The sequence below is a fragment of the Hyperolius riggenbachi genome, chromosome 9 (genome assembly GCF_040937935.1).
Source record: "Hyperolius riggenbachi isolate aHypRig1 chromosome 9, aHypRig1.pri, whole genome shotgun sequence".
In the NCBI taxonomy this organism is placed as follows: domain Eukaryota; kingdom Metazoa; phylum Chordata; class Amphibia; order Anura; family Hyperoliidae; genus Hyperolius; species Hyperolius riggenbachi.
Window position 1 is genome coordinate 92,110,716 of NC_090654.1, and position 72,089 is coordinate 92,182,804.

At 44.9% G+C, this 72,089-nt stretch overlaps 1 protein-coding gene across 1 annotated transcript; it reads right to left on the bottom strand.

Annotated features, from left to right (window-relative positions):
• Positions 1-16,749: 16,749 nt before the first annotated feature.
• LOC137531666 (uncharacterized) lies at positions 16,750-35,134 on the bottom strand. The gene is made up of 6 exons (XM_068251613.1): positions 35,056-35,134; positions 27,772-28,089; positions 23,711-24,013; positions 22,328-22,483; positions 19,923-19,957; positions 16,750-18,680 (listed from the first exon to the last, which is right to left on the bottom strand). Exons 1-6 carry the CDS (start codon positions 35,099-35,101, stop codon positions 18,654-18,656), a joined length of 885 nt encoding a protein of 294 aa, XP_068107714.1. The 5' UTR covers positions 35,102-35,134; the 3' UTR covers positions 16,750-18,653.
• Between the last annotated feature and the right edge of the window lie 36,955 nt (positions 35,135-72,089).

A 72,089-nucleotide genomic window follows, 5' to 3' on the forward strand; every position in this document is an offset into this window, starting at 1 on the left:
ATCCCGCCGCCGCTGCCATACTTTTATTCAATGGAGGGGGGAGCAAGGAAGGGGACCTGAGGAGAGAGAGGTAGGAGTCAGGCCCCTCCCCATTTAGGCACTGCTCTCCCCTCCTTCACTACATTCTTTTTAATGTTTTGTTTAAGATGTTAACACTAACTTTTTTTTTGGGGGGGGGGGAGAGAATTAAATTATCTATCTGTTTTTGGGGTTTGGGAGAAAAACTGGAGTGCCTGGAGGAAACCAATGAAAATTGCAGTTAGGTCCTTAAATATTTGGACAGAGACCTTTTTTTCTAGTTTTGGTTCCGTACGTCACCATAGTGAATTTTTAATAAAACAACTCAGTTGCATTTGAAGTGCAGACTTTTAGTTTTAATTTAGGGGAATGAACAAAACAATTACATAAACGTGTGAGGCGACGTCCCTTCATTTCAGGGACAGGAATCTATGTACTGATGATCATCACTTGTACATAATTTATTTTTGAAGTGCTTCAAGAAGAACCCCTGCAGAATGTACATTAAAAGTAATAATGAGTTTTGGTTTGCCATCTTGCTCAACCTACGCTACATGTCCAAGATGAAAAAACTCAACTCAGCAGAGGAGATGAAATTACACTTGTTGAGTTTTAGTGATGATCGTAATCAACAAATTATGATTTCACAAAATTTCGCGTAAATTTTCACAATTACGCTTATACGTAATTACTCAGTTGTACAGAAATGTTCCGCACAGGTATCAGGCTTAGTACCAAAGAGTGCAACTCACCAATGCAAGAAAAGGTAATTCCAGTAAATTGAAGAAGAAAAAAGCGGTGGTGCACATCTCAGTAAAACATCACTTTTATTCTAGTCCATTAAAAGGCAAAAACAATACCGTGTAGATACAGGATGGAGCAGTTAGGAGCAGGTCTACAGCCGTTTTGCACCATCAAGCATTGTGGCGCATCATTAGGACCATACGTAATTACGATTTGCAAATTCAATTGATTTCGTGTAGTCGTTCGTAATTTCGCATAACATTTCGTGACATTTTGCAAAAAGACCTTATAGCTTTTGAGAAAATCGAATTTAAACATGCAAGTAAAAAATGGTTTTTAAACTTAGAAAAATAACAGTTTAAAAAACATTTTTTTTTTTGCTTTTTAAAATCGAGTTTCTCAAAAACTACAATGCAAATTTGGACAGAGGCGCCAGGCAGGTTAACATGATCTAAAAACAACTAAAAAGAAGGAGTACAGGTGGACTTACCTCCTGAAATGATGGACAATCGAGATTGTTCAAATCGCAAATAACAATTTATTTTGGCACTCCGCAACGCGTTTCGCAGGTATAACCCGCTTCATCAGGCAAGGAGTGCAAGCTAAAGATCAAGCATACAAACCATAAACAATATACAATAAACAAAACACGACCCTAAGAGCTTGCCAAGTTGCCATCATAATACAAAAAGCAAAAATGACATATTATGTCTGTCACAGAAGGGGCGATCTGCTGTGACAGGAGACGTGTAAACACCAAGGGCCTGATTTACCAAAGGACGACATGCAAAGGGGCTTATCGTCCTTTGGTAAATCAGGCCCTTGGTGTTTACACGTCTCCTGTCACAGCAGATCGCCCCTTCTGTGACAGACATAATATGTCATTTTTGCTTTTTGTATTATGATGGCAAGCTCTTAGGGTCGTGTTTTGTTTATTGTATATTGTTTATGGTTTGTATGCTTGATCTTTAGCTTGCACTCCTTGCCTGATGAAGCGGGTTATACCTGCGAAACGCGTTGCGGAGTGCCAAAATAAATTGTTATTTGCGATTTGAACAATCTCGATTGTCCATCATTTCAGGAGGTAAGTCCACCTGTACTCCTCCTTTTTAGTTGTTTTTAGATCATTTTAACCTGCCTGGCGCCTTTGTCCAAATTTGCACAGTATATAGTCCACCTTGGGTGAAGGGGACTGTCCCCTTCTTTCTATCTACAGAGAGCGACTTCTTAAACCTGAGTGGGGTCAGGTTCTAATGCTCCCCACCTGCATTTCAAGTGGTTGCCTATGTGGTAACCCGTGTTTGTGAGTATATCCACATCTGTTAATTATTTCGCCAACAATTGTTAGACTTACTGCACCATATTGGGCTCTCGGTTTTTCTTTTTGTTTCAAGTGCCTCAAAAACTACAAGGTTTTTTTGAAGCAATTTTGTAGCAATTTTAATAGCAATAGCATGTATGGGGATGTATGGGGGCTTTGCTATTAACCACTAAAGTCGGCACAAAATTACATAAAATTTCATGAAAATTACGTGAAAAATTACGCAAACTTTGAAAATACTACATTTGCATACTAAGTTAATTACGATTTTCGCTGAGGTTTTGCATTATGATTGTGATGCGTAATTGCGAATATCAATGCTAAATTTCAGCCCACCACTGGAGTTCATCTAATTCATAGATGGGCATAATTTCCTTGTTTTTGAATGTGTTCTTTTGATCCTCTTTGATGCAATCATTTTTTAGACTGGTTTTGTTTATTTATGATGGCCCTCAACAATGTAATTTCAGATTGGAAGGATGATTTTGTATATGTGTTTTTGTTCTATTTATTCATTTAGGATTATCTACATGTTTAAAAGTTAAACATTTGAGGAAGCAGCAAAAGGGCCACAAAACATGCATCAGGAAGTTAAAAATTATGGACTTATAACTTATGGATGGAATCTATATATATAATAGAGTAAGTGCCTCAACCTTCAAACAAGAAGAAGAAGTAGCGCCCTGCCCCCAGGGCCAGTCCAAGCAAGAAGAAGGGGCTGGTCCAAGCAAGATGAAGAAGTAGTGTCATATCAAACCAAGGGCAAAGAGGGATAATATGCATATTCAGTAGCAGTGCATTGTGGGTAACCACAAATGTTCACTTATACCTGAATAATTGCAGATTTGCTTCTGTTTTAAGAAGGAAAATTACACCAAGCTTTGCTTTTTTTAGTAGGAGGGCTTTTTGGTCTCTTTTATCCTCCTATACACATTCCGAGTAGTTTGGGTCACCCTGAGCTGCTTGGTTACTCTGTTGTACTGGTCCAAGCCCAATCTCATACAGCCATATCAATCCCTGCTATGTACTGATGAGGACCAAAAGTCTGAACTAGGCTGTCACATGTGGGTTTGATATGACTATGTAAAATTTAAAGCTATAGGGCTTGATTCACAAAGCGGTGCAAACTGTTTAGCATGTGAAGTGCAGTTTGTGGACTTTTGTGCGCGCAAAGTGTTGTGATTCGCGCTATTGCGGTCTTTTGCGTGTGCGATTTGTGCGATCACTGACTTTTGCGTGGGCAGAAGACCGTGATCGTGCAAATGGCGGCACTTTGCGCGCACAAAAGTCTGCGAACGGCACTTCACGTGCTAACTGTTTAGCACACCCGTGCTTAACAGTTTGCACCGCTTTGTGAATCAGACCCATAGGCTTGCTTGACTTACCAAGGGTGAAAAGGAATAATTTGCATATTTAGTAGCGGTGCATTGTGGGTAACCACAAATGTTCACTTATAGCTGAATTATTGCAGATTTGCTTCTGTTTTAAGAAGGCAAATTACACCAAGCTTTGCTTTTTTTAGTAGGAGGGCTTTTTGGTCTCTTTTATCCTCTTATACATTCCGAGTGGTTTGGGTCACCCTGAGCTGCTTTGTTACTCTGTTGTACTGGTCCAAGCCCTATCTCATACAGCCATGTCAATCCCTGCTATGTACTGATGAGGGCGGAAAGTCTGAAATGGATTGTCACATGTGTGTTTGATATGATGGTGTAAAATGTGAAGCGATAGGGCCTGATTCACAAAGCAGTGCAAACTGTTTAGCATGGGTGTGCTAAACAGTTAGCACGTGAAGTGCCGCGATTCGCTTGATCGTGGTCTTTTGCCTGCACAATTTGCTGCGAGTTGCACAATTGCGGAGTTTTGCGCGCGCAAAAGGCCGCTATCGCGCAAATCGCGGCACTTTGCGCATGCAAAAGTCCGCGAACGGCACTTCACGTGCTAACTGTTTAGCACACCCATGCTTAACAGTTTGCACCGCGTTGTGAATCAGGCCCATAGGCTTGCTTGACTTACCAAGGGTGAAAAGGAATAATTTGCATATTTAGTAGCGGTGCATTGTGGGTAACCACAAATGTTCACTTATAGCTGAATTATTGCAGATTTGCTTCTGTTTTAAGAAGGCAAATTACACCAAGCTTTGCTTTTTTTAGTAGGAGGGCTTTTTGGTCTCTTTTATCCTCTTATACATTCCGAGTGGTTTGGGTCACCCTGAGCTGCTTTGTTACTCTGTTGTACTGGTCCAAGCCCTATCTCATACAGCCATGTCAATCCCTGCTATGTACTGATGAGGGCGGAAAGTCTGAAATGGATTGTCACATGTGTGTTTGATATGATGGTGTAAAATGTGAAGCGATAGGGCCTGATTCACAAAGCAGTGCAAACTGTTTAGCATGGGTGTGCTAAACAGTTAGCACGTGAAGTGCCGCGATTCGCTTGATCGTGGTCTTTTGCCTGCACAATTTGCTGCGAGTTGCACAATTGCGGAGTTTTGCGCGCGCAAAAGGCCGCTATCGCGCAAATCGCGGCACTTTGCGCATGCAAAAGTCCGCGAACGGCACTTCACGTGCTAACTGTTTAGCACACCCATGCTTAACAGTTTGCACCGCGTTGTGAATCAGGCCCATAGGCTTGCTTGACTTACCAAGGGTGAAAAGGAATAATTTGCATATTTAGTAGCGGTGCATTGTGGGTAATCACAAATGTTTACTTATAGCTGAATTATTGCAGATTTGCTTCTGTTTTAAGAAGCCAAATTACACCAAGCTTTGATTTTTTGAGTAGAAGGTCTTTTTGGTCCCTTTTATCCCCCTATACATTCCGAGTGGTTTGGGTCGCCCTGAGCTGCTTGGTTACTCTGTTGTACTGGTCCAAGCCCTATCTCATACAGCAATGTCAATCCTTGCCATGTACTGATGAGGACTAAAAGTCTGAAACAGGCTGTCTACATGTGGGTTTGATATGACTGTGTAAAACTTAAAGCTACAGGATTGTTATACAACAGTGGTTCTGGATGCTTGCTTGGGTTACTAAGGGTGAAAAAGAATAATTGGCATATTTAGTAGCAGTGCATTGTGGGTAACCACAAATGTTCACTTATAGCTGAATTATTGCAGATTTCCTTCTGTTTTAAAAAGGCAAATTACACCAATACAGTGGGTGGCATTGCAGGAAGTGACGACAGTGGAACGCACGATGGAACACGGAAGAGGTGAGGCATCCCCGCCCGCTGCCTTTTACTAATAGTGGCGGCTGCTACTGTGCTTAAGCAGGAGGGGGAGCGCACATGGGGGACCCAGGTGAGGGGGGGTTCCTGCTGAGCCTAAGCAGGAGGGGGAGCGCACATGGGGGACCCAGGTGAGGGGGGGAGTTCCTGCTGAGCTTAAGCTGGAGGTAGAGCACACATGGGGGACCCAGGTGAGGGTTCCTGCTGAGCTTAAGCTGGAGGGGGGAGCACACATGAGGGACCCAGTTGAGGGGGGGTCCGACCCCCCTTCCCGCCGCTGTGCCCAATACCCCCTTCCTGCCCTCTACCCCCTTATGCGGCGTATGCTACGCCGCGGGTCGGCTAGTAGTATTTATTTGACATAGGACAAATTAATGTTATATACAAATAAAAAACAAACAAAAAATAAAAATGTATTTATCATTTTATGGGATGTAATTTTGTAGATTTGTAATAAAAATTAAAATTGTTTTTACATCACCTGTTTAAATCCATATTTTTGGAGCATAGTAAATCCCTTTTCAAATTGGGATTAAGTGTGGGGTATGCACCAATGTAACAGTCTAAATCCAGATCCTTTTTTATGCAAAAGATACAAAATATATCACTCAAGTGCCCCTAGGTATTTTAATATCAGCAAGCAAAAAGCATAGAAAAAGAAAAAAGAATGTGCCACGACAGTGCCCTGTCTATTAAATATTTAAAGGAAACCTGAGACCTATAAAAATAAAAAAAAAATATACATACCTGGGGCTTCTTCTAGCCCCCTTCAGGCTAATCTGTCCCTCGCCATCCTCCTCCACCACCTTGATCCTCCTTTAGATGCGCTGTTAACACCGCAAATCAGGGTGTACTATGCATGCCCAGCCATGCGTGCCCTTTCACATTCCCATTACCAGAAGCGTTCTACTGCGCAGGTGCAGAGTGCTCCCATCCACAGGAGCGTGATGAAGGAGCGTGCATGGCTGGATTGTGCCTGCGCCGACTGGCCCCGATTGCAGGAATTACCAAGCTACCTAGCAGAGGATTCAAGCAGCCTTGACTGATTAGCCTGAAGGTAGCTGGAGAAAGCCATAGGCATGTATACTTTTTTTTATTTTTCTAGTTCCCAGGTACACTTTAACAAGTCTTTATGCTTCAATTTCATATACAAACAATTTAAAAGCATTTACAACAATCATATATCATACACTCCCTGCTGGTTATTAGTGTTGGGCGAACATCTAGATGTTCGGGTTCGGGCCGAACAGGCCGAACATGGCCGCGATGTTCGGGTGTTCGACCCGAACTCCGAACATAATGGAAGTCAATGGGGACCCGAACTTTTGTGCTTTGTAAAGCCTCCTTACATGCTACATACCCCAAATTTACAGGGTATGTGCACCTTGGGAGTGGGTACAAGAGGAAAAAAATTTAGCAAAAAGAGCTTATAGTTTTTGAGAAAATCGATTTTAAAGTTTCAAAGGGAAAACTGTCTTTTAAATGCGGGACATGTCTGTTTTCTTTGCACAGGTAACATGCTTTTTGTCGGCATGCAGTCATAAATGTAATACATATAAGAGGTTCCAGGAAAAGGGACCGGTAACGCTAACCCAGCAGCAGCACACGTGATGGAACAGGAGGAGGGTGGCGCAGGAGGAGAAGGCCACGCTTTGAGACACAACAACCCAGGCCTTGCATGAGGACAAGAAGCGTGCGGATAGCAATTTGCATTTTGTCGCCATGCAGTCATAAATGTAATACAGATGAGAGATTTAATAAACAGGGACCGGAAACGCTAACCCATCACAGATGTTCATTGTTCATGTTACTTGGTTGGGGTCCGGGAGTGTTGCGTAGTCGTTTCCAATCCAGGATTTATTCATTTTAATTTGAGTCAGACGGTCTGCATTTTCTGTGGAGAGGCGGATACGCCGCCGATCTGTGACGATGCCTCCGGCAGCACTGAAACAGCGTTCCGACATAACGCTGGCTGCCGGGCAAGCCAGCACCTCTATTGCGTACATTGCCAGTTTGTGCCAGGTGTCTAGCTTCGATACCCAATAGTTGAAGGGTGCAGATGGATTGTTCAACACAGCTACGCCATCTGACATGTAGTCCTTGACCATCTTCTCCAGGCGATCGGTGTTGGAGGTGGATCTGCACGCTTGCTGTTCTGTGTACTGCTGCATGGGTGTCAGAAAATTTTCCCACTCCAAGGACACTGCCAATACCATTCCCTTTTGGGCACTAGCTGCGGCTTGTGTTGTTTGCTGCCCTCCTGGTCGTCCTGGGTTTGCGGAAGTCAGTCTGTCGGCGTACAACTGGCTAGAGGAGGGGGAGGATGTCAATCTCCTCTCTAAAGTCTCCACAAGGGCCTGCTGGTATTCTTCCATTTTGACCTGTCTGGCTCTTTCTTCAAGCAGTTTTGGAACATTGTGTTTGTACCGTGGATCCAGAAGGGTATAAACCCAGTAATTGGTGTTGTCCAGAATGCGCACAATGCGTGGGTCGCGTTCAATGCAGTCCTAGGCCGAAGAGGTCATAGCCTAGGGTCACAAAACCTGTTTATTTGGGCAATTTCAATGGTGGCGAGTCTGACGTACATAAATCGCAGCAATGGCCGTTAGCAACGTCTGAATCTCACGAAATGTCTCATGCAGGTAGAAGACATATTGTTAGACTTGGGCTCCAAAGATGGGTTCCCTACATCTCTGCAAACCAGAGTTACAGGGCTCCAAATTTAGTAAAATCCCCCATAGGCTTTCATTGGGCCTCCTATTTACAGTTCCAAAATCTCACATCTTTTCAAAGGGCAATTACTCAGCAGTACCAAATTTTCTAGCATTGTAGGGACCCTTAGGGGGAACATGACTGGTGAGTTTCGGGCCCCTAGGCCGAAGAGGTCATAGCCTAGGGTCACAAAAACCTGTTTATTTGGGCTATTTCAATGGTAGTGATGGTGGCGTACATAAATCTCAGCAATGGCCGTTAGCAAAGTCTGAATCTCACGAAATGTCTCATGCAGGTAGAAGACATATTGTTAGACTTGGATTCCAAAGATGGGGTCCCTACATCTCTGCAAACCAGAGTTACAGGGGTCCAAAATTGGTAAAATCCCCCATAGGATTGCATTGCCTCCCTATTTCACTTTCCAAAATCTCACATCTTTTCAAAGGGCAATGGCTCAGCAGTACCAAATTTTCTAGCATTGTAGGGACCCTTAGGGGGAACATGACTGGTGAGTTTCGGGCCCCTAGGCTGAAGAGGTCATAGCCTAGGGTCACAAAAACCTGTTTATTTGGGCTATTTCAATGGTAGTGATGGTGGCGTACATAAATCTCAGCAATGGCCGTTAGCAAAGTTTGAATCTCACGAAATGTCTCATGCAGGTAGAAGACATATTGTTAGACTTGGATTCCAAAGATGGGGTCCCTACATCTCTGCAAACCAGAGTTACAGGGGTCCAAAATTGGTAAAATCCCCCATAGGATTTCATTGCCTCCCTATTTCACTTTCCAAAATCTCACATCTTTTCAAAGGGCAATGGCTCAGCAGTACCAAATTTTCTAGCATTGTAGGGACCCTTAGGGGGAACATGACTGGTGAGTTTCGGGCCCCTAGGCCGAAGAGGTCATAGCCTAGGGTCACAAAAACCTGTTTATTTGGGCTATTTCAATGGTAGTGATGGTGGCGTACATAAATCTCAGCAATGGCCGTTAGCAAAGTCTGAATCTCACGAAATGTCTCATGCAGGTAGAAGACATATTGTTAGACTTGGGCTCCAAAGATGGGTTCCCTACATCTCTGCAAACCAGAGTTACAGGGGTCCAAAATTGGTAAAATCCCCCATAGGATTTCATTGCCTCCCTATTTCACTTTCCAAAATCTCACATCTTTTCAAAGGGCAATGGCTCAGCAGTACCAAATTTTCTAGCATTGTAGGGACCCTTAGGGGGATCATGACTGGTGAGTTTTGCCACTGCTGACTGAGCCATTGCCCTTTGAAATGGTGTGAGATTTTGGAACGGTAAATAGGAGGCCCAATGAAATCCTATGGGGGATTTTACCAATTTTGGACCCCTGTAACTCTGGTTTGCAGAGATGTAGGGACCCCATCTTTGGAATCCAAGTCTAACAATATGTCTTCTACCTGCATGAGACATTTCGTGAGATTCAGACGTTGCTAACGGCCATGGCTGCGATTTATGTATGCCACCATCACTACCATTGAAATAGCCCAAATAAACAGGTTTTTGTGACCCTAGGCTATGACCTCTTCGGCCTAGGGGCCCGAAACTCACCAGTCATGTTCCCCCTAAGGGTCCCTACAATGCTAGAAAATTTGGTACTGCTGAGCCATTGCCCTTTGAAAAGATGTGAGATTTTGGAAAGTGAAATAGGGAGGCAATGCAATCCTATGGGGGATTTTACCAATTTTGGACCCCTGTAACTCTGGTTTGCAGAGATGTAGGGACCCCATCTTTGGAATCCAAGTCTAACAATATGTCTTCTACCTGCATGAGACGTTTCGTGAGATTCAGACTTTGCTAACGGCCATTGCTGCGATTTATGTACGTCACCATCACTACCATTGAAATAGCCCAAATAAACAGGTTTTTGTGACCCTAGGCTATGACCTCTTCGGCCTAGGGGCCCGAAACTCACCAGTCATGTTCCCCCTAAGGGTCCCTACAATGCTAGAAAATTTGGTACTGCTGAGCCATTGCCCTTTGAAAAGATGTGAGATTTTGGAAAGTGAAATAGGGAGGCAATGCAATCCTATGGGGGATTTTACCAATTTTGGACCCCTGTAACTCTGGTTTGCAGAGATGTAGGGACCCCATCTTTGGAATCCAAGTCTAACAATATGTCTTCTACCTGCATGAGACATTTCGTGAGATTCAGACTTTGCTAACGGCCATTGCTGCGATTTATGTACGCCACCATCACTACCATTGACATAGCCCAAATAAACAGGTTTTTGTGACCCTAGGCTATGACCTCTTCGGCCTAGGGGCCCGAAACTCACCAGTCATGTTCCCCCTAAGGGTCCCTACAATGCTAGAAAATTTGGTACTGCTGAGCCATTGCCCTTTAAAAAGATGTGAGATTTTGGAACTGTAAATAGGAGGCCCAATGAAAGCCTATGGGGGATTTTACCAAATTTGGAGCCCTGTAACTCTGGTTTGCAGAGATGTAGGGACCCCATCTTTGGAGCCCAAGTCTAACAATATGTCTTCTACCTGCATGAAACATTTCGTGAGATTCAGACGTTGCTAACGGCCATTGCTGCGATTTATGTACGTCAGACTCGCCACCATTGAAATTGCCCAAATAAACAGGTTTTGTGACCCTAGGCTATGACCTCTTCGGCCTAGGACTGCATTGAACGCGACCCACACATTGTGCGCATTCTGGACAACACCAATTACTGGGTTTATACCCTTCTGGATCCACGGTACAAACACAATGTTCCAAAACTGCTTGAAGAAAGAGCCAGACAGGTCAAAATGGAAGAATACCAGCAGGCCCTTGTGGAGACTTTAGAGAGGAGATTGACATCCTCCGCCTCCTCTAGCCAGTTGTACGCCGACAGACTGACTTCCGCAAACCCAGGACGACCAGGAGGGCAGCAAACAACACAAGCTGCAGCTAGTGCCCAAAAGGGAATGGTATCGGCAGTGTCCTTGGAGTGGGAAAATTTTCTGACACCCATGCAGCAGCACACAGAACAGCAAGCGTGCAGATCCACCTCCAACACCGATCGCCTGGAGAAGATGGTCAAGGACTACATGTCAGATGGCGTAGCTGTGTTGAACAATCCATCTGCACCCTTCAACTATTGGGTATCGAAGCTAGACACCTGGCACAAACTGGCAATGTACGCAATAGAGGTGCTGGCTTGCCCGGCAGCCAGCGTTATGTCGGAACGCTGTTTCAGTGCTGCCGGAGGCATCGTCACAGATCGGCGGCGTATCCGCCTCTCCACAGAAAATGCAGACCGTCTGACTCAAATTAAAATGAATCAATCCTGGATTGGAAACGACTACGCAACACTCCCGGACCCCAACCAAGTAACATGAACAATGAACATCTGTGATGGGTTAGCGTTTCTGGTCCCTGTTTATTGAACCTCTCATCTGTATTACATTTATGACTGCATGGCGACAAAATGCAAATTGCTATCCGCACGCTTCTTGTCCTTATGCAAGGCCTGGGTTGTTGTGTCTCAAAGCATGGCCTTCTTCTCCTGCGCCACCCTCCTCCTGTTCCATCACGTGTGCTGCTGCTGGGTTAGCGTTACCGGTCCCTTTTCCTGGAACCTCTTATATGTATTACATTTATGACTGCATGCCGACAAAAAGCATGTTACCTGTGCAAAGAAAACAGACATTTCCCGCATTTAAAAGACAGTTTTCCCTTTGAAACTTTAAAATCGATTTTCTCAAAAACTATAAGCTCTTTTTGCTAATTTTTTTTCCTCTTGTACCCACTCCCAAGGTGCACATACCCTGTAAATTTCTGGTATGTAGCATATAAGGAGGCTTTACAAAGCACGAAAGTTCGGGTCCCCATTGACTTCCATTATGTTCGGAGTTCAGCCATGTTCGGCCCGAACCCGAACATCTAGATGTTCGCCCAACACTACACGTGACCCGTTCGGCCAATCACAGCGCTAGCCGAACGTTCGGGTAACGTTCGGCCATGCGCTCTTAGTTCGGCCATATGGCCGAACAGTTTGGCCGAACACCGTCAGGTGTTCGGCCGAACCCGAACATCACCCGAACAGGGTGATGTTCTGCAGAACCCGAACAGTGGCGAACACTGTTCGCCCAACACTACTGGTTATCACATACATTCATAAACACAAAATGGTTGGAGAAGAACAATCTCTGTGTGAAATATATGGCTTTAATAATAGGTTCCAACAATAAAGTCTGACATAACAACGACACTGTGCTGTAGCAAAACTTTACAGGAGGCAGGTCTGAAGAAATAATAATGATGAAAACAGAGAAAAGAAAAATAATCTTTTATTTTTTACTTTTATTATACTATTTTATTGTGCATTTAATTTAATTACTTTACTTATATACCAATTTATTATAAATAGGTAAAGCTTAAAATTTGATGTCCTTTTACCAATTTATCTGGAAGGCAGTGAACATCTGGAGGTATCCTTATAGATCCTAGATTCCACCATTAGCCCCATAGTGCCTAACCACACATGTATGAGGTAGATACGCCTACCTTTCCTACCACGGGATGGAAAAGATTGCCTTTTTCCATGATATTAAACGGCGGATTCTGAACAGTGAAGGGGATCCAATCTTATGGTGTATGTGGCCTGGCACAGCACTGGGTTAGAGACCCAAATCAGTGTCCTCTGCATGAGTACACTGTGACTAGAAAATAAAGACGGGAAGGTGAGAGAAAATAATTTTTCTCAAGGGATGAGATGGCATAGCACTCTTACTAGTAAACACGGAGACACAAGGAGCCTAAATGGTTTAGTAAGCTTGAGTATCTTGACAAGTCAAGGAGAAGAGGGGTAATCACAAGATCAGGTTGCTAACATCAGCAACCAACCAAGTAGGCAAGTGGAGACTATGAGCCTAATATGACACTGATAGTAGTATAATAATTAATATTTTCATTGCCCTAATAAACATTTTTTCACACTAGTATTACTGCCATCATTCGAGGTAAGCAACTTCTCCTTTTTTTTTTCAATTTAATTGGTTTTAACGTAGATTTATACTCACCTGGAAGCCTCTTCCCCCCATTTTTAATGGGAAACATGCTAATTTGTGTGCTGTTTCCCTGTTAAGCTTAAGAGAAACTCTGACCAAGAATTGAACTTTATCCCAATCAGTAGCTGATACCCCTTTTACATAAGAAATCTATTCATTTTTACAAAAGGATCATCAGGGGGCTCTGTATGGCTGATATTGTGGTGAAACCCCTCCCACAAGAAACTCTTGAGTATGTACTCCTGGCAGTTTCGTGTCTGGGAACCTTGCTGCATTGTGGGAAATAGCTGTTTACAGCTGTTTCCAACTGCCAAAAAACCATGCAGCAGCTACATCACCTGCCAACAGTAACAATGTCACCATGTAATAAATGTCAGAATGTAAATCTGGGATTTAAAAGATTTTACAATGGGCAAACACTGACTAAATCATTTATACATACTTATTGTAAAACTGAAGCACTTTTTTTATTACATTATTTTCACTGGCGTTCCTCTTTAATAGAGCTGGGTTTGGCTTCAGTACTAGTAGCCAGCCACAATTTCAAACAAGTGGCGTTTGCACTTGTGACTGCATGCTGCCATTTTCCTAGTGCTTAGGTGATCAGGGCACCAATAATATGAGGAATTGTAAAGTGCAGGCCCTTGCCTGAATAAATCTTAGTCTAAGACCTTAAATAAGATTTGGAAGTTATTAATAACTGGAGTAAAGCTAAAAATAAGTTTTGTTTTAATAATAAAAAAAAAGTGATTGATGAATATGTTTTGCTATATTATGAATGCACTCTTAATATTGACATTGACATAGATATTTGAATTTAATGTACTGCGAATCAGTACAATGCCAATATTTCTGGCATTTGGGGGATATTCTTTTCTGTTTGCCTGTAACAATTTACAATGTACATGTTTTTCCTAATAGCTAATTGTATCCTCTGAGACGCATTACAACAAGTGTTTTCTCAGTGGAATTCAGCTGTTGGATAAACATGGTTATACAAAGCAGGATAATGAGCTTGGGGAGAGACAATTATTCCAAATGCAAATACAATTGTAAAATGAAAATAAGAAAATAAACAAAACATTCCAAAAAATCTTGGATAGCATGTGTATGTATATGTAATTATCCATCATTTAACATTAGTTGAACCTTTAGTTTTATTTATGATGAGTCACTCTCTATGACCTACATGCAATTAACTTTTTCTTATTGGAGATCATTTTTTATATATTTGGAATAACTTTTAAGCATTTTGAAAAGATATCTAAAAGTTGTTGAAAAGTACTATCAAAATTATTTTGAATATTTTCTTGCTTGCTGGTGGTTTAAAGGGCATTTTATGACAAGGTGTGAACAAATCACCAAGGAGAAAACTCAGGAGAAAAAGTGAATTGCGTATGAGCCTACAGTATGTGTGTATCAACAAGTCCAAGCAAATTAAGCTTTTAGTTCCGTCTCGATTTCTACTCCAAGAAACACAGGAAGTGGGACTATAGGCCAATGCTTAGAGCAGTGAAGATAGGTGTTTTAACATCAAACAATAATGCAATTTGTATTTAACAGTGATGTGTGCTGTATCGGTACAAGAAAAGTGTAATTTATTCAATCAAAATTTCCCTTCTGCTTTTTACCTTCTTATACCGAACCACTGTCCTAAAAAAAGTTCTAAGAGGATTAACTCTATAAACCATTGAGAAGATGATGGATTGTGAAGGTGATAGGAGGGAACATCATGGCAAGGCTGTGTCTTCCTGTCTGAAAATTTGACTTTTAGCCAAAAGTCAGATTTAGAATATAGAGACTAGGGGTATGCAGAGAGAAACGGACATAGGGATGGTCCGAAATGTTGATTTCCGGTTCTGCAGAAATTCCGATTTCCGCCAATGACGATTACCGATTTCACAGATTTCCAATCGGTTTCCGATTTCCGAGTTCGGATATCCGATTTTCGAGTAGTGTTTTTTTTTTTTACATTTTTTGCATTCTCTGATTGGCCAAATACTTTCGAGTTGTTTGTGCATTCTCTGATTGGTCCATTGATTTTGAATTCTGTGATTGGGTTAATGCAGTATTTCCGCAGAAATCCGATTTCCGAGTTCCGTTTTCCGAGTTCCGATCTGAGATTCAGATTTCCGATCGGAAATTCGGAAATTTCAATTACACGAAATCAGAATGAGCATCCCTACGGACAACACACAGAAGTAGAGGGATCCAGCAATGCATTAGAATACCTCTCTATTTAATTTATGGTAGCTTTACCTCGAGTTAGGTATCATTTAAAGCCTAAATGTTGGTATTTAAAAATTAAAAAATGGATACTTTTATATAATGGGTATAACTTTGGGTTCCAGTCTGCTTTATTGACAAACTTTTCATAAAAACATAATGCCCAAGCTATCACCAAACATAATGCCTCTGCTATCACCAATTAAGGCTGAAGTCCTGTGCAAAAAAATAGTGGCACAGCTTGTTTTTATCTGTGTAAAAAGCTTCTTAATTAGCTTCTGTGAATTAAATTTACCTTAAAGAGGAACTCCAGTGAAAATAATGTAATAAAAAAAGTGCTTCACTTTTACCATAATTATGTATAAATGATTTAGTCAGTGTTTGCTCATTGTAAAATCTTTCCTATCCCAGATTCACATTCTGACATTTATTACATGGTGACATTTTTACTGTGGGCAGGTTATGTAGCTGTTTCTAGCTGTTCTGGCTGTTACAGACAGCTGTAAACCGCCATTTCCTGTCTGTGAACATTGTTACATTGTGGCAGTTTGCCCAGAGTACCGCGGTACCCAGAGCTTCTTGTGGGAGGGGTTTTACCACAATATCAGTCATACAGCACCCTCTGATGGTCTGTTTGTGAAAATCATTATATTTCTCATGTAAAAGGGGGTATCAGCTACTGATTGGGATAAAGTTCAATTCTAGGTTGGAGTTTCTCTTTAAAAGCATCTGGTCATAAGTCCCTTACCAAATATTTTATGCGCTAAAGACTGCAAAATCTTTCATGTCTTTTAAAATATTCTCATGCATCTCTTCCTCTGATTTTACCCTACTCCCCTACTGTCTGAAAAATATGGTGTTACTAGTTGCAAAAGCTTTGCCCGCAAAGTGTGCCATTTTTTAAAATGTATTTCAAACTCAGCAGCCGAAATAGGCGTTCCCCAGAGTAATGAGCTTGGCACATTCCCTGTTCTGGGAGTTCAGTTACATCATTGTTTGCTAAGAAATAATGCTATGCAAAAAAATTGCTATACGCAAATAATCATAAAAGAGTAGAAAATAAAGTTTTTTTTTTCGAATACACAAAGATGCTGAAGAATATTCAAAGTTTGTATTTCCCCATGATGTATTCACCTACTGGTATGTTAAAAACCAGTACATGGAACGTGTACAGGAAGGGTGAGGATGGACTAAAAAGAGAGAAAAGAAGTTAAGAAAAAGGGTGTAGAAAAAAAATAGATTAGAAGAAGAAAAACAAAGACAGAGAGAAAACATTTGTTTTTAATGTGCCATTACAGGGAGTGCAGAATTATTAGGCAAGTGGTATTTTTGAGGAATAATTTTATTATTGAACAACAACCATGTCCTCTATGAACCCAAAAAACTCATTAATATCAAAGCTGAATATTTGTGAAAGTAGTTTTTAGTTTGTTTTTAGTTTTAGCTATTTTAGGGGGATATCTGTGTGTGCAGGTGACTATTACTGTGCATAATTATTAGGCAACTTAACAAAAAACAAATATATACCCATTTCAATTATTTATTTTTACCAGTAAACCAATATAACATCTCAACATTCACAAATATACATTTCTGACATTCAAAAACAAAACAAAAACAAATCAGTGACCAATATAGCCACCTTTCTTTGCAAGGACACTCAAAAGCCTGCCATCCATGGATTCTGTCAGTGTTTTGATCTGTTCACCATCAACATTGAGTGTAGCAGCAACCACAGCCTCCCAGACACTGTTCAGAGAGGTGTACTGTTTTCCCTCCTTGTAAATCTCACATTTTATGATGGACCACAGGTTCTCAATGGGCTTCAGATCAGGTGAACAAGGAGGCCATGTCATTAGTTTTTCTTATTTTATACCCTTTCTTGCCAGCCACGCTGTGGAGTACTTGGACGCGTGTGATGGAGCATTGTCCTGCATGAAAATCATGTTTTTTTGAAGGATGCAGGCTTCTTCCTGTACCACTGCTTGAAGAAGGTGTCTTCCAGAAACTGGCAGTAGGACTGGGAGTTGAGCTTGACTCCATCCTCAACCCGAAAAGGCCCCACAAGCTTATCTTTGATGATACCAGCCCAAACCAGTACTCCACCTCCACCTTGCTGGCATCTGAGTCGGACTGGAGTTCTCTGCCCTTTACCAATCCAGCCACGGGCCCATCCATCTGGCCCATCAAGACTCACTCTCATTTCATCAGTCCATAAAACCTTAGAAAAATCTTGAGCTATTTCTTGGCCCAGTCTTGACGTTTCAGCTTGTGTGTCTTGTTCAGTGGTGGTCGTCTTTCAGCCTTTCTTACCTTGGCCATGTCTCTGAGTATTGCACACCTTGTGCTTTTGGACACTCCAGTGATGTTGCAGCTCTGAAATATGGCCAAACTGGTGGCAAGTGGCATCTTAGCAGCTGCACGCTTGACTTTTCTCAGTTCATGGGCAGTTATTTTGTGCCTTGGTTTTTCCACACGCTTTTTGCGACCCTGTTGACTGTTTTGAATGAAACGCTTGATTGTTCGATGATCCCACTTCAAAAGCTTTGCAATTTTAAGAGTGCTGCATCCTGCATCCCTTTACAAGATATCTCACTATTTTTGACTTTTCTGAGCCTGTCAAGTCCTTCTTTTGATCCATTTTGCCAAAGGAAAGGAAGTTGCCTAATAATTATGCACACCTGATATAGGGTGTTGATGTCATTAGACCACACCCCTTCTCATTACAGAGATGCACATCACCTAATATGCTTAATTGGTAGTAGGCTTTCGAGCCTATACAGCTTGGAGTAAGACAACATGCATAAAGAGGATGATGTGGTCAAAATACTCATTTGCCTAATAATTCTGCACTCCCTGTATTCATTCAGTTCAGTTGCTTTTGTGATAAAACTTTTATGCCTATTTAATGATCCATCAAAGCTTTGTCAGATAGAAAATGGCAATATTTTTGGTTTATTACCCTATTAGATGTAGATGGAAGTTAATGATTAAGTATTAAATAGCGTAAAAAGTGCTTTAATTATCCAATATGAGCCAACTTTGTATACAGTATTTACAGCATTTACAGCTAACAATTGGTCATTGTCCTCTTTGTTCAAGTTCAAATTATTGTTTTTTTGATGCTGTTCTGGACTAGTACCACACCTTACAACTTTTAGTGGGTTAGGTGGTGATGAGTAGTCTTATTTCCAACCATTCATTTGAGAGGAGAAATCTGTTTCAGGAGCTTGTTAGGCCTAAAAGGTTTGGATCCAAAACTTTTCCTTTTTTTTTGTTTGTTTTTTTGCTTTGTTTTTGTATATATTTTTTTAAATATTGCCATGCAAGGTTGAGCAGTGATAAAAGCATGAACACAAAATAACTTTCAGAGACTTCAAATACATTATCCTTTTACAGGAGCATAAGTGACCTGCAAAAAATACAGTAAAAATACAGTAAATACAGTAATTTGAAACAATAACAACAACAATAACAACAACAATAATAATAATATAATTACAGGCTTCCTTTACTGTAAACAAGCACCCGATAAAGTGTATAGAAGAGGAGGAAAACGTGTTTCTTTATTTTCCTCTCCATGGTGCCTTCCCAAACTTTAGGCACCTTGCAGACTCAATTTTCTGCACAAAAGTACTCCACACCCATTATTTTCTATTGGCTGCTTATTTTGACTATCCCACAAATCCTACACAGCTATGGGGTGTTAGTAAAAGGTTTTTGTGGAATTTTGTGGAAACTGTAGTCCACTATCTGGGGGTAGCAAATAGTGAGTAAAAGCATTACGCCGTCGTAATATCATCACACTGAGAAGACCTTATTTAATAAGGTCTTCTCAGCGTAATGATATTACAGCTATAGTGACAAAGGAGGGGGGGTCTTCTCAAATCTCCATCATTCGGATGCCGGCAATAGCTGGACCTTGAAAAACACCACTAGAGGACAGGCTAGTTTATCAGTAGGGGTATATATTTTTTATATTTCTCTGCTTTGCCTAGCATGGGGAGAGACGTCTCTCAGCTTCTCCCCGCGCCCAGGTGGCCACTACCGGAATAACACTGATGCACAAATAGTGGCGGTGCATTAGAGAGATGACCAGAGTGGGGACTAACAGATAATTTCACTTATTTCTCTTCTACTGGAGTCTTTAGTGACAAAATGTACAATGTGGCCCATGTCTCTATAATTACAGCACTGGCCACTGTGGCCGAATCAGCTAAATTTGGCACAGTGCTGCACCGATCATTTGGGTGCCGCCATAGGCTGTGATGAGAATTATGGCTACAACACCGTTTAATGGCTAATTTCTGAGCTGGCAATACTTGGAGCTCAAATTAGAAAAAAAAACAAGGTTAATCGACCACTGGCAATAACCAGTGCCCAAATTGCGTGTTACTCCCCGGGGTTGCTACAACTTGGAGGGGTAATGGTATTTAATACGGGAAGGAGTTTGGCTGCAGCAGGGTGAGCCATCTTTCACATTGTGCCCAAGTTTGCCTGTGCCATTTTTAAATGTATTCTGGTTGCAGGATGTTTCCCAATATACTGTATTTATAGGAACAATTTCAGTAACTAATGGTAAAACGTATACTTATTATTTAAAAATGTACTCTTTCCAAAAACAGTCATGTTTTGGTGTAGTATGTTGACTTACCATCTCATCCTCTGGACTAAATCTCACAGCTCGTTCTAGAAACAGAAATCATAAAAGTCACAGTTAATACATAAAACAAAACAGTATTTTTTTCTGTTCAAATACATCTGATAATGCAGCATGCTTGCAATACTAACTTCAGCTCCTATTTTAAATAAATACTGACAAAGGACACTGTTTGCAAAAAAGAATCAGATTTTTTAAACAAAAAAATTGTGCACAATGCAGCTAGTTTACATCACTATAAACACAGAAAAAGCTTACTCTATATGGCAGGTGACATGCCACATTATACAAATATATTGCATGTAAATCATTTAAACATTTTGGGATAGTTGTGCATACTTACCAAACATTGCATATAATATTTTACACATTGCATGCAATAATTATGGCATATGCCATTGCAATATTATGATTTCTAGGTGGTGTTGTGCGCTACACTGCATGGGGCAGGAGAGTTCACCTTCCTGTCATCTGCGCGCACAATCCTATTGCAGTCAATCCCAGTGGGGCAGAAGGGGCGCATGCAAGGTGAATGGATACAGTGTAGTGGCCAGTCAGAGCGGGATGAGACAGGAGGGGGGCGGACTGACACACATTCATACAGGCTTGGACTTGTTTGCAGCTGTCTCTCCTCTCCATTTGTAACTAGAAACAATCTGAAATAAGATTTACCATTGGTACCTACAATGTTCAGAGCTGTAAGGCCTCTTGCACACTGCAAGCGATTCAGATTCAGATTCCGCTTTTTAATCTGTTTTTACATCCGATTCAGATTCCGATTTGCAGTTTGCTCCCTGCACACTGCAAATCGGAATCTGAATCGGATGTAAAAACAGATTAAAAAGCAGAATCGGAATCGGAATCGGTTGCAGTGTGCAAGAAGCCTAAGGAAGGTGTTTTTAGCTTGACCGTAGCCATGTTCTCTATAAACCTGACTATACTGTTTCCTACTCCAATAGTAACTCTTCTCCATGTCCACTGTATGTTATTGTACCACTAGGCTCCACGCTTGGACCTCTCCTCTTCTCCATTTACACTCGTGAGCTGGAACAATTAATAATATATTTTTGTTTACAATATCATCCACTATGATGATGGCACCCAAATCTGTTTCTCAGCCCCTCTACACTATTACACTATGCTACACTACACTATCTACCTACACTACACTATCTACCTTGACTATTATCTTGAGTCCCTGACTGTCCATTGGCTGTCTCTTCATATATTATCTTGAGTCCTTTAACATGAACAAAATGGAGATTGTGATATTTCCACTTTTTCTCTCTGCTCCCCAATCCATAGTGACCATCAACATAGTAAAATACTCCAACAACCTAAACTCCTAAAGCTCGCTTTCTGGAGATAACTCTTGACTCTGCACTCTCATTTAGACCACATATTAACACATTAACTACCTCCTGCTACTTCTCTAAAACATTTCCAGAATTCATCCATTCCTTTCTCAGGAGGGTTGTATATGCTGTAATCAGTCTACCAAAAACAGTCTGGTCTGGCACCTCTCTAGTCCCTACTAAACACTGCTACCTGCCTTATCCGCCTTATCCGCCTCATCCACCTGCTTCTCTGTGGCAGTCCCTCTCAGCTGAGCTCTCCATTGGCTACCTATTACCCAAAGGATCCAGTTTAAACTACTCATCCTATCATACAAAGCACTACATACTTTGTCACCTCCATACATTTTATCATTAATCTCTAGATACCATCCCACCTGGAACCTTCTTTCTTCCTATGAGACACTCATGTCCTTTAGCTTGGTCACAACCTCTCACTCACCAATCCAGTTCGTTTGGAACACGCTCCCACAGCCAGTTCATCCTGTTCTGAGCCTGGAAACCTTCAAATGTACTCAAAACACACCTATTCATTCAGAGAAGCCTATGATTCGCTATATTTAGGATATTTAGGATTTAGGAGTGTTTCTTATTCTGCTATATATCATATGAACATGTACCATATGTTTATCATATGAACATGTAACAGTATGGCGATGTCTAAAACCACACATCAACTTTGTAAGCATTTGTACTTGTAATACTGGATGTCCTGATTTCTCATTATGCCCTCCTTGTATGCGCCATTGACTTAAATGCGCAAAACTGATTCCCCAAATTTTTACTGAACAGGCAGTGGTTTGAAGAAAATCTCGCCAATCTGCCAGCAACTATTTACTTCATGCCTACTATGGAATCCTGAATCTAGAGTTGTAGAGAGTGCAGCGGTAAAGCACAGGTTTATTGAACTTTGCAATTAAAAAAATATTTAAAAAGGAACACGGGGAAGTAGAACTGGTGCTACATGTACAAATGTATCTCATCACATCCCATGTCACTTCCTGTATGCGTTCAAGATTTAACTAAAATTTTATGTAAACATACCAGTACGAGACGGCTTCTTTGGAACCTCTGTAGATGATTTTTGACGTAATTTAGCAAAAATTATTTGATGTACTACCAAGAGAAGTACAGCAAAGCCCAGTCCAGCATAGATCACATAATAACATTGTTTCTGGTCATCGCTTGCATCGCTTGCATCTTTGAAACAAAAATGAATAGTAGAATGTTAGTAATGAAGGAATATCAGTTTGGCAGGAATTTTTTTTTACAGTAAGATCGGTGAAGATGTGTAACAATTTATAATAATATGACGTCAGCTTAGGAGCGCACTGACGTCACCGGGATACTATCGGCAGGATCGTGGAGACGCACTACTCTGTGTACCGCGGCCAGGGAGAGGAGAGGTCTGTCACCCACTGCCTTTTATTCATTTTAATAAAGCCTGGATTTTACTTGGATATACCGCTTGGACAGCAAAGTCATATTATATGCAAGGTGCAAGTTGTGAGTTGGTGAGTGAATTCACGAGGGGGGGCCGACCCAGTGTATTCCCCAGGTGGTGGCACATCCCCCAGGAGTGCAGAACGAGGTGTCAGAATCTGTTGAAATAGCAGTATTGGGCTCTATGTGCGCATTTCTGTTTTCTTTATAGGGAGATCTTCATGCTGTATGCAATAAGCAAGATTTGATGCGCAACTGGTCTTTGGATTAGAATTTAACAGTGGGATAATATCATTTTAATGAACACTGAATGACATTTAAAGAAACGGTTTATTCTAGTGGGAGGTTAATGGTTTGGGGGCAGGGAACAAATTTCTCTACCAGTTCTGGAATTAAATTGGCCATAATGCAAAGGCATAGCAGTTTTACATTAAACTTGTTGGTCATGTGCTATTGTAAACTTAGTTTACATTAACAAGTAATATCTGAGATCATATGTGACCTTTAAAACTTGGCTCAAAACTATAAAGAATTTGAAATTGGGTGAAAAGCGACTATCCCTCAGCTGGATCACAATATAATCCGTACCATAATCATATATCTATGTATGTATTGTGTAGTCGTGTATGTATCGTAGTCTAGGGCCAATTTATGGAGAAGCCAATTAACGTATCTGTATGTTTTTGGGATGTGGGAGGAAACTGGCATGCCCAGAGGAAACCCACACAGACACGGGGAGAACATACAAATTCATTGCAGATGTTGACCTGGCTGGGTTTTGAACGGCACCCAGCACTGCAATACACTAACACCAACTCTCCTATTACCGCTACTACTAACACTAACCTTACTGCCACTACACCTATCAGTAACCTTTCTTACACTACACCTAACACTATCCTTAGTACCGGTAAAGTTACAAACTGATCATACCCATTGTGATCTTGCTGAGTATTAAATAATTATATATATTTTCTTTTTTACCTGTTCTTGGTCCTGAAAGTGGTGTGGAAATATTTCTTCCATTGTTAAGACTTTTAATGGAACAGATGATTTCTGCGCCCTGATTGGTCAGGCTCTTGGGTAGAAAGATTAGGCTCCGCAGACAGCCATCCGGATCCACAGTCAGCCAACCTTCAGTTACATTTCCATTAATATGCCATTTAATCAAACTCCACTTGTCAGACCAGTTCAGAGCAATACACAGGAGCACAGTTGTGTCAGGCTGTGGATTGTATTCTGCGACTGAAGCAAGGATAGATAGGGTGGGATCTTTTGCAATATTTTCTGTAAAAAGGAACGCATACACATTTCTTCAATAAACTCTCATTTTTAGGGAAACAGACAGTGCCTTTTCCGGACACACCAATTTCTTTCAGTTACCGTATCTGAACATTTATGAATTCTATACCAATATTAACCCCTTAGCAGCCAAATAAAGTTAAACTTTATTTGGCTGGCGGGCCGAATTTTTGCTGCCACTGGGGAAGTGTGCCTTCCCTCAGTGGGGTAGGTGTGGTGGCAGGGAGAGCTGAGCTGATACATACCTATTTGATCGGCTGCTTCTTCCTCCACCGAAAAACGTCTCCTTGGTTCCGGTCACATGATATGCCGTGATCGAGCACAGGAGACCGTGTTAGCGTTACAGCGCCACCCGGTGGTGGAAGAGGGCTGATGGAAGAGTTTCTTCCATCACCTCTCTTCCACCACTAGGTGGCGCTGTGACAGTGACGGGGTCTCCTGGATCCCAATCACATGTGATCGGAACCCAGAAGACCTGCAGAGACTACAGAGCCACCAGTGGAGGAAGAGAAGAAGCCACCCGGAGCAGGTAAATATAGCTTCTTACTCCCACACGGTTGTTTGCCTGCACTAGGCAGCCAAACGAGTTATCCCGTTAGAGGTTTACGTTACACAAGCAGCTTCAAATGAGGTGACTTGTTTTAAGCTGTTAAACATTATAATACATATTTTCTTTATTGAAAAGACTAAAAAATAGAATAGTCATTAAGTACCAAGCAGGGTAGCCAACCTAATTTCTAATTTTTAAAGGGCAAAAGGCCTAAAAAAGCAGGAAACCCAAAAATTTGGACGGACAGGGGGCGTAGTTCGGGGCGGAGTCAAAAGCGCACTTTTAAAGTGCACCTGAACTGAGTGGGATATGGAGGTTTCCTTTTAAACAATACCGGTTGCTTGGCAGTCTTACTGATCTCTTCAGCTGCATTAGTAGCTGAATCACACCTGAAACATGCATGCAGCTAATCCAGTCTGACTTCAGTCAGAGCACCTGATCTGCATGCTTGTTGAGGGGCTGTGGCTAAAAGTATTCGAGACACAGCAGGGGTGTCAGGCAACTGGTATTATTTTAAAAGAAAAAATCCATATGCTTCCCAGTTTAGGTTCACTTCAAGTAGAGTTGTGGGTGGCAATAAGCTCTGGGCATTATTCTTAATATTGACATGATCTTCCACAGCATTTAACATAGTCAGGTCACTCACTGTCCTCAGGGGAGCTCACAATCTAATCCCTACCACAGTCATAATGCAATGCCTGCTGTATTATTATTAAGTATATAGCACTGACATCCCCTGCAGCACTTTACAGAGTCCATAGTCATGTCACTAACTGTCCTCGGAGGAGCTCACACTTTAATCCTGCCATAGTCATAGTCTAATGTCCTACCATATTATTATTATTATGTATTTATATAGCACTGGCATCTTCTGCACCATTTTACAGAGTACATAGTCATGTCACTGACTGTTGTCAGAGGAGCTCACAATCTAATTCTACCATAGTCAGTCTAATGTCCTACCATATTATTATTATGTATTTATATAGCACTGGCATATCCTGCAGCACTTTACAGAGTGCATAGTCATGTCACTGACTGTCCTCAAAGGAGCTCACCCTCTAATCCCTACCATAGTCATAATCTAATGTCCTACCATATTATTATTATGTATTTATATAGCACTAACATCACACGTCTCTCTCTCTATATATAGCGTTCTTACGTGATGTGCGTCATCTAAGGTAGAGATTGCCAAAATGCGTAATGATGCGATAGTACATTGACACTCGATCCACCACTCAGCACCTCTCCCAGTAGATCTGAGTACTCCAATTTACACCCGTGTTGCTAAACACAGCTTTTGGGAGGATGGACAGGACTAGGCACTATTGTCGGGAAATCCTAGATTTTATTATATGTCTGCAACTTTTACATTCTAGCATGTGCAATATGGTTTTATGATTTAAAAAAAATGTTAACGCATGATAGTGTGCTCCTTGTTCTCCTATTTGGGTATTAAGGCCTACAATTCCCTGCTATGGTAAAATGGTTACATCACTTGAGTTCACTGACTCATGCTTGAGAAACTAATGGTGGCCATACACGGTACAATAAAAACATTAAATTATCCCATTTATTCGATGTAAATGATCAAATAGAATGAAAGTTGAAAATATTTTTTTTTGATCAAGACATTAGAACGATTATCCCGTTTTTTTCGAGAAAAATCAGATCGGACATGCTGAAAAAATCTTTATATTCGATCTAACGGAATAATCGAGCTAAATTATCAAATCGAAAAAAAAGGAAAAATTGTACCATGTATGGCCACCCTTACTCTAAACCTTTCAATGCTGGATGAGAAACTAAAATGAGTAAAATAGGTTATTAACCACTTGATGACCCACCCTTTACCCCCCCTTAAGGACCAGCGCTGTTTTTACTGATCTGTGCTGGGTGGGCTCTGCAGCCCCCAGCACAGATCAGGTAGCAGGCAGAGAGATCAGATTGCCCCCCTTTTTTCCCCCCTATGGGGATGATGTGCTGGGGGGGTCTGATCTCTTCTGCCTGCTGGGTGATGCGGGGGGGGGGGGGGCACCTCAAAGCCCCCCTCCGCGGCGAAATTCCCCCCTCCCTCTCCTACCTGCTGCCCCCCCGGCGATCGAGGCTGCACAGGACGCTATCCGTCCTGTGCAGCCAGTGACAGGACGTCCCCTGTCACATGGAGGCGATCCCCGGCCGCTGATTGGCCGGGGATCGCCGATCTGCCTTACGGCGCTGCTGCCTTTCCGCTTGTGTTTACATTTAGCCTGCGAGCCGCCATCGGCGGCCCGCAGGCTATTCACGGAGCCCCCCGCCGTGAATTGACAGGAAGCAGCCGCTCGCGCGAGCGGCTGCTTCCTGATTAATTAGCCTGCAGCTGGCGACGCAGTACTGCGTCGCTGGTCCTGCAGCTGCCACTTTGCCGACGCACGGTATAAGCGTGCGGTCGGCAAGTGGTTAAAGTGTACCGGAGGCAACATGTGACATGATGAGATAGACAGGTGTATTAATAACCAGGCTGTTTTACATGTTTTATTTTGCTGACTGAAAAAGTAAATTTTTTGGCATTGAAGTGACAGTACTCTTGGGGGTACCTTGTCGGGAATTTAGTAAACATCACTGATAAGCAAATTACAGCAATAGAAGTTTTCCTGGCAGAGTAAAACTTCTGAGAGCAGGGGGAGATAGAAAAAGATCAGTAGTTCATGTATTTTCATTTTAGAACACTTAATAGGCTGCCACTGATCAGAGACACCAACAGATTCAATATACTTTGTAAATGTTTAAATATAAAATAAAACCATCGGATATCTAAAAAAAATAATTTTAGGAGTAGGATGATAGATACAATCTCATCAGTTTATTTTCACCTCAGGTTCACTTTTAGACCTTGTTTACACCTGCATGATTACCGCCCTGTTTTTGGCAGTGTGTGGTGAAAAAGATTTACAGTGACATCAGAAAGTGCATAAATTGCATTGTCTGCTGTTTCCATCCATGTTGCGATTCACCACAGAATCTTAGTTTCTGTGCATTCGTGATTGCAATCCCTTTCATTACTTATGAATAGGATCACAACTGCATTGGGTAACATCGCAGAGCAATCCAGTTTCATGTGTTGCGACCGCCACCTGCGTTGCCATCGGTGCATACATGGAAAATAGGGGAATATAAAGTGCTCTTGCCAATTCTATTTACATACACTTACCTGTAACAATTAACGTATTGGCTGCATAGAATTTCTGGTCCAGCCCTGAATCTGAGCAGTAATATACTCCAGCATCAGAACTCTCCACACTCTTAATCTTCATAATTGGATTATTGCAGTTGTGAACAAATTTACTGGTTGAGGATGACTCTGGATAACACCTCCGTGACACCTCCTGCAATCCACCATCTTCCCGTTCTTTGTACCACTGCAGGCTAGAGATAAACTTTGTTCCTACATCACAGGTGATGGAGGCCATTTCACCAGCATTTGCAAAGTTTACATGTGGAAACTTCTCTGTAACATTTGCAATGGCACCTAGGATTTCAAATACATATTTACATTTCAGCATGATCACTGATAACAAAGTAAACAGAATAATTTGCCTCATTGCACCTACCACAGTTTAGAGCCAATTATGTGAAGAGCTAATTCCCTTACCAATTTGTTTTTGGGTTGTGGGTGGTAACTAGAGTCCCAGAAGAACACTACGCAAACATGAGGAGATCATTCAACTCAATGCACTGTGTCCTAGGAGGGATTGGGAATCAGACTAATTACTCTATTGGTACTAAGGGCCATGTCATGAAGGAGACTTACAGTAACAGCTGTGACAGGTTTTCACAACAAATGTCTAAGCAGGTGCTGCTTTTACACCGCAGCTGCTATCAATTTTGGCTTAATCTTGGTGCCAGTGACTTGGCTTTATTGTGCAAAGTGCAGCATTGTGTTATCGGTTCAGGGTGCAGGATTTAGGTAACAGCAGTTTGGCTATTTTGTAGCCAAAACACCAAAGTAGGAAACTGAGAAGCCATTAGACCACACTGGTCTGAAGAGGAAGCCGGCTGTTGGAAGAGCCAGACTAAGTATAGAATTGCCAGCGAGGTAAGTATGTGACATTATCGTAGACAAAAATGCAAAAAAATCCACCATTCCCAAACAACTTTTATCGAATAAAAATGGGAAATACGATCGTATTTCTTGCTCGAATAAAAAAAGAGCTTCTGGAAAAAAAAAGAGAAATCTGATCTTATTTATCGAAATTACTGTAAAATCAGATCATTTTATAGTATCGAGTGTGGCCACCTTTAGGCACCCTTTTCCAGTAACCTAGGGGTGCAAGGGGAGAGAGAGACACACATGTATTTTCATCAAATATGCCCATGGCCTGCCTGAGACATCCAATATATATATATATATATATGTATATATATATATATATATATATATATATATATATATATATATATATGTATATATATATATATATATATATATATATATGTATATATATATATATATATATATATATATATATATATATATATATATATATATATATATATATATATATATATATATATATATATATATATATAATTACAGAGGGTGCTGCAGCACACAACAGGTACTCTAAAATGCCTGGTTAGAGTAGGACTCACCAGATCGGGGACACTTTAGCGCAGTTGGTGAGCTTAAACGCGTTAAAGCGTAACCAAGAGCCCCTGTCACTGTTTTCCTGTTGTGTGCTGCAGCACCCTCTGTATTTATATATTTCTTATGGAGCCTGGGGACCTCCAGTGCTGCGTGCATGCTTTGCATAGTATTGCATAAAATTCGGTTTGTGCTGCTCATCCCTCGGCTTATATATATATATATATATATATATATATATCCACTGTGTGTTAACTCAATGTTTAATGATCAGTGATGCTGAGACCTATACGATATGGGTCAGTGCATTACTGATTAAACATTAGTTTAATCAATTATGAAAGGAGTGCCTCTTTCTGTGACATGGGCTTTAGCCACCATTCTATCCGCACTAATTTTTATCATTTAAAGAGAACCAGAGACGAAGCATCCTCATGTATTTTATTACATTTATCAGTGGGAACATGACAGTAAACACCTACCCTGCTTTTAGTTTCATTCTTATCTGCTGTGATAAGAATCCCCGACTGGCTCAGTCTAGGTTTGACCTGGAATTATTATAGCTGAGTCACTCTTCTGTGGAGTCTTTTCAAGCCCAAGCCTGCCACCTCCTGGCTCAGATTTCCTACTTTGCATACTGAGAGCTGTGATGACATGCATACTGAGAGCTGCTGCTGAGTAGAGATGGGCCGAACCTCCGATTTTAGGTTTGTGAACCCCATTCGCGAACCTTCGCGGAAGGTTCAGTTCACGGAAAAGTTTGCGAACTGCAATAGACTTCAATGGGGATGCGAACTTTGAAAAATAGAAAAAATTATGCTGGCCACAAAAGTGATGGAAAAGATGTTTCAAGGGGTCTAACACCTGGAGGGGGGCATGGCGGAGTGGGATACATGCCCAAAGTCCCGGGGAAAAATCTAGATGTGACGCAAAGCAGCATTTTAAGGGCAGAAATCACGTTGAATTAGTGTTGAGCCGAAATTTTCGAAATTTCGCGTTACTATAATTACGCATGCGAAATTTGCTATTACGACGCGAAATTATGGTAGCGTAATTGCCATTAAAATCGTAATTGAAAATACCGTAAGCGTAATTTTCAGCGCGTAATTTCGCGTTTCGTTCATAACGTAATTTCGCGTTAAACCGTAACGTAATTTCGCATTTCTTCGTAATTTCGCGAATTTCGTAATTACTTGTTAGCAGGGTTGCTCGCGAATTTTTGCCAAAGGGTTCGCTTAATTTTCGCGAAATTTAGCTTATTCTTTCGCGTTTTTGTCTGCATGGCGAATTTTGATGCGAAATATCACAACATGGCGAAATTTATATGCGAAATAGCACATGTAGACAGTACAACTTGTCTCAAAAAACAACTCAGCATTCCGTAACGCGAAAACTATGCGAAAATTAACGCTTACAGTAATGTGAACTATCGCGAAATTACGTTATGTAACTACGCTTACAAACGGTTGCATGCAAGGCAAACGTAATTTCGCGATACCCACTGTAATGCGAAAATTACGCGAAAATTACGCTTACGCGAAATTTCGCGAAATCCTTCTTCATTACGATTATGTACTTACGGCCATAATTGTAATTACACTAATTACGTGAAATTTCGCGAAATCGTAATTAAGTCATTACGCTCATCTCTACATTGAATGCTAAATTGCAGGCCTAAAGTGCTTTCAAACATCTTGCATGTGTATACATCAATTAGGGAGTGTAATTAGAGTTCTGCTTCACACTGACACACCAAACTCACTGTGTAATGCACCGCAAACAGCTGTTTGCGTAGTGACGGCCATGTTGGACTGGTGCGAACCGTGGCGAGAGTGTAGGCCGTGGCGGTTTTCAAGCCCATATGGTCGCCGGGCTAAAGGTAGTTGTATGCAGTGAGGTGGGTTTACTCAACACAACAGGTAGTTAGATGCAGTGAGGTGGGTTCACTGAACAGTAAAGGTAGTTATATGCAGTGAAGTGGGTTCACTCAACAGCTGGGTATATGCAGTGAGGTGGGTTCACTGAACACAACAGGTAGTTAGATGCAGTGAGCTGGGTTCACTCAACACAAAGCTAGGTATATGCAGTGATGAGGTGGGTTAAGTAAACACAACAGGTACTGGGTATATGCAGTACTGGGTAGTACAATGTGCAGCTCCCTGTCACACACACCAGTAGTCACTGAATGTGCTGGGCTGCTGGCAGTGGCACACACACTATGAATTAGCAAGGCTGTGCATGCAACAAAAGTGTCAGTTTGACACACAGAAAAAAAAAAAGTACAGGATGAGCTCTAAAAAAAGAGCTGTTGAGGGGTGCTATAAAAGCAATAATAATCAGCCAGGAGCAAGCTAAGCAGCCAAGAACCTAACTAATCTGTCCCTAGGAGAACAAGTCTGCAGCAGCTGTCCCTAGTCTGTCTCTAGCAGGCACACGAGTGAGTGTAATGGCCGGCAAGCCTGCCTTATATAAGGGGAGGTGGGGCTCCAGGGCTTAGTGTAGCCTGAATGGCTACAATGTGCTTGCTGACTGTGATGCAGAGGGTCAAAGTTGACCCTCATAGTGCATTATGGGGCGAATCGAACTTCTGCAAAAGTTCGCAAACCACCAAAGTTCGCCTTGAACCGTTCGGCCCATCTCTACTGCTGAGAGAGAATCTCTGAAACAGACAAGTGTGGCACTGGCTGCAATATGATCTGTGTGCTCTGTGTGCTCTCAGCATAGATAATGATGATAACTGCAGTTTCATTCCTATGAGAGACACTTCCTACAGGCAGCTGCACATCATACCAAAATGAAAGCACACAGATGAAAGGCTGCAGCAGCCTTTCTCATATAGCCTAGATAGCAGCCTAGTCTCATAAAGCCTAGACAGCATATTCAGTACAACTCATAACCCGGAAGCAGAAGGGATTTGAGCCGGCGGCCATATTTGATTTTTCCTGGAGCAATAATGGATAAAAAACACTAAAAAAGGCACACCAGAGCGGCGAAATTATCAGGTAGAGCATTTATTCTTTAGAAGCTAACGACTGATATGTTTATTTTGTGTGAAACGTTCATCTCTGGTTTCCTTTAAACTTATAAACTGCATCTCAAACATACAACAAGGTTTCTTCACAGGTAGGCCTGAAGAAAGAAATAAATAAATAAAGAAAGAAAGAAAGAAAGAAAGAAAGAAAGAAAGAAAGAAAGAAAGAAAGAAAGAAAGAAAGAAAATATTGGTAAAATATTGGTCTGGTAGTTAGTAATGATTGTAATCTGCTAATTACGATTACATGAAATTTCATGTAAATTTTCGCAGTTATGGCCAAATGTAATTATGGTTTGGACATTTAATTGGTTTTGTGTAATCCATTAGTAATTTTGCATAATTCACGTGTAATTTTTGTGCCGACTTTAGCTGTTAATAGCAAAACCCCCATACATGCTATCGTCACCAAAGTTGCTACCTATGTTAAGGGGAATAGTGGGAGCAAGAAAAAAAAACACCTTGTAGTTTTTGAGAAAACAGATTTTAAAAATGTTTTTAAACTCAGAAAATTACAGTTTAAAAAACATTTTTCCTTTGTATCTTTAAAATCGATTTTCTCAAAAATTACAAGGTTTTGAAAAATGTTTTGCTATTAACTGCTAAAGTAGTCACAACATTACACGAACGTTCTGCAAAATTAAGTTTACATGCAAAATTAATTTCAATTTTACCGAAATCTCACATTATGATTTTAAATTGTCATAGCGAATTAAGATACAAAGTTACGATAAAGCAAAACTTGTGCTCATCTGTGCTGATAGTAGTCCCTATATCTGTAAAGTAGTACAATGTCATGTAACTAAAGATTAGGGAGCACAAGGTTGCCATTAGCAAAGATGATATATTCTTTAAAGAGACACTGAAGCGAAAAAAAAATGATATAATTAATTGGTTGTGTAGTACGGATAATTACTAGAACATTAGCAGCAAAGAAAATATTCTCATAATTTTATTTTCAGTTTTCTAGTGTTATTTTATAACATTTTCTCATTCTATGATATTTGCAGTTTACACACTAGTACTCAGCATTCTAAAGTATTTTATAGAGCAGGCCAGTGAACTATTGAACTGTCCTCTGCAGAGAAAAAGAAAATATAATGACTGACAGTTGAGATAACAAGCTTCAGAAGACAGAGCTCTCTGCGACTTTGAAAGTTGTAGAGATCAGTGGCTCTTTTGCATAGATAACAAATGGAGTGTCTTAACTCTTCCTGTACTGGAAACAATATTAGACTTCTGTCTCTGATCATAATGCTTTATTTATTAGCTGTACTACACATACAAATCATTATATCATATTTTTTTTTGCTTCAGTGTCTCTTTAACCATTTGGGGGCCGGCTGCCTAACCCTCCTTAAAAACCATGCGAATTTGCATGCCGGGGGGGCACATTTGGGGGGGTCAGGCATCCGGATCACCACTGTGGCTAGCTGGGCTGTGTGTCCCCTGTGTGGCCAGGTGTCCCCCCTGTATGCAGCAGCATTTACTCACCTCCCAGGCTCCAGTAATGAGCCGCAGTAGACCCATCCGCTCTCGCCGGCATCCCCGCTCGTACTGCCGCTCAGTTCCAGGTCGCGGCTTGATGACATCATCAAGCCAGGTCTCGGCACTGACATCAGAGCGAGCGGGGATGCCAGCCAGAGCAGAGGGGAATGCCGATAGGAATGGCAGGAAGGTGAGTGAATCCTTTTCTCCCCCCCCTCCCACCACCAGTAACAGGGATCACTATGATCCATCGGCAATTGTAGTAATCCCATGATCAGCAGCCATACGCAATGGCTGCTGATCACTGAGGGGAGATGGCAGCTGTCATATGACCGCTTAATCTCCCCTCTCGAGTGCGCACGATCATGGCGGGAGCGGAAACGGCGGGTGATGTAAATCCTACGCCGCACTTGTGGCTACTCTAGCCTGATGCGGCATAGGATTTACATCACCTGCCGTTTCCGCTCCCACCGTGATCGTGCGCACCCGAGAGGGGAGATTCAGCGGTCATATACGTAGGATTTACTATCGTCGGTCCCCAAAAGGTTAATCACCATTTCTTGCAAGATTACAATTAAGCCCACAATGCTTAATAAAACCACTTAAAAAACAGCATTAATTACCCACACGAACTAATCAGAGCCTTTAGCTGTAAGTCCTTTTAGGAGTGCACTCCAATATACAGGTACTAGTACAGTTCATTCTTCTGGCCCATAAATAGTCCTGCAAGCAAAATCGCCAGGTATGCACAAGCACGCTACTGACCAGTTAAAAACACCCACCGTGTGCTATATTGCATGCCTCTCGGTAGTAGTACAATTTACCTACATCACTGGGGAAATTGGCAACTTTGAAATAGCTGATCCTGGCTGTCTCCAGGGACTCCTTTGCTGAATATTTTCAGAGATCAAATTCACTCCGGTTCCACCCAATTAATAACAGTGAGCAGAAATCCCTTGTGCCACATTATGTTGCAATAGAACTAGTCTAGGACTAGTCTGGCGTATCTACTTGGATCTGAAGTGTATTTGTAAAAAAAGACCCTTTAGGCCCTGTTCACAGTGGTCAGATGTGATGCAGAAAAATTCAGCATGTCAACTTACTGCCCAAACAGTTCTATGTCAACTTACTGCCCATACAGTTCTATGAGCCTGTTCACAGTAACAAATCACGTTTTTCTAACTCGCTGCATGCAGGTTTTGTATTAAAGTCTATGGCCAGTCTCCATTGCAGTTCACGCTCATTATAACGTGTGAGTTATGCAACTGACCACTGTGAACCTAGTCTTACAATACTTAATGGATACAGTTGAAAAGGAATAAATTACTTACTGTGATGCAAATACATATATACCAGCATTACAATCTTCAGCATCATGATATATTCATAGATCGCCTGTACCACACAGCACACTCCTAACGTCTGAAAATATAACTTCCTGTACCTCTCAACCTCTATACTATGAATTGAGCATCCTGTCCTTCAGTACTCATAAAAGAGTGATTAGTAAACTTGCTGAAAAACTACCAGTAGCAGTGATCTTTAAGTTAATACCTCTGAGCTGATATGAGGTGTAAGATAAACATGTGTACATAAAGTACTAGTACTATTTTATTATTATAAATAATAATATTAAATAATAATAATAATAATAATAATAATAATAATTTATAAAGACTATGTGGCGCTACTTACAACTTTTTCATTTTTGTGAAGGGGATAATAAGCCAGTGCTTTATCATGGGACAGCAGGGCTATTCTGCATAACATAGACATCTCTGTGTGACTGTGGGAAGAGTTCTGATAGCAGCATTGTTAATCCCTTCAGTACCAACACATAAAACTCCCTTAACCCCCTTGGCGGTACAATAAATCTGCCAGGGGGCAGCGCAGCACTTTATTTTTTATTTTTTTTAAAGCATGTAGCTAGCCTAGCGCTAGCTACATGCTTCCCCACTCCCTTCGCTATCCCTCCCACCCCTCCGATCGCCACCGGCGCTTTTACCCTGCAGGGAATCCCGTTCTGAACGGGATTCCCTGTATGGGCTTCCCCGTCGCCATGGCGACGATCGCGATGACGTCAGCGGGTGTCCCGATCCACCCCTCAGCGCTTCCTGGCACTGATTGGCCAGGCAGCACAGGGGTCTGGTCAGGGACGGATCTAGGGGGGGGGGGCGAGCGGGTATCTTGCCCCAGGCGCAGTTTGTTGAATTCTTAAAAAGGCGGCAAAATGAATGGCAGTTTAGGCGCCAAAACCTGACCTTTAGGCGCCAAAATCTGACCTTGCCCCAGGCGCAACTCCGTCCCTGGGTCTGGTGGGGGGGGGGCAGCGCGGCGGATAGCGGCGAATCGGCGGGTGGCGGCGGCGATCGTTATGCACACGCAGCTAGCAAAGTGCTAGCTGCGTGTAGCAAAAAAAAATTATGTAAATCGGCCCAGCAGGGCCTGAGCGGCACCCTCTGGCGGCTTACCCGTGTCCAGCACGGGGTTACCGCTAAGGAGGTTAATGGGAACCTTAACTGAGAGGGATATGGATGTTTCCTTTTAAACAATACCAGTTGTCTGGCAGCGCTGCTGACCTATTGCTGCAGCAGTGGCTGAATCACACACCTGAAACAAGCATGCAGCTAATCCAGTCTGACTTCAGTCAGAGCACCTGATCTGCATGCTTGTTCAGGGGCTGTGGCTAAACGTATTAGAGACACAGGATTAGCAGGAGAGTCAGGCAACTGGTATTATTTTAAAAGGAAAAGTCCATATCCTTCTCAGTTTAGGTTCCCTTTAAAGAATCAGAATCAGAATAAGAATCAGAATCATGTTTATTTCGCCAAGTACAACAGGAGTTGTACCCGGAATTATTTTTGGCACATACAGGGTCGGTGATGGTATAGTTTTAAACAAGTAGAAAGAAGCAGCATACAGTTCAGGAGAATATGCATAAGTAGTCATATACAAAGATCAGAAAAATTAGAAAACAGAGATGAGACGGACCAGGGGGGTAGACTTAGCACTATGTGAGCGGAGCTGCCCCTCTGTCGGTGGCGCTCGACTGCTCTGCAGTGATATTCATGTCCCCCAGAGTGTCCTAGAAAAAGAGAGACAGAGTCCCATTTTGTGGCACTTATCCACAGTGACTGTCCATGCTAAAGGCCAAAGTGATCTGGTCTGCTGGAAGACACAAAGTAGTCCTCTAAGCCTTACAGGGCTACAGAGCTGTGGTGCAAGCAGTTTCAGCCTGATCTGGATGGAAAGTGCTGAATCCAGTTTGGCCTCAGGCTGGAGTGTCCCCGATGGCCGGAGGGGGCTGTGCTGCAGAAGTTCTCACCTGCACGTTGAGTTAGAGAAGCCAGTTTACAGGCTCTAGTGGGTGGCGGGGGTCTGGCCTCCATCCGTTCCAGTGCTGGTGCAGGGTGGCTGGATTACAGATCTGTGGCAGGCAGGCAATTGGTCCGCTGTGAGTGAGGCGGTAGAGCGACTTCTTGTGCTTGTCAGCCGGCCCGCCACGTGCTCGCCATGTGCTCATGGCCTCAGACCACAGGAGGAGGAGCGGGGCATCGGCAACAGACAAGCTTCTCCTGTCCATGGTGGTGTTTGGCCCGCTTGCATTGCATCCTGGCAACGTCTCCATTCCCGGACAGCGGTGGTGCAGTGACTCCACTCAGGAACAGCGGTCTGCGAGCCTGGCACCTCCCGGATTGCGGCGGGGTCAGCAGATCATCCGCTGCACGTCTTGATGCCTAACAGCCGGTTAGTGCGTTCTGATGCCTCCTGGATCAAGAAATCTGCGTCGAGCACAGCGGCGACAGTACAGGGGAGCCCATGAGGGGGATCCAGAGAAGCAATAGTGAAGAAGTAAAAGGAAGGGCCGGAGCCCTGTGTCCCGTGGCTACCCATCAGGCGCCATCACTTTAGACCAAGACCAGAGCAGTTTTGACATTTTAGTTATGTCTCAACGCAATCAGCAATAACTTTGCTACTACTTAAGGCTACTAAAAGAGATATATATTGTTTTTTTTCAGAACAAACTAGTCTTTCTTTGGGAAGTTCTTTCCCAAGAATTATTTTATTTATTATGCTTTTTAAAGCAAAAAAAATAAATGTAAACAACTGAAAAAAAACTTAAACTGAAAAAAAAGAAAAATTAATAAGTATTTTTATTGGTAAAAATAAGAGAGAAAGGGTTGTCGGAAAAAGTTAATTAACGATTTAATTATGTAGAGGGCGTGGTCTTAAAAGTGATTGGCATTATGAGCGCAATAGGGGTTTGTGCGGCCGTGACGCTGTTAATTTGCAGTGGGTGCTAAGTAGTATTGGGTGCTGAATGAGTAGCATAGGGTGCTAAACGATAGTGGATGCCGTGTGAGTGCTAATTGGTATGGGAGCCATGTGAGTGCTGGGTAAAAGCCACAAGTGGGTACTGGGTGCATGTAAGTGAAGTGGGCAGGACATGAGCGAGTAGTGAATGTCTTGTGGGTTCTGGATTTGTGCCATGGGAGAGTACTGGGTGTCATATGGGTTTGAACCATGGGTGGTTACTGGGTGCTATTTGGGTGGAGGCCATGGAAGGGTACTAGGCACATATTATGGCTAGGTACTGGGTGCCATGTGGGTGCAGACCATGGTTGGGTGCTGGGCGCAGACAATGAAGTGTATTTGGTGCCAGGTGGGTGCTCACAAAAGTGGGTACTGAGTGCCATAGTGGAGCTGGTAGCTAGGTATGAGTGTACTAAATCTCATGTAAAGCCCAGTGCTGGCTATGGGGGAAACTTGGTGCTGTGTGAGTACTGGATGCCACCTGGGTGTGTGTGTTGATTATGGGGAGCATTGGGTGTAATGTTGGTCCTAGGTGCAAGTACTGGGTCCCAGCTATAGGTGTAGGCGTACTGGACGCCATGTGGGTGATGGATGCTGACTATGGAGGGTTAATATGTGACTACTGGCCTGGGTAGGTACTGAGTGCCATGTGTGAGTTTGCCATGGGGAGGGGTACTGGCTGGGCACAATGTTGAAAGCAGGTTCTGGATGGCATGTGAGTGTTTGCTATAGTGAGGGCTACTGTCTGAGTTTAATGGGAGTGCTGGATATTAGTGGGATGGCTGTGGGTGCAGGGGGGTGGGAGGTCACTGTGTGTGCTTCTGGGGATGGGAGAAGTGCCTCTAGGGTAGGAAAAGGTGACTGTGGGTGCTGGGGGGGAGGTAGAGGTCACTGTGGGTGCATGGGAAAAGGGGAGATCATTGCGGGTGCTGGAGGAGGGAGAATTCACTTGTGGGTGCTGTGCTTTGGTATATGTCATTGTGGGTGCTGGTGATGGGAGAGGTTGCTGTACGTGCTGCTGGGGGGAGGTCCCTGTGCCACTGGTGGAGGGAAAGGTCATTGTGGGTGCTGAGGGAGGGAGAGGTCACTGCGGGTGCTAGGTGGTGGTATAGGTCACTGTGGGTGCCAGGTGGAGGGAGAGGTCGCTGTGGGTGCCGAAGGAGGGAGAGGTCACAGTGGGTGCAGCTGTCATGGAGACCCCATCTTACTTGCTCCCACACAACTGACGGAATGGCCACACTCAGATTCATGTCTGAAGCCTCTTCAGTCCAAAGTGTCCAAGGCAAAGGGGTGGAGCTGTAAGATGAGTGGGCAGAGTTTCTTGCAGACAGGGCGGAGCTTCCTTTGTGGGGCCAAAGGGGCCTCTCTATTGAAAATATACAGTAAAAAAGGGTGTATGCTTGAGCTTCCAGAGCCTCCCCCTGTGCATGCCTGATCCCTACACATGTTAAGATAGGTACTGGAGGGACTTATGGTTGTGTTTGAGAGCCTCCTTTAATAAGGGAATCCCCCAGATGCCTGTCCTTTAGACCAGATTTGGTCTCATAAAGTTGTTGTAAAACCTGTAATCTCACATGATGAGGAACGAATAAAAGATCAGGTGGTTGGCCTGAACTAGATAACCCTGAACTAGTCAGTGTTGCAATCACACCATGCTTATGCAACACTTCAGGCATTTCACATGTATGAGATTCATCATCAAAACATTGAAAAGCAGCTGCATAGGGGAAACAAACTCGGGTGAAGATAAAATCTTCCAAGTGAGTTTATTCCGCCCTGCCTGGTACAAACTAGAATTTAATAAATTCCTCCATCACCTGATTTTTAGAACTTGCCAGTATTCCACACGCACAGCTTCTTGACATTTTAGGCCCTCAATGAGGTTTCCCCAAACTACTCTCTTGATCCTAACCAAGTATATAAGGACCCTCCACCTTCCCCAATACATCTCACCAATACACCCTGTCAATACATGTTACAATTTCTTGAGGTAATAGACCCACCCGCATTACTGCCTACAGCCTGGGTGCCCAATAGGTCGATCGCAATCTACCAGTAGATTGCGACCGCCTTCTGAGTAGATCGCGGCCGCCTGGCCGCGTACTGTTATAATCTGAAGCTGCGCAGCCGCGGCTGTCAGATTTTGCTGCTTTAGCAGCATCAGTGAGATGAGTGGAGAGGTGCGGCTAACGGGAAGGCATGGCTGAAGGGCAGAGGAGCAAATGAAGAGACAGGTCTCCTCCCATCCAGGCTGTGTGACTCACACAGCGTCTCCTCTCCTCTGTGGGTAGTTACTGATACTGGTGTCTGACCCATCAAGGTGCAGAGTAGCACAGCGAAGCAAATGTATTCTACTTGTTCTTGAGATGGATTAGGTCTACCTTTGTGTTTTTCCAACAGCTGTGCACTGTGTTGCAGAACAACTCCGTATGGCTCCCAATGCATGTTACGAGACAATGAATACTGGGGAGCAGGGGCGTTTCTAGGGTCCCTGGAGATCAGTGGCACCTGTGGGCACCAGGCAAAAAATGGGCGTGGCCATGCGGTGAGTGGGCGTGGCCATGGGTGGGGCCAAATGTACATGAACTTAGCAGCGGTGTAAGCTACGGATAACGGGCCTGCCCATCGAAATATTGGACGGAGCCCCCTGTCCTTTATTTCGATCATTTACAATCAGTATAGGCATAGATCAAAGATGTATACGCACATACAATTTTGATTGGTCAATCACTGACCCCCAATTTCCCACCCCCGTGCAGTAAGTGGGCCAACAGACAATGAATTTTATGAACAGAGCTAAAATTGGCTAATCAAAATTGTATGTGTGTACCAGGCTTTACAGCTAATACTGTACATACTGAAAGTAGCAGGGATCAGCATACAATACAGCTGGTTTACAATCAATAAAGGCACAGAGTAACACCTTACACTGTACACACTGGAGGTAAATCAGCACACAGTGCAAGCACTAGAGAACAGCGTATACTGTACATACTGTAGGCAGCAGAATTCAGCACACTGCAGCTAGCGTGCCAAAAATATGACGATCACGTTGTGTGGCGTGCTTATCGCGCCGCACCAAAAAATGGGTGGGCCATGGACCAGAATATAGGTGTGGTAACGGGTGGAGACAAATTTACATGAACCTAGCAATGGTGGGACATCAGATTAGGACAGTGGTGGCGAACCTTTTGGAGGCCGAGTGCCCAAACTGCAACCCAAAAGTCACTTACCGGTATCTATCGCAAAGTGGCAACAGCAATTTAAACTAAATACTGTACAAACGTTTTAACTCATACATGAACATTATGGAAAATCCAAGTTGAAAATAAACTGTGAAGATAAACAATTTCATCCATCCTACTCCTGAAAAATGTATTCAATTTTTTAGAACCTCCCAGTTTTATTTTCTGTTTTAAAACGCTAAAAAAGTAGGTTTAATGCTATTGTCTCATATGATAAGGATTCAGCTTTTCCCATAGTCTCGCAGTTAGCAATCATGTGACCCCCAACAAGACATATTCAGCAATCATGAGGCCCCCAACAAATCAGGAGGCCCCCAACAAGACAAATTCAGCAATCATGAGGCCTCCAACAAATCATGAGGCCCCCAACAAGACAAATTCAGCAATCATGAGGCCCCCAACAAGACAAATTCAGCAATCATGAGGCCCCCAACAAATCATAAGGCTCCCAACAAGACACATTCAGCAGTCATGAGGCACATACATAGACAGCATTTCACATAAATAGGCAGAATGCCCCCTTAATATGGTAGCCCCCCCAAGTTAGGTAGTGAGTGACAGGGACCCCCAGGTTAGCTAGTGAGTGACAGGCGCCTCCAGTTAGGTAGTGAGTGACAGGGACCCCGATAGTGAGTGACAGGGAGCACCTTTAGGTAGTGAGTGAGTGCCAGGGAGCCCCTTTAGGCAGCGAGTGAGTGCCAGGAAGCCCCTTTAGGCAGTGAGTGAGTGCCAGGAAGCCCCTTTAGGCAGTGAGTGAGTGCCAGGAAGCCCCTTTAGGCAGTGAGTGAGTGCCAGGGAGCCCCTTTAGGCAGTGAGTGAGTGACAGGAAGCCCCTTTAGGCAGTGAGTGAGTGACAGGAAGCCCCTTTAGGCAGTGAGTGAGTGACAGGGAGCCCCTTTAGGCAGTGAGTGAGTGACAGGGAGCCCCTTTAGGCAGTGAGTGAGTGACAGGGAGCCCCTTTAGGGAGTGAGTGAGTGACAGGGAGGCCCTTTAGGGAGTGAGTGAGTGACAGGGAGGCCCTTTAGGGAGTGAGTGAGTGACAGGGAGGCCCTTTAGGGAGTGAGTGAGTGCCAGGGAGCCCCTTTAGTGAGTGAGTGCGTGCCAGGGAGCCCCTTTAGTGAGTGAGTGCGTGCCAGGGAGCCCCTTTAGTGAGTGAGTGGGTGCCAGGGAGCCCCTTTAGTGAGTGAGTGCGTGCCAGGGAGCCCCTTTAGGGAGTGGGTGCGTGCCAGGGGAGCCCCTTTAGGGAGTGAGTGAGTGCCAGGGGAGCCCCTTTAGGGAGTGAGTGAGTGCCAGGGGAGCCCCTTTAGGGAGTGAGTGAGTGCCAGGGGAGCCCCTTTAGGGAGTGAGTGCCAGGGAGCCCCTTTAGGGAGTGAGTGAGTGACAGGGAGCCCCTTTAGGGAGTGAGTGAGTGACAGGGAGCCCCTTTAGGGAGTGAGTGCCAGGGAGCCCCTTTAGGGAGTGAGTGAGTGCCAGGGAGCCCCTTTAGGGAGTGAGTGCGTGCCAGGGAGCCCCTTTAGGGAGTGAGTGAGTGAGTGACAGGGAGCCCCTTTAGGGAGTGAGTGACAGGTAGCCCCTTTAGGGAGTGAGTGAGTGCCAGGGAGCCCCTTTAGGGAGTGAGTGCGTGCCAGGGAGCCCCTTTAGGGAGTGAGTGAGTGACAGGGAGCCCCTTTAGGGAGTGAGTGCGTGCCAGGGAGCCCCTTTAGGGAGTGAGTGAGTGAGTGAGTGACAGGGAGCCCCTTTAGGGAGTGAGTGAGTGACAGGGAGCCCCTTTAGGGAGTGAGTGAGTGCCAGGGAGCCCCTTTAGGGAGTGAGTGCGTGCCAGGGAGCCCCTTTAGGGAGTGAGTGAGTGACAGGGAGCCCCTTTAGGGAGTGAGTGAGTGACAGGGAGCCCCTTTAGGGAGTGAGTGAGTGACAGGGAGCCCTTTAGGGAGTGAGTGACAGGTAGCCCCTTTAGGGAGTGAGTGAGTGACAGGTAGCCCCTTTAGGGAGTGAGTGAGTGACAGGGAGCCCCTTTAGGGAGTGAGTGAGTGCCAGGGAGCCCCTTTAGGGAGTGAGTGAGTGCCAGGGAGCCCCTTTAGGGAGTGAGTGAGTGCCAGGGAGCCCCTTTAGGGAGTGAGTGAGTGCCAGGGAGCCCCTTTAGGGAGTGAGTGCGTGCCAGGGAGCCCCTTTAGGGAGTGAGTGAGTGAGTGAGTGAGTGAGTGACAGGGAGCCCCTTTAGGGAGTGAGTGAGTGACAGGGAGCCCCTTTAGGGAGTGAGTGAGTGACAGGGAGCCCCTTTAGGTAGTGAGTGAGTGACAGGAAGCCCCTTTAGGTAGTGAGTGAGTGCCAGGGAGCCCCTTTAGGGAGTGAGTGAGTGCCAGGGAGCCCCTTTAGGGAGTGAGTGAGTGCCAGGGAGCCCCTTTAGGGAGTGAGTGAGTGCCAGGGAGCCCCTTTAGGGAGTGAGTGAGTGCCAGGGAGCCCCTTTAGGGAGTGAGTGCGTGCCAGGGAGCCCCTTTAGTGAGTGAGTGACAGGGAGGCCCCCTCTCTAGCCGCCGCCGCTCCCCCCCCTACCTCTCAGCAGACCTCAGGATCAGCGGCGACCCGACCAGATGTACGAGCGGGCGCTGGACGCACCCGCTCGATATGCGGAAGTGATGTCACTTCCGCATATCAGTGCGGGCGCTGGGTCCTAGCGCCCGCACGATTGGTCGCCGGCTCGCCGCCTGATCCTGAGGTCTGAGACGCGGCGGCGGCGGCTGGAGGGAGCCGCTGACAGAGGGGGCAGCGGCGGCCGGGAGATCCGTGGCACCCCAGGAAAGATTGGGGGCACGTGCCCCCCTAAAACAGGGCTAGCGACGCCCCTGCTGGGGAGCTGCAGCACAATAAGTGTAGAGAAGACCTGAACCATTGCTGGAATAGGTAAAATACACAGCTCCACTAAGATATGGTGTGGTGGTGTCTGTGGGGTCATTTGTACTGACCACATGCTATGAGGGGGAAGGTTGGGGGGGAAGATTGAACTGCTGGAATAGGGAGGGTGGGTCAGGACATGTAGGGGAGAAGGCTCCAGCTGCTACTTTTTGCTAGGCTTTGGGGGTGACAAGAGTCCTTGTGTGCTGCGGGGAGGGGGGTGGTTATTGTGGGGGGCAGGTAAATTTCATGGGCTCTGCAGGTTGAAAGGTAGCTCGCGAGCTGAAAAAGTGTGGGCACCCCTGGCCAACAGCAATAAAGAATAATTGCAATACTCTCTCTTTGTTGTTATTGTTACTTTTTCAAATTAGTTAAATACAGCTAGACATGCACTTGTCTCTTCTTCATTCTTTAACCACTTGAGGACCACAGTGGTAAACCCCCCTAAAGACCAGGCTGTTTTTGTCATAATTGGCCACTGCAGCTTTAAAGAGAGTCTGAAGCGAGAATAGATCTCGCTTCAGACCTCATAGCTAGCAGGGGCATGCGTGCTCCTGCTAAAACGCCGCTATAGCGCGGCTTAACGGGGGTCCCTGTCCCCCCAAACCCCCTCCGTGCAGCGGGGGAGTGCTTCCTGGTTGGGGCAGGGCTAACCGCCGCAGCCCTGCCCCATGCGCGACTGTCGGACGCGTATCTCCGCCTCTCCCCCGCCCCTCTCAGTCTTCCTTCACTGAGAGGGGCGGGGGAGAGGCGGCGATGCGCGTCTGATAGACGCGACTGGAGGCAGGGCTGCAGCCGTTAGCCCTGCCTCCAGGAAGACAATCCCCACGACCAACTTGCCGCCCATCTTTTGCGGGGGGTGGGTTGGGGGTGAAGGGACCCCCGTTTAGCCGCGGGATAGCGGCGTTTTAGCAGGGGCACACGTGCCCCTGCTATATATAAGACCTGAAGCGAGATTAAGTCTCACTTCAGTGTCTCTTTAAGGCCAAGCTGCAGGGGCGCACAACACAGCACACGAGTGACCCCCCCCCCCTTTTCTCCCCACCAACAGAGCTCTCTTTTTTTAAATAAATATTTATGTTTGTTTGTTTGTTTGTTTTTTTTAACTATTTCTGGTTTTGTTTTGTTTTTTAGAAATCCCCTCCTTCTCCCCAGCCGGCCAATCACGCGATCGGCTGTCATAGGCTTCTGCATACAAGTGATGCCTGTATACAGGGAGTGCAGAATTATTAGGCAAGTGGTATTTTTGAGGAATAATTTTATTATTGAACAACAACCATGTTCTCAATGAACCCAAAAAACTCATTAATATCAAAGCTGAATATTTTTGAAAGTGGTTTTTAGTTTGTTTTTAGTTTTAGCTATTTTAGGGGGATATCTGTGTGTGCAGGTGACTATTACTGTGCATAATTATTAGGCAACTTAACAAAAAACAAATATATACCCATTTAAATTATTTATTTTTACCAGTGAAACCAATATAACATCTCAACATTCACAAATATACATTTCTGACATTCAAAAACAAAACAAAAACAATTCAGTGACCAATATAGCCACCTTTCTTTGCAAGGACACTCAAAAGCCTGCCATCCATGGATTCTGTCAGTGTTTTGATCTGTTCACCATCAACATTGCGTGCATTAGCAACCACAGCCTCCCAGACACTGTTCAGAGAGGTGTACTGTTTTCCCTCCTTGTAAATCTCACATGTTATGATGGACCACAGGTTCTCAATGGGGTTCAGATCAGGTGAACAAGGAGGCAATGTCATTAGTTTTTCTTCTTTTATACCCTTTCTTGCCAGCCACGCTGTGGAGTACTTGGACGCGTGTGATGGAGCATTGTCCTGCGTGAAAATCATGTTTTTCTTGAAGGATGCAGACTTCTTCCTGTACCACTGCTTGAAGAAGGTGTCTTCCAGAAACTGGCAGTAGGACTGGGAGTTGAGCTTGACTCCATCCTCAACCCGAAAAGGCCCCACAAGCTCATCTTTGATGATACCAGCCCAAACCAGTACTCCACCTCCACCTTGCTGGCGTCTGAGTCGGACTGGAGCTCTCTGCCCTTTACCAATCCAGCCAAGGGCCCATCCATCTGGCCCATCAAGACTCACTCTTATTTCATCAGTCCATAAAACCTTAGAAAAATCAGTCTTGAGATATTTCTTGGCCCAGTCTTGACATGTGTCTTGTTCAGTGGTGGTCGTCTTTCAGCCTTTCTTACCTTGGCCATGTCTCTGAGTATTGCACACCTTAGGCTAGATTCACAAAGCGGTGCAAACTGTTTAGCACGGGTGTGCTAAACAGTTAGCACGTGAAGTGCTCTTCGCGCACTTTTGAGCATGCAAAGTGCCGCGATTCGCGCGATCGCGGACTTTTGCGCGCGAGTCACGCGAATCGTGGCAGCAAATAGCGCGCGCAAAAGTCCGCAATCGCGGCACTTTGCGCGCGCAAAAGTGCGCGAAAAGTACTTCACGTGCTAACTGTTTAGCACGCGCGTGCTAAACAGTTTGCACCGCTTTGTGAATCAAGCCCCTTGTGCTTTTGGGCACTCCAGTGATATTGCAGCTCTGAAATATGGCCAAACTGGTGGCAAGTGGCATCTTGGCAGCTGCACGCTTGACTTTCTCAGTTCATGGGCAGTTATTTTGTGCCTTGGTTTTTCCACACATGTGACACTGTGCTGGACTAGTTCTTGAAATTAAAATGTGGCTGCAATTAAAATGTTATTTATCGTATTGATGTTAGTGGTGATCAGTGGGTCTTAAAGTTAGGCACTACCAGGGGGGTCTTAGGGTTAGGCACCAGTGGGGGGTCTTAGGGTTAGGCTCCACCCAGGGGGGCTTAGGGTTAGTCAACACCAGGGGGAGGCTTAGGGTTAGGCACCACCAGGGTTCTGTGTGAATGTAGGGAGAGGTTAGGTTATACAGTGGGATGCAAAAGTTTGGGCAATGTTGTTAATCGTCATGATTTTCCTGTTTAAATTGTTGGTTGTTACGATAAAAAAGTCAGTTAAATATATCATATAGGAGACACACACAATGATATTTCAGAAGTGAAATGAAGTTTATTGGATTTACAATAATTGTTTAAACAAAATTTGGCAGGTGCATACATTTGGGCACCACAGAAAAGAAATGAAATCAATATTTAGTAGATCCACCTTTTGCAGATATTACAGCCTCTAAACGCCTCCTGTAGGTTCCAATGAGAGACTGGATTCTGGTTGAAGGTATTTTGGACCATTCCTCTTTATAAAACATCTCTAGTTCATTCAGGTTTGATGGCTTCCGAGCATGGACAGCTCTCTTAACCTCACACCACAGATTTTCAATTATAATCAGGTCTGGGGACTGAGATGGCCATTCCAGAACGTTGTACTTGTTTCTCTGCATGAATGCCTTAGTGGATGTTGAGTAGTGTTTAGGGTTGTTGTCTTGTTGAAAGATCCAGCCCCGACGCAGCTTCAGCTTTGTCACTGATTCCTGAACATTGGTCTCCAGAACCTGCAGATACTGAGTGGAATCCATGTATCCCTCAACTTTGGCAAGATTCCCATTCCTTGCACTGGCCACACAGCCCACAAGCATGATGGAACCAGCACCATATTTTACTGTAGGTAGCAGGTGTTTTTCTTGAAATGCTGTGTTGTTTTTCCTCCATGCATAACGCCCCTTGTTATGCCCAAATAACTCAATTTTAGTTTCATCAGTCCACAGCAACTTATTTCAAAATGAAGCTGAATTGCCCAAATGTGCTTTATACCTCAAGCGGCTCTGTTTGTGCTGTGGGCGATGAAAAGTTTTCCTCTGCATACAGCATCTCCTTATGTAAAGTGCACGGAATGGTTGAACTTTGGTGTTGGTTTGTGGGATGACTCTGACTGTTTTCACCATTTGTTGCTGTTTCTTTAACAGTTTCACAGCATCAGAACTTTGTTTTTCATACCCAAGCCTCATTTTTAGGTGCACAGAAGCTAAGCTCTGCCCCATCAAAGAAATCTGCCCAGGCATTTTTCCCCTGATGTTGTGCAAAGCATGATGGGATTTCTGATGTTGTTGCACTCGTTGCCTAGCGCGCGCAGCTGGGAGGGGTGATCAGGACAGTTGGAACTGTGTCTCATGCTCCCTGTCACCTCCTTTCAACCAAAAAGATGGCTGCCCCATGAAATTACAAACATGTGCCTGTTCTTTTAAAACAGGGTGGTTAAGAGATTATATTACCTATCTATTTTAATTAACATAACTAATGTAACTTAATGACAGTATGTTTGTTTAGGCTGAAGTTCCTCTTTAAACTTGTCAAAGTCTGGTCTGTGGTTGATCACAATGGAAAATATATTGCATCATGTCCAGTAATAAAGCAGTTCTTCGCGCTTAGCATGTTGACATGTGGCTTCCTTCACCTCAGTAACAGGAAACAGAAAGACATTGCCACTATTTTCATAGAGACCATTTGTGCAGAAGCAACAGATAATCTAGTTAATGCAGTCCTTATGCTACTTTGGAATCAAACTACATTAAAGGGGTTCTTCCGCGAATGAGGAAAAAAAATCTAAATGGTTTATGCATGTTCTATTAAAAATCCTTCTAAAATAGTGTGAAAAGTTTTTCAAAAAAATGAATGGTTTCACCAATACAACATGTAATGTATACAGTGACGGCTGACGGGACTGTGAGGCTAAACCATTTGTTAGGGGTGTTTTTTTTGTTACTGTCATTTCACAAGCTGCTCCCTACCTAGTTTTCATTGCTGTAATGCAGGGCTATGATGAAGTGCTGTGGAATGGCACTTACAGCTGTTAAAATAACGGCTGTGCTGCTCTGTAGTTTCTGCTTGTACTTCCTCACAGAGCTGACCCCCCTCCCCCCGCCTCTCCCTGTAGGCAGAGGTCGGGCAGCTCTTCGGAGCAAATCACGTGTTTACCTCGTTGCCCGGCAACCAGACTTCAGCGTCTGTGCAGAGGACTTCCTATCCATTGCACGGCAAGTTAGCTGCCTGAGCTACAGTTCATTGTTACACAGTGTGCTTCTCCTTGCAGCTAAATTAACAGATGGCATGAGTGCTGACTCACTGTGTAACAATGAACTGTAGCTCAGGCAGCTAACTTGCCGTGCAGAGGATAGGAAGTCCTCTGCACAGACGCTGAAGTCTATTTGATGGGAAACGAGGTAAACACATGATTTGCTCCGAAGAGCTGCCCGATCTCTGCCTACAGGGAGAGGCGGGGGGGAGGGGGTCAGCTCTGTGAGGAAGTACAAGCAGAAACTATAGAGCAGCACAGCCGTTATTTTAACAACTGTAAGTGCCATTCCACAGCACTTCATCATAGCCCTGCATTACAGCAATGAAAACTAGGTAGGGAGCAGCTTGTGAAATGACAGTAACAAAAAAAACACCCCTAACAAATGGATTAGCCTCACAGTCACCTCAGCCGTCACTGTATACATTACATGTTGTATTGGTGAAACCATTCATTTTTTTTAAAAAACTTTTCACACTATTTTAGAAGGATTTTTAATAGATTATGCATAAACCATTTTGATTTTTTAGGAACACCAAATTCCTAGGGTATATTAAGGGGATCAGTGGGAATAAGAGGAAAAATTTTTTTTTCAAAAAGACCTTATAGTTTTTGAGAAAATCGATTTTTAAGTTTCAAGGGCAAAAATGTCTTTTAAATGCGGAAAATGTCAGTTTTTTTTGCACAGGTAACAATAGTGTATTATTTTCATAGATTCCCCCAAGTGGGAAGAGTTTTACTTACTTCGTTCTGAGTGTGGGAAATATAAAAAAAAAACGACGTGGGGTCCCCCCTCCCAGACCTCTTTAACCCCTTGTCCCCCATGCAGGCTGGGATAGCCAGAATGCGGAGCACCGGCCGCGTGGGGCTCCGCACCCTGACTATACCAGTCAGCATGGTCCATGGATTGGGGGGTCTCGGAAGGGGAGGGGCAGCCAAGCTTTCCCCTCCCCCTCCGAGCCCTTGTCCAATCCAAGGACAAGGGGCTCTTCTCCACCTCCGATGGGCGGTGGAGGTGGAGGCCGCGATTTCCTGGGTGGGGGGTTCATGGTGGAATCTGGGAGTCCCCTTTAAAAAGGGGTCCCCCAGATGCCCACCCCCCCTCCCAGGAGAAATGAGTATAGAGGTACTTGTACCCCTTACCCATTTCCTTTAAGAGTTAAAAGTAAATAAACACACAAACACATAGAAAAAGTATTTTAATTGAACAAAAAACATAACCACGAAAAAAGTCCTTTAATATTCTTAATTAACCATTAATACTTACCTGTCCCTTTAAATAAATGATCCCACGCAATATCCTCGGAAATGTTCTATCAGTTACAATGTAACAAAGTTATTGCAATGTAACAACTTTGTTACATTGTAACTACGCCGCACCCGACGTCACTCACCGCCGCCACCGCGTCTGCGCTGCAGGACCCGACAGAGCTCTGAGCTATATAGCTCAGAGCTCTCTAAGCATCTTTGTATTTGGGCTCCAAGGAGCCCCATTGGTCCTTAGCAGACCAATGGGGTTCCTTCTGATTTGAAGGAACCCCATTGGTCTGCTAAGGACCAATGGGGCTCCTTGGAGCCCAAATACAAAGATGCTTCTCAGAGCTCTGAGCTATATAGCTCAGAGCTCTGTCGGGTCCGTGCAGGACGCTAAGTCCCCGCCGGCTCCGCTGCCCTCCCCGCCTCTCCCACATGTCACCCACATGTCACGCACATGTGGGTGACATGTGGGTGACAGATGTGGGCGTGGTGGACAGCGGGAGCTGCGGGGACTTAGCGTCCTGCACGGACGCGTATGCGGCGGCTGAGCGGCGAGTGGCGTCGGGTGCGGCGTAGTTACAATGTAACAAAGTTGTTACATTGTAATAACTTTGTTACATTGTAACTGATAGAACATTTCCGAGGATATTGCGAGGGATCATTTATTTAAAGGGACAGGTAAGTATTAATGGTTAATTAAGAATATTAAAGGACTTTTTTCGTGGTTATGTTTTTTGTTCAATTAAAATACTTTTTCTAAGTGTCTGTGTGTTTATTTACTTTAACTCTTAAAGGAAATGGGTATGGGGTACAAGTACCTCTATACTCATTTCTCCTGGGAGGGGGGGTGGGCATCTGGGGGACCCCTTTTTAAAGGGGACTCCCAGATTCCACCATGAACCTCCCCCCCAGGAAATCGCGGCCTCCACCTCCACCGCCCATCGGAGGTGGAGAAGAGCCCCTTGTCCTTGGATTGGACAAGGGCTCGGAGGGGGAGGGGAAAGCTTGGCTGCCCCTCCCCTTCCGAGACCCCCCAATCCATGGACCATGCTGGCTGGTATAGTCAGGGTGCGGAGCCCCACGCGGCCGGTGCTCCGCATTCTGGCTATCCCAGCCTGCATGGGGGACAAGGGGTTAAAGAGGTCTGGGAGGGGGGACCCCACGTCGTTTTTTTTTTATATTTCCCACACTCAGAACGAAGTAAGTAAAACTCTTCCCACTTGGGGGAATCTATGAAAATAATACACTATTGTTACCTGTGCAAAAAAAACTGACATTTTCCGCATTTAAAAGACATTTTCGCCCTTGAAACTTAAAAATCGATTTTCTCAAAAACTATAAGGTCTTTTTGAAAAAAAAATTTTTCCTCTTATTCCCACTGATCCCCTTAATATACCCTGGGAATTTGGTGTTCCTAAACTTTAAGCAGGCTTTGCTATTAACCGTTAAAGTCGGCGGGTTTTTAAATGTTTACATTTTTCCTTTGAAACTTTAACATCGATTTTCTCAAAAACTATAAGGTCTTTTTGAAAAAAAAAATTTCCTCTTATTCCTCCTGATCTCCTTAATATATTCTCCAAATTTGAGGCTCTTAGCCTTTAAGGGGGCTTTGCTATTAACCCTTAAAGTCGGCGGCTTTTTTATATTATACGGAGCGTTACGGTTTAAGTTTAACGCGAAATTACGGTAGCGTTTAATGCGAAATTACGGCATGATACGACTGTAATGCGAAAATTACGCGAAAATTACGCTTACGCGAAATTTCGCGAAATCCTTCTTCATTACGATTATGTACTTACGGCCATAATCGTAATTACACTAATTACGCGAAATTTCGCAAAATCGTAATTAGGTCATTACGCTCATCTCTATGTGTGTGTACACTTGGATCAGGTAGTGTAAGTAAAGTACTGTTTCACACTGACAGACCAAAATCACTGTGTAACGCACAGCAATTAGATGGCCGTGCTGGTGCACACGTTGGCGAGAGTGCAGGTGATGGCGGCTTCCCAGCCCATATGGTCAGGCCGAGGTAGCTTAATGACATAACAACAGTGACTGAGTGTCCAGCTGATCGAATTTGGTCTGTCCACAATGAAGCAATGACCTTATTTTCTTGGGTGTGCCCTCCAACACATTCATATAGGTCATTGCTTCATTGTGATACACAAGCTACCTTCTGCAAGGTAATGAATTGACACATATACATGCCTTTTGTTTTGTTGTTGCAGCCGCAGTGCAGCCAGAAAAATTAGGCAGGCATGTACACGCACCAGAAAAATTATTATTCTTTTTGTTAGCGGCCTTAAAAATTCAGGAATCCACCTGGAGTCCTGGACCCTGTTGGTGGTGGCGGAGAAGGCCGTCAAGCAACCTGCAGGAAGAGATGCTGTGTGGGGACTGACTTAGTCTTGGGGCAGGCAGCAGCGGCAGGCCGGCAGGCAAAGATGCTGTGTGGGGACTGACCTAGTCTTCGGGCAGGCAGTAGCCTTCCGGGTTCCATGCCTCATTAATTTTGATAAAGGTGAGGTACTGAACACTTTTTTGACCTAGACGACTTCTCTTCTCACTAGAGATGGGCCGAACCTCCGATTTTAGGTTCGTGAACCGGGTTCGCGAACTTTCGCATAACGTTCGGTTCGCGTTAAAGTTCGCGAACCGCAATAGACTTCAATGGGGATGCGAACTTTGAAAAAAAAAAATAATTATGCTGGCCACAAAACTGATGGAAAAGATGTTTCAAGGGGTCTAACACCTGGAGGGGGGCATGGCGGAGTGGGATACATGCCAAAAGTCCCGGGGAAAAATCTGGATTTGACGCAAAGCAGCGTTTTAAGGGCAGAAATCACATTGAATGCTAAATGACAGGCCTAAAGTGCTTTAAAACATCTTGCATGTGTATACATCAATCAGGTAGTGTAATTAAGGTACTGCTTCACACTGACACACCAAACTCACCGTGTAACGCACCGCAAACAGCTGTTTGTGTAGTGATGGCCGTGCTGGACTGGTGCGCACCATGGCGAGAGTGCAGGTTTTGGTGGCTTTACAGCCCATATGGTCGCCTGGCTGATGTAGCTGAATGACAGAACAGTGACTGTCCAGCTGATCAAATTTGGTCTGACCACAATGAAGCAACGACCTTATTATCTTTTGTGTGCCCCCCGAGACACTCATCTAGGCGCCGGTCATTGCTTCATTGTGATACGCAAGCCCCTTCACCACGGCAAGGTAATGATCACGAAGGGAAATGGGCGCATGTACATGCCTTTTCTTTTGTTGTTGCAGCTGCCCGCAGTGCAGCCAGAAAAATTAGGCAGTCATGTACACGCACCAGAAAAATTATTACAGCGGCCGCTGCTAGCAGCGGCCTAAAAAATTCAGCAATCCGCCTGGAGTCCCGGACCCTGTTGGTGGTGGCGGAGAAGGTAGTCAAGCGACCTGCAGGCAGACATGCTGTGTGGAGAGACTGGGAGCGACTTAGTCTTCTTGGGGCAGCCCAGGCAGCCAGTCACACGGCGTGCAGGCAGAGATGCTGTGTGTGCGGGGACTGACTTAGTCTTGGGGCGGGCAGCAGCCCTCCGGGATCCATGCCTCATTCATTTTGATAAAGGTGAGGTACTTAACACCATATGGTCGCCTGGCTGATGTAGCTGAATGACAGAACAGTGACTGTCCAGCTGATCAAATTTGGTCTGACCACAATGAAGCAACGACCTTATTATCTTTTGTGTGCCCCCCGAGACACTCATCTAGGCGCCGGTCATTGCTTCATTGTGATACGCAAGCCCCTTCACCACGGCAAGGTAATGATCACGAAGGGAAATGGGCGCATGTACATGCCTTTTCTTTTGTTGTTGCAGCTGCCCGCAGTGCCGCAATTATTACAGCGGCCGCTGCTAGCAGCGGCCTAAAAAATTCAGCAATCCGCCTGGAGTCCCGGACCCTGTTGGTGGTGGCGGAGAAGGTAGTCAAGCGACCTGCAGGCAGACATGCTGTGTGGAGAGACTGGGAGCGACTTAGTCTTCTTGGGGCAGCCCAGGCAGCCAGTCACACGGCGTGCAGGCAGAGATGCTGTGTGTGCGGGGACTGACTTAGTCTTGGGGCGGGCAGCAGCCCTCCGGGATCCATGCCTCATTCATTTTGATAAAGGTGAGGTACTTAACACTTTTGTGATTTAGGCGACTTCTCTTCTCTGTGACAATGCCTCCAGCTGCGCTGAAGGTCCTTTCTGACAGGACGCTTGCGGCAGGGCAGGAGAGAAGTTGGATATCAAATTGGGACAGCTCTGGCCACAGGTCAAGCCTGCGCACCCAGTAGTTCAAGGGTTCCTCATTGCTGTTCACAGCAGTGTCTACATCCACACTTAAGGCCAGGTAGTCGGCTACCTGCCGTTCCAGGCGTTGGTGGAGGGTGGATCCGGAAGGGCTACGGCGAGGCGTTGGACTAAAGAACGTCCGCATGTCCGACATCACCATGAGATCGCTGGAGCGTCCTGTCTTTGACTGCGTGGACACGGGAGGAGGATTAGTGGCAGTGGTACCTTGCTGGCGTTGTGCTGTCACATCACCCTTAAAGGCATTGTAAAGCATAGTTGACAGCTGGTTCTGCATGTGCTGCATCCTTTCCACCTTCCGGTGAGTTGGTAACAGGTCTGCCACTTTGTGCCTGTACCGAGGGTCTAGTAGTGTGGCCACCCAGTACAGCTCATTCCCCTTGAGGTTTTTTATACGGGGGTCCCTCAACAGGCAGGACAGCATAAAAGACGACATCTGCACAAAGTCAGATCCAGTACCCTCCATCTCCTCTTGCTCTTCCTCAGTGACGTCACGTAAGTCAACCTCCTCCCCCAGCCGCGAACAATACCACGGGAAGGTTGAGCAGCACAAGCCCCCTGCGACGCCTGCTGCGGGTGTTCTCCTGCCGCCGTCCCCTCCTCCTCCTCCTCCCCCAAAGAAACACCTTGCTCATCATCCTCTGAGTCTGACTCGTCTTTTGCACACGACTTCTCTTCTTCCTCCTCCTCCCCCCTCTGTGCTGCTGCAGGTGTTGAGGAAACAGCTGGGTCTGATGAAAATTGGTCCCATGCCTGTTCCTGCCGTAACGGTTCCTGGTCACGCTCATTCACAGCTTCATCCGCCACTCTACGCACAGCACGCTCCAAGAAGTAAGCGTAGGGAATTAAGTCGCTGATGGTGCCCTCACTGCGGCTCACCAGGTTGGTCACCTCCTCAAACGGCCGCATGAGCCTGCATGCATTTTTCATCAGTGTCCAGTTGTCGGGCCAGAACATCCCCATCTTCCCAGACTGTTTCATTCTACTGTAGTTGTAGAGGTAGTGGGTGACGGCTTTCTTCTGTTCTAGCAGGCGGGAGAACATGAGCAGGGTCGAATTCCAGCGAGTCGGGCTATCGCAAATGAGGCGTCTCACCGGCATGTTGTTTTTCCGCTGAATTTCTGCAAATCGTGCCATGGCTGTGTAAGACCGCCTCAAATGCCCACAGAACTTCCTGGCCTGCTTCAGGACATCCGCTAAGCCAGGGTACTTTGCCACAAATCTTTGAACAACTAGATTCATGACATGTGCCATGCAGGGTATGTGTGTCAGCTTCCCCATATGCAAAGCGGCAAGCAGATTGCTGCCGTTGTCGCACACCACGTTGCCTATCTCCAGGTGGTGCGGGGTCAGCCACTCATCCACCTGTTTCTTAAGAGCAGCCAGGAGAGCTGCTCCAGTGTGACTCTCCGCTTTGAGACAAGACATGTCTAAGATGGCGTGACAGCGTCGTACCTGGCATGCAGCATAGGACCTGCGGAGCTGGGGCTGTGTAGCTGGAGAGGAGAACTGCCACTCAGCCAAGGAGGAGGAGGACAGCGAAGAGCATGTAGCAGGAGGAGAGGAGGTGGCAGGAGGCCTGCCTGCAAGCCGTGGAGGTGTCACAATTTGGTCCGCTGCGCCCTGCTTGCCATCGTTCACCACCAGGTTCACCCAATGGGCTGTGTACGTAATGTAGCGGCCCTGCCCGTGCTTGGCAGACCAGGCATCCGTGGTCAGGTGTACCCTTGACCCAACGCTCTTCGCAAGAGATGACACCACTTGCCTCTCAACTTCACGGTGCAGTTGGGGTATGGCCTTTCTCGAAAAATAAGTGCGGCCTGGCATCTTCCACTGCGGTGTTCCGATGGCCACAAATTTACGGAAGGCCTCAGAGTCCACCAGCTGGTATGGTAACAGCTGCCGAGCTAACAGTTCCGCCACGCCAGCTTTCAGACGCCGGGCAAGGGGGTGACTGGCCGAAATTGGCTTCTTCCGCTCAAACATTTCCTTCACGGACACCTGACTGCTGCTGTGGGCAGAGGAGCAGGAACCGCTCAAGGGCAGAGGCGGAGTGGAGGAGGGTGCCTGTGAAGGTGCAAGGGAGAAAGCGGCAGAAGCAGATGATGCACCTGAAGGAGGAAGAGGAGAAGGAGGGTGACTTTTCTTTTGTGTGCTGCTGCTGCTTTTGCTCAGGTGGCCATCCCATTGCTGTTTGTGCCTTTTCTCCAGGTGCCTTCGTAAGGCACTTGTCCCTACGTGAGTGTTGGCCTTTCCACGGCTCAATTTTTGTTGGCAGAGCGAACAGATGGCTTTGGTCCGATCTGAGGCACACACATTAAAAAATTTCCACACCGCTGAGCCACCCTGGGATGTGGGCACTATGGGGACCTCAGCAGCTGATGCTGAAGGGCAAGTTGACTGGCTGTACATAGGTGGCGATACATGGTGCCGGACACTGCCACCAGCTGTTTCTGACGAAGAGCTGCCCCAGCTTCTTTCAGCAACTTCTCTCCTCCTACTACTCTCTGACTCCCCCTCTGAACTGTCCCCCTCTTCATCTCCTCTATTGGGAACATACAGAGGATCCCTATCATCGTCATCATCGTAATCATCCTGCCCAGCTTTGCTTGCCTCAGACAAATCCAAACATGCACCATCAGTAGGTCCTTCATCCTCCTTACACGTTACATCCATAGTGTTGCCGGGTAACTCAAATATATGAGCTGGTGAAAATTCATCTGGCTGTAACAACAATGGCTGTGCATCAGTGATTTCAACACTAAATAATTCTTGCGAAGTGTCAAATGCAGCGGAAGTGGTGCTAGTAGTAGCGCTGGTGGCTGAGCAAGATGAGGTGTTCTGTGTCGCTAAATACTCAACCACGTCTTGACAATCTTGGGAGGTGATGGGACGTGCCTTCTTCCGAGCACTGTACTGTGGGCCAGGTCCACACGAAATTACATTTACACGACCTCGCGCAGACCTGCCGGGTGGCCTTCCTCTGGCTCTGGCACTACCTCTTCCTCTACCTGTTTTGTCCATATCGGGTATGCACGGAGTGGTATATCACACTGCATGCACTCACGTAGGTAGGTGGGTTAACTTAACTGCACAGGTATGCGCACTGATGCGGTGGGTTCACTGAACACAACAGGTATGCAGTGGCGGGTTCACTGGACACAACAGGTATACAGTGGCAGGTTCACTGAACACAACAGGTATGCAGTGGCGGGTTCACTGAACACAACAGGTATGCAGTGGCGGGTTCACTGAACAGGTATGCAGTGGCGGGTTCACTGAGCAGTACAGGTATACAGTGGCGGGTTCACTGAACACAACAGGTATGCAGTGGCGGGTTCACTGAACAGGTATACAGTGGCGGGTTCACTGAACAGAACAGGTATACAGTGGCGGGTTCACTGAACAGAACAGGTATACAGTGGCGGGATCACTGAACACAACAGGTATACAGTGGCGGGTTCACTGAACAGGCATGCAGTGGCGGGTTCACTGAACAGTACAGGTATACAGTGGCGGGTTCACTGAACAGTACAGGTATACAGTGGCGGGTTCACTGAACACAACAGGTATGCAGTGGCGGGTTCACTTGGCAGGTTCACTGAACAGGTATACAGTGGCGGGTTCACTGAACAGAACAGGTATACAGTGGCGGGTTCACTGAACACAACAGGTATGCAGTGGCGGGTTCACTGAACAGGTATGTAGTGGCGGGTTCACTGAACAGTACAGGTATACAGTGGCGGGTTCACTGAACACAACAGGTATGCAGTGGCGGGTTCACTGAACAGGTATACAGTGGCGGGTTCACTGAACAGAACAGGTATACAGTGGCGGGTTCACTGAACACAACAGGTATGCAGTGGCGGGTTCACTGAACAGGTATACAGTGGCGGGTTCACTGAACAGAACAGGTATACAGTGGCGGGTTCACTGAACACAACAGGTATGCAGTGGCGGGTTCACTGAAAAGGTATGCAGTGGCGGGTTCACTGAACAGTACAGGTATACAGTGGCGGGTTCACTGAACACAACAGGTATGCAGTGGCGGGTTCACTGAACAGGTATACAGTGGCGGGTTCACTGAACAGAACAGGTATACAGTGGCGGGTTCACAGAACAGGTATGCAGTGGCAGGTTCACTGAACACAACAGGTATGCAGTGGCGGGTTCACTAAACAGGTATACAGTGGCGGGTCCACTGAACAGAACAGGTATGCAGTGGCAGGTTCACTGAACAGGTATGCAGTGATGGGTTCACAGAACAGGTATGCAGTGGTGGGTTCACAGCACAGGTATGCAGTGGCAGGTTCACTGAACAGGTATGCAGTGATGGGTTCACAGAACAGGTATGCAGTGGCAGGTTCACTGAACAGGTATGCAGTGGTGGGTTCACAGTACAGGTATGCAGTGGTGGGTTCACAGAACAGGTATGCAGCCAGCCAGGAACAAGTTAAGCCTAACTAATCTTTCCCTGAGAGACAGTCTGCAGCAGCTCGCCCTACTCTCACTAACGCAGGCAGCACACGAGTGACCGTAATGGCCGCCGCTGCCTGCCTTATATAAGGGGGGGTGGGGCTCCAGGGGCTAGTGTAGCCTAATTGGCTACACTGGGCCTGCTGACTGTGATGTAGAGGGTCAAAGTTGACCCTCAAGGTGCATTATGGGGCAAACCGAACTTCCGCAAAGGTTCGCCAGCGGGACGCGAACGCGAACCACCGAAGTTCGCGTGGAACTGTTCGCCGGCGAACCGTTCGGCCCATCTCTACTTCTCACTGACAATGCCTCCAGCTGTGCTGAAGGTCCTTTCTGACAGGACGCTTGAGGCAGGGCAAGACAGGAGTTGGATGGCAAATTGTGACAGCTCTGGCCACAGGTCAAGCCTGCGCACCCAGTAGTCCAGGAGTCCGGAGTGGGAGCCTGAGAATCGGCTACCACCACACATCCAAGGATAGACCCAATGTGCTGTATGTACCTGCCCTGACCATGCTTTAAAGAACAGGCATATGTGGTCAGATGGACCCTTGACCCAACGCTATGTGCCAGAGATAACACCACTTGCCTTAGAAAAATAATTGCTGCCTGGTATCTTCCACTGCGGTGTCCCAATTGCCACAAATTTTTGGAAGGCCTCAGAGACCACCAGCTGGTATGGTAACAGCTGGTGAGCAAACAGTTCCACCAAGCCAGCTGTCGACACAGGGCAAGGGGGTGACTGGCAGACATTGGCTTCTTCTGCTCAAAGATTTCCTTAACGGACACCTGGCTGCTGTGGGCAGAGGATTTAAGCAAATTGCAATATTTTATTGTACCATAGCACAAAAACAATTTTGTGCTATGGTACAATAAATATTGCAATTTGCTTAAATCCAGGTGGAGACCCAGCCATCCTTCTTTTCTTGCGGTTTATATACACACCTAATGAGGATCCAGGTGTGTGCTGGTTGACTCCCTGGTGGTTGTGATTCAGGCGGTTGAGCTGAGGGTAAGCCTTTCCTATGTGTGCTGTGGGCAGAGGAGCAGGAACCGCTGGTATAATACAGTGTGCAGTTACACAGATGCAGTGGAAGATAAGCACTTACTGGTATATAAAACAGTGTGCAGTCACACAGATTCAGTGAAAGGTATGGGAATCAGGGTTTGATTCCGGTCTGGAGTGGGAGCCTGAGAAACGGCTACCACCACACATCCAAGGAAGGCAGCAGGCACGGCACGCAAGTCCCGACTCAGGAAGGTAGTGACAAAAAATAACAATACAGGAGGACTCTTTTGAGACCCTGCTGTGTAATGATGAGACAAATACACTTAAAATCCTTTAACAAGAATCTGTTAAGAAGAGAAAGTCTGCCATCCATTTAAGTGAAAGGTATGCACTGACTGCCAGGTATAATACAATGTGCAGTCACAGATGCAGTGAAAGGTATGCACTGACTGGACTAATACAGTGTGCACTCACACAGATGCAGTGAAAGGTATACACTGACTGCTGGTATAATACAATGTGCAGTCACACAGGTGCAGTGAAAAGGTATGCAGTGACTGCTGGTGGTATGATACAATGTGCAGTCACAAAGGTGCAGTGAAAGGGTATGCAGTGACTGCTGGTATATAATACAATGTTCAGTCACACAGGTGCAGTGAAAAGGCATGCAGTGACTGCTGGGATATAATACAATGTGCAGTTACATCGGTGCAGTGAAAAGGTATGCAGTGACTGCTGGTATAACACAATGTGCAGTCACACAGGTGCAGTGAAAGGTATGCACTGACTACTGCTATAATATAATGTGCTGTCACACAGGTGCAGTGAAAAGGTATTCAGTGGTTGCTGCTATAATACAATGTGCAGTCACACAGGTGCAGTGAAAAGGTAAGCAGTGACTGCTGGTATAATACAATGTGCAGTCACACAGGTGCAGTGAGAGGTATGCACTGACTGCTGCTATAATACAATGTGCAATCACACAGGTGCAGTGAAAGGTATGCACTGACTGCTGGTATAATACAATGTGCAGTCACACAGGTGCAGTGAAAAGGTATGCAGTGACTGCTGGTGGTATGATACAATGTGCAGGCACACAGGTGCAGTGAAAAGGTATGCAGTGACTGCTGGTACATAATACAATGTGCAGTCACACAGGTGCAGTGAAAAGGTATGCGGTGACTGCTGGTATATAATACAATGTGAAGTCACACAGGTGCAGTGAAAAGGTATGCAGTGACTGCTGGTATAATACAATGTGCAGTCACACAGGTGCAGTGAAAAGGTATGCACTGACTGCTGGTGGTATGATACAATTTGCAGCCACACAGGTGCAGTGAAAAGGTATGCAGTGACTGCTGGTATATAATACAATGTGAAGTCAAACAGGTGCAGTGAAAAGGTATGCAGTGACTGCTGGTATATAATACAATGTGAAGTCACACAGGTGCAGTGAAAAGGTATGCACTGACTGCTGCAATAATACAATGTGCTGTCACACAGGTGCAGTGAAAAGGTAAGCAGTGACTGCTGGTATAATACAATGTGCAGTCACTCAGGTGCAGTGAAAAGGTATGCAGTGACTGCTGGTATAATACAATGTGCAGTCACACAGGTGCAGTGAAAAGGTATGCAGTGACTGCTGGTGGTATGATACAATGTGCAGTCACACAGGTGCAGTGAAAAAGTATGCAGTGACTGCTGGTATATAATACAATGTGCAGTCACACAGGTGCAGTGAAAAGGTATGCGGTGACTGCTGGTATATAATACAATGTGCAGTCACACAGATGCAGTGAAAATGTATGCAGTGACTGCTGGTATAATACAATGTGCAGTCACACAGGTGCAGTGAAAAGGTATGCACTGACTGCTGGTGGTATGATACAATTTGCAGCCACACAGGTGCAGTGAAAAGATAGACAGAAGAAAAATCCCTGCGCTGTCTTCAACTGTTAGGAGGTTTGCATACAGGGTGCTGCTCCAAATGCTGAGTGGTGCCAGCGTATCTATACAAAAGTGAAAAAGAAAACAGGAGCGCACCGCTGGTGCAATAAACCTTTTTACTTCAATAACACGCAATAAAAAGTTACACTCACAGTGTATCGTAGTCAAATGCGCCTGTACAGCCTGCCGACAATCGCTTCCTGTCGCCCGTGCTTGGCCAGAGCAGCGGGGAGCGTGGTTGTTAGCGGAGGAGTCGAGAGCGGTGGGCGGAGCCAGGTCGCGGGGAAGCCGTCTGACGTCACGACGCGTTTCGGCGTTGACCACGCCTTCGTCAGGTGACGTGACGGCGGAGACGGCGATCATTTTATCTCCAGCTGGGTGGGTGGAGAGTAAATCCGTAGGAGGTCCACAGGACTGTGTGGTACCTCCTTTAATCTTACGCTAGGCTGATCGCCAGGGACTTAGAACATGATTGCAGTTTAAAAACACAGTGACTGTAAAAACATTAATACAAAATAAAGCTAACATGATTTTAAAAACTTGTTTCTAAACAAGCATAAAAATGGAATTCAAAAGTTAATAGGACATCGCAAATGACAGTATTAACTGTCATTTGTCTATATGTGGGTTTGTTAGATTTTAGCTAATCTAGCCATTAACTATTCATTTCAGTCTGACAAACTGGAGGCAAGTGTAGCTGATAGCATAGTGCTCTATTGCTAATTCCACAAAGGCTGTAATTCGTGCTTGGAGGGTCAAACCCACAACCTGTCCATTACACAGGTTAAGGGAGAGACATGCGGAATTAAAAATTGGTTAAGGGAGAGACATGCGGAATTAAAAATTGTCAGCAATCAAAAGTTAGCTGCACATGTCAAAAAGGGAAACTAGCTAGTGAAAAGGAAGTAATTATAAAAGGGTTTTGTTAAAAGATAATAATGATAAAAATAGGGACATTCCGCCTGGATGCTGGTATCAGGGTGGTGATTGTACATCCAATCAGCCTGACATAAGAGCGGCTATATGTCGCTGGGGCGGCCTATGCGATTTTATGGTCGCATTTGTGTATAGAGGACAAAACATCACTCTCAGGGGACCTCTCCCTCTTACGATGGTCATGATACTTAGGCAATATTTCTAACTAAACGGTCAATCCTGGCTAAAGGGCAGATGGATTTGAAAAATCTGAAAACGGGGAAGGGGCTTGAATTAGAGGCCCTAAGCCGGCTCAGCTCACAAAAATGAGGGGGGGAGGAGGGGGGGGAGGGGAGGGAAAAGGGGGGGGGAAGTGGCGGGAAGGGGAGGGGGGGGGGGAGAAAAGGGGGGAAGGGGGGGAAAAGGAACAGAGGGAAGGGAGGGTAAGGGGCTGGGAGGGATGGAGAGGCCTGGAAGGAAACATGAGGAAAAAAGGACCAGATGGAGGGGTTCCCACAAGGGTGGGAGGAGAGACAAAAATTGGGGGGAAGGGAACAGATGTATTACAGATAAAGTTTAGATCAAACAAGCAGAGACTCATTGGAGGAAACTTCGAACTTCCAGGTCCTCATTCAATCCATTCGGCGTCAGGCTATTTAGCTTGAAGATCCAGAAAACCTCTTGTTCGCACAGCTTCTTGTATCGGAGGCCTCTGGAGATTGTAGATGGAATGCTCTCCAGGCCTATGATCTTGAGACTACTGGGATCGGACTGATGGTATTTCGCAAAGTGTCTTGGTACACTATGTTTTTCAGATTTGGCCAAGATGTTACATTTATGCTCACCAAGTCTTTTTCTCAAAGGTCTAGTTGTTCTTCCCACATAGAATTTATTACACTTGCAGATTAGTACGTAAATTACAAATTCTGTTGCGCAGTTGATGAAGTGTTTGAGTGGTGTCAAAACCCCATCTGGATGTTCCAACTGCTTCGTGCCATGTAAAATAAAGGGACAACAACCACAACGGGCATTTCCGCACCTAAAACTCCCCACTATGTTAGATCTCAACCACGTTTGGGGGCAATCTTGCTTCCTATTGCTTGGTGCTATTTGGTTCTTTAATGAGCGAGCTCTTTTAAAAATTACCTTGGGTGTCTTAGGCATGGAGGCTTTGAGTAAGGGGTCCTGCAAAATAATAGGCCAATTTTTCTTGATGATGCTTTGAATGCACCGTGAACTTTCTGTAAATCCTGTGATAAATGTGGGAATTGAAGCAGTATCTGGGTGTTTAATTGGATGACTGTTTCTTTCTTTGTCTCTGAATGCTTCTATTGTTGTTTCTAAATGCGAATCTGGATAACCTTTCTCTCTGAACTTTGATGCTAATTGTGCTGCTTGTCTGTCATAGTCCTGATCTTTACTGCAATTTCTCCTGAGTCGGCAAAACTGGCTGCGTGGGATATTTTTTACCCATTTCGGGTGATGGCAGCTGGCTGCATGTAAATAGGAATTGCCCGAAGTTGGCTTGAAATGGGTTTTGGTGCAGATCTGAGTTTCTTCATCAATAAACAATTCTAGGTCCAAAAAGACAAGTGACTCTCTTTCGAATACTGCTGTAAACTCAAGGCCTGAAGTGTTTGTATTACAATATTCCTTAAATTCTTCAAATTGTTCCCTTGTGCCGTCCCAGATTAGTAAGATATCGTCTATATAACGAGTATACAGGATTATATTCTTCTTATACCTATGATTAGACCAAATAAATTGATTCTCCCAATAAGCCATGTATATATTGGCAAAACTTGGGGCAAACCCCGCCCCCATCGATGTCCCGCAGGTTTGGAGAAAAATCTGGTTCATATACGTGAAATAATTATGCTTTAATGCAAACTCCAAAAGGTCCAAGATAAATTGTGCCTGTTGTGGATTAAAGGAATCCTCTTTCAGCAGGAAAAAGTTTACTGCTTCTATTCCCCTATCATGTGGAATACAAGTATACAGTGAGCAGACATCCAGGGATGCCCACGAATAACTGCTCTTCCACTGATAAGCTTCCAGAATCAATTTATTTGGTCTAATCATAGGTATAAGAAGAATATAATCCTGTATACTCGTTATATAGACGATATCTTACTAATCTGGGACGGCACAAGGGAACAATTTGAAGAATTTAAGGAATATTGTAATACAAACACTTCAGGCCTTGAGTTTACAGCAGTATTCGAAAGAGAGTCACTTGTCTTTTTGGACCTAGAATTGTTTATTGATGAAGAAACTCAGATCTGCACCAAAACCCATTTCAAGCCAACTTCGGGCAATTCCTATTTACATGCAGCCAGCTGCCATCACCCGAAATGGGTAAAAAATATCCCACGCAGCCAGTTTTGCCGACTCAGGAGAAATTGCAGTAAAGATCAGGACTATGACAGACAAGCAGCACAATTAGCATCAAAGTTCAGAGAGAAAGGTTATCCAGATTCGCATTTAGAAACAACAATAGAAGCATTCAGAGACAAAGAAAGAAACAGTCATCCAATTAAACACCCAGATACTGCTTCAATTCCCACATTTATCACAGGATTTACAGAAAGTTCACGGTGCATTCAAAGCATCATCAAGAAAAATTGGCCTATTATTTTGCAGGACCCCTTACTCAAAGCCTCCATGCCTAAGACACCCAAGGTAATTTTTAAAAGAGCTCGCTCATTAAAGAACCAAATAGCACCAAGCAATAGGAAGCAAGATTGCCCCCAAACGTGGTTGAGATCTAACATAGTGGGGAGTTTTAGGTGCGGAAATGCCCGTTGTGGTTGTTGTCCCTTTATTTTACATGGCACGAAGCAGTTGGAACATCCAGATGGGGTTTTGACACCACTCAAACACTTCATCAACTGCGCAACAGAATTTGTAATTTACGTACTAATCTGCAAGTGTAATAAATTCTATGTGGGAAGAACAACTAGACCTTTGAGAAAAAGACTTGGTGAGCATAAATGTAACATCTTGGCCAAATCTGAAAAACATAGTGTACCAAGACACTTTGCGAAATACCATCAGTCCGATCCCAGTAGTCTCAAGATCATAGGCCTGGAGAGCATTCCATCTACAATCTCCAGAGGCCTCCGATACAAGAAGCTGTGCGAACAAGAGGTTTTCTGGATCTTCAAGCTAAATAGCCTGACGCCGAATGGATTGAATGAGGACCTGGAAGTTCGAAGTTTCCTCCAATGAGTCTCTGCTTGTTTGATCTAAACTTTATCTGTAATACATCTGTTCCCTTCCCCCCAATTTTTGTCTCTCCTCCCACCCTTGTGGGAACCCCTCCATCTGGTCCTTTTTTCCTCATGTTTCCTTCCAGGCCTCTCCATCCCTCCCAGCCCCTTACCCTCCCTTCCCTCTGTTCCTTTTCCCCCCCTTCCCCCCTTTTCTCCCCCCCCCCCCTCCCCTTCCCGCCACTTTCCCCCCCCCCCCTTTTCCCTCCCCTCCCCCCCCTCCTCCCCCCCTCATTTTTGTGAGCTGAGCCGGCTTAGGGCCTCTAATTCAAGCCCCTTCCCCGTTTTCAGATTTTTCAAATCCATCTGCCCTTTAGCCAGGATTGACCGTTTAGTTAGAAATATTGCCTAAGTATCATGACCATCGTAAGAGGGAGAGGTCCCCTGAGAGTGATGTTTTGTCCTCTATACACAAATGCGACCATAAAATCGCATAGGCCGCCCCAGCGACATATAGCCGCTCTTATGTCAGGCTGATTGGATGTACAATCACCACCCTGATACCAGCATCCAGGCGGAATGTCCCTATTTTTATCATTATTATCTTTTAACAAAACCCTTTTATAATTACTTCCTTTTCACTAGCTAGTTTCCCTTTTTGACATGTGCAGCTAACTTTTGATTGCTGACAATTTTTAATTCCGCATGTCTCTCCCTTAACCAATTTTTAATTCCGCATGTCTCTCCCTTAACCTGTGTAATGGACAGGTTGTGGGTTTGACCCTCCAAGCACGAATTACAGCCTTTGTGGAATTAGCAATAGAGCACTATGCTATCAGCTACACTTGCCTCCAGTTTGTCAGACTGAAATGAATAGTTAATGGCTAGATTAGCTAAAATCTAACAAACCCACATATAGACAAATGACAGTTAATACTGTCATTTGCGATGTCCTATTAACTTTTGAATTCCATTTTTATGCTTGTTTAGAAACAAGTTTTTAAAATCATGTTAGCTTTATTTTGTATTAATGTTTTTACAGTCACTGTGTTTTTAAACTGCAATCATGTTCTAAGTCCCTGGCGATCAGCCTAGCGTAAGATTAAAGGAGGTACCACACAGTCCTGTGGACCTCCTACGGATTTACTCTCCACCCACCCAGCTGGAGATAAAATGATCGCCGTCTCCGCCGTCACGTCACCTGACGAAGGCGTGGTCAACGCCGAAACGCGTCGTGACGTCAGACGGCTTCCCCGCGACCTGGCTCCGCCCACCGCTCTCGACTCCTCCGCTAACAACCACGCTCCCTGCTGCTCTGGCCAAGCACGGGCGACAGGAAGCGATTGTCGGCAGGCTGTACAGGCGCATTTGACTACGATACACTGTGAGTGTAACTTTTTATTGCGTGTTATTGAAGTAAAAAGGTTTATTGCACCAGCGGTGCGCTCCTGTTTTCTTTTTCACTTTTGCAGTGAAAAGATATGCAGTGACTGCTGGTATATAATACAATGTGAAGTCAAACAGGTGCAGTGAAAATGTATGCAGTGACTGCTGGTATATAATACAATGTGCAGTCACACAGGTGCAGTGAAAAGGTATGCGGTGACTGCTGGTATATAATACAATGTGCAGTCACACAGATGCAGTGAAAATGTATGCAGTGACTGCTAGTATAATACAATGTGCAGTCACACAGGTGCAGTGAAAAGGTATGCACTGACTGCTGGTGGTATGATACAATTTGCAGCCACACAGGTGCAGTGAAAAGATATGCAGTGACTGCTGGTATATAATACAATGTGAAGTCAAACAGGTGCAGTGAAAATGTATGCAGTGACTGCTGGTATATAATACAATGTGAAGTCACACAGGTGCAGTGAAAAGGTATGCACTGACTGCTGCTATAATACAATGTGCTGTCACACAGGTGCAGTGAAAAGGTAAGCAGTGACTGCTGGTATATAATACAATGTGAAGTCACACAGGTGCAGTGAAAAGGTATGCACTGACTGCTGCTATAATACAATGTGCTGTCACACAGGTACAGTGAAAAGGTAAGCAGTGACTGCTGGTATAATACAATGTGCAGTCACACAGGTGCAGTGAAAAGGTATGCAGTGACTGCTGGTATGATACAATGTGCAGTCACACAGGTGCAGTGAAAAGGTATGCAGTGACTGCTGGTGGTATGATACAATGTGCAGTCACACAGGTGCAGTGAAAAAGTATGCAGTGACTGCTGGTATATAATACAATGTGCAGTCACACAGGTGCAGTGAAAAGGTATGCGGTGACTGCTGGTATATAATACAATGTGCAGTCACACAGATGCAGTGAAAATGTATGCAGTGACTGCTGGTATAATACAATGTGCAGTCACACAGGTGCAGTGAAAAGGTATGCACTGACTGCTGGTGGTATGATACAATTTGCAGCCACACAGGTGCAGTGAAAAGATATGCAGTGACTGCTGGTATATAATACAATGTGAAGTCAAACAGGTGCAGTGAAAATGTATGCAGTGACTGCTGGTATATAATACAATGTGAAGTCACACAGGTGCAGTGAAAAGGTATGCACTGACTGCTGGTATATAATACAATGTGAAGTCAAACAGGTGCAGTGAAAATGTATGCAGTGACTGCTGGTATATAATACAATGTGAAGTCACACAGGTGCAGTGAAAAGGTATGCACTGACTGCTGCAATAATACAATGTGCTGTCACACAGGTGCAGTGAAAAGGTAAGCAGTGACTGCTGGTATAATGCAATGTGCAGTCACACAGGTGCAGTGAAAAGGTATGCAGTGACTGCTGGTATAATGCAATGTGCAGTCACACAGGTGCAGTGAAAAGGTATGCAGTGACTGCTGGTATAATACAATGTGCAGTCACACAGGTGCAGTGAAAAGGTATGCAGTGACTGCTGGTGGTATGATACAATGTGCAGTCACACAGGTGCAGTGAAAAGGTATGCAGTGACTGCTGGTATATAATACAATGTGCAGTCACACAGGTGCAGTGAAAAGGTATGTGGTGACTGCTGGTATATAATACAATGTGCAGTCACACAGGTGCAGTGAAAATGTATGCAGTGACTGCTGGTATAATACAATGTGCAGTCACACAGGTGCAGTGAAAAGGTATGCAGTGACTGCTGGTATAATGCAATGTGCAGTCACACAAGTGCAGTGAAAAGGTATGCAGTGACTGCTGGTATAATACAATGTGCAGTCACACAGGTGCAGTGAAAAGGTATGCAGTGACTGCTGGTGGTATGATACAATGTGCAGTCACACAGGTGCAGTGAAAAGGTATGCAGTGACTGCTGGTATATAATACAATGTGCAGTCACACAGGTGCAGTGAAAAGGTATGCGGTGACTGCTGGTATATAATACAATGTGCAGTCACACAGGTGCAGTGAAAATGTATGCAGTGACTGCTGGTATAATACAATGTGCAGTCACACAGGTGCAGTGAAAAGGTATGCACTGACTGCTGGTGGTATGATACAATGTGCAGTCACACAGGTGCAGTGAAAAGGTATGCAGTGACTGCTGGTATATAATACAATGTTAATTCAAACAGGTGCAGTGAAAAGGTATGCAGTGACTGCTGGTATATAATACAATGTGCAGTCACACAGGTGCAGTGAAAAGGTGTGCTGAATGTGCTGGGCCTGGCACAGTATACCAATGAGCAAGGGCCAGCTACGACAGACAGGGCTGTATGTGCAGTGTCAGTGGGCCACACGAAAAAAAGAAAAACATATCACAACAAATATCAGCAAGGAGCAAGCTAACAAGAGCCTAACTAAGCTTTCCCTATCTCTGCAACAACCTCTCTCCTTTCTCTCGCTAAAACAGCAGCACACAGAGTGAGAACATGGCCGACGCTGCTGACTTTTATTGGGGGGGGGGGCTCCAGGAGGGAGTGCAGCCTGATTGGCTGCCATGTGTCTGCTGACTGTGATGTAGAGGGTCGAAGTTTAGCCCAATGATGTGGTATAGGGGGTGGGTCAAGCTCGCTAAAAGTTCGCATTTCGCCGCAGACCCGACCCTGTGTAATTCGGCAAACCGTTTGGGCCGTCTCAAATTATGAGAGGGGGATGCTGCTTTCCTATTGACACACTGTTAGTACTACATGCTTCCCCCCATAAGAGCGGAGAGCACGTGACCTGCCGCAGTTAGTTACTCTGAGGAGCGAGAGACTACCGCTCTCGCTCGTATTCTGCCCAGCAATCAGGTTTATTCTTCCCAATCTTGAAATTACCTGCCTGCAGCCTTCCATGGAAAGCTCTCCACAGAGACTGCCACGGCTTCACCTGTCCCCACCTTCAGCTCCTGCTTCGGGATTCAGAAGAGCCACTGTGACACTGAATGTTTACTGCTGCTATGCAAATGAGGGAGGCGGAAATAATCATGTGGGCAATCCTGGCAAAAAAAATTCAGCTTGAGGATCAGCTGGTTTACACAGATTACTCAGAAAGGACCTGATATGGCAAAGGGGTTGAAAATATTTTGCAGCCTGTAAAATATATGTGCATACCTTACTTGATGAATATATAAAAATCTCTATATATATAACATTGTGTGTGTGTGTGTGTGTGTGATCACTCAAAAACGCCTTGACCGATTTGAACGAAACTTGGCATGCAGATCCCTTACTACCTGGGAGGATATGTTCTGGGGGTCTCATGTCCCCCATGCACACCTGGGTGGAACCACAAACAGCCAATAAGATTTCATCCTTTCACGTCAAATGGAAAACATGTAAAAGCCTGTCATTCTAACAACAATAAAGCCAGAGTCCTTAAACTTGGCACAGCTGGTCAGGGGTGCTCGGATACCTCTTTTCAAAATCCGAATTGATCCTGATACCCAGATATCCGGATCCAGATCGGATATCCGGATCCGAACTTTTGGGTATCCGAATAGAATCGGCTATCCGACCCCAGTATCCGGGATATCCGGGTGGATTTGGATATCTGGATAGGGAAACCAGAAGTGGCCTTTAAATTGCTTTAAAAACGTTTTTAAGGGCAAATGAGGCATGTAGCATTATGTTTTTTTAAAGGGAAACACAAATTGATGATGTGGCTGTCAATTAACATCAGGACTAGGTTCCAGTCAGCGCCGGTCGTGCAGCCCACATTGTGTCCAAAGTCCAGACACCTCCAAAAAATAATGCAACAATTGGGTTAAATATAGGTGGTATCAGCACAGCAGCAGTGGCCTGTGGCACCCTGGCGGTGTGAGCAGCACAGGCAGCAGGAGCAGGGCAATGCAGCAGCAGGTGTAACGTCTGCCAGGAGCATGCCGGCTGTGGCAATTGGCAGTGGCACGTGGCACTTTGCATTTGGCACGTGGCACTTTGCACGTGCCACTTTGCACTTGGCACGTGACAAAGGTGCAAAGTGCCATGTGCAAAGTGCCACGTGCAAAGTGCCACCTGCAAAGTGCCACATGCAACCTGCTACGTGCAAAGTGCCATGTGCAAAGTGCAAAGTGCCACGTGCCAAGTGCAAAGTGCCACGTGCCAAGTGCAAAGTGCCAAGTGCCGAGTGACAGTCAGACAGCAGAGGAGAAGACACTAGTGCACACTAACTGTCACACTGGCACTGCTCACAGCACAGCAGTTCTGTAGTTAGCTAACACAGTAGTACTACTACTCTAACAACTACTAGCACTGACTGCAGTACTACAGTACTACAGAATAACACAGTAATCCTATTCCCTAAC

What these genes read in the sequence shown, in the direction of transcription:
- LOC137531666 (XM_068251613.1), bottom strand. Translation starts at nt 35,101, where the DNA reads ATGATGCTGAAGATTGTAATGCTGGTATATATGTATTTGCATCACA. An exon ending in CAATACGTTAATTGTTACAG is followed by an intron (nt 24,014 to 27,771) that starts GTAAGTGTATGT and finishes TCCTTTTTACAG; the next exon opens with AAAATATTGCAAAAGATCCC. An exon ending in TTAGTCCAGAGGATGAGATG is followed by an intron (nt 18,681 to 19,922) that starts GTAAGTCAACAT and finishes TATTTTTTGCAG; the next exon opens with GTCACTTATGCTCCTGTAAA.